General features: G+C 38.7%; 8 protein-coding genes across 10 annotated transcripts; 3 read left to right on the top strand and 5 right to left on the bottom strand.

Moving 5' to 3' along the window:
* The first annotated feature begins 342 nt into the window (after nucleotides 1–342).
* LOC129722655 (sphingolipid delta(4)-desaturase DES1-like) lies at nucleotides 343–1,595 on the top strand. The gene has a single exon (XM_055676267.1). It carries the CDS (start codon nucleotides 390–392, stop codon nucleotides 1,368–1,370), a length of 981 nt encoding a protein of 326 aa, XP_055532242.1. The 5' UTR covers nucleotides 343–389; the 3' UTR covers nucleotides 1,371–1,595.
* A 7,071-nt stretch (nucleotides 1,596–8,666) lies between these two features.
* LOC129720375 (glucose dehydrogenase [FAD, quinone]-like) lies at nucleotides 8,667–10,543 on the bottom strand. The gene has a single exon (XM_055671838.1). It carries the CDS (start codon nucleotides 10,392–10,394, stop codon nucleotides 8,667–8,669), a length of 1,728 nt encoding a protein of 575 aa, XP_055527813.1. The 5' UTR covers nucleotides 10,395–10,543.
* A 2,092-nt stretch (nucleotides 10,544–12,635) lies between these two features.
* Nucleotides 12,636–16,203, top strand: LOC129723967 (sphingolipid delta(4)-desaturase DES1). Its single transcript, XM_055678485.1, has 2 exons — nucleotides 12,636–13,790; nucleotides 15,470–16,203. Exon 1 carries the CDS (start codon nucleotides 12,808–12,810, stop codon nucleotides 13,771–13,773), a length of 966 nt encoding a protein of 321 aa, XP_055534460.1. The 5' UTR covers nucleotides 12,636–12,807; the 3' UTR covers nucleotides 13,774–13,790; nucleotides 15,470–16,203.
* Nucleotides 16,204–16,393: 190 nt separating this feature from the next.
* On the bottom strand, nucleotides 16,394–18,146 carry LOC129723966 (zinc finger and SCAN domain-containing protein 12-like). The gene is made up of 4 exons (XM_055678482.1): nucleotides 17,761–18,146; nucleotides 17,068–17,663; nucleotides 16,723–17,013; nucleotides 16,394–16,664 (listed from the first exon to the last, which is right to left on the bottom strand). Exons 1-4 carry the CDS (start codon nucleotides 17,899–17,901, stop codon nucleotides 16,463–16,465), a joined length of 1,230 nt encoding a protein of 409 aa, XP_055534457.1. The 5' UTR covers nucleotides 17,902–18,146; the 3' UTR covers nucleotides 16,394–16,462.
* A 3,120-nt stretch (nucleotides 18,147–21,266) lies between these two features.
* Nucleotides 21,267–22,818, bottom strand: LOC129721989 (zinc finger protein 184-like). The gene is made up of 3 exons (XM_055675142.1): nucleotides 22,468–22,818; nucleotides 21,799–22,358; nucleotides 21,267–21,746 (listed from the first exon to the last, which is right to left on the bottom strand). Exons 1-3 carry the CDS (start codon nucleotides 22,606–22,608, stop codon nucleotides 21,332–21,334), a joined length of 1,116 nt encoding a protein of 371 aa, XP_055531117.1. The 5' UTR covers nucleotides 22,609–22,818; the 3' UTR covers nucleotides 21,267–21,331.
* A 628-nt stretch (nucleotides 22,819–23,446) lies between these two features.
* Nucleotides 23,447–24,383, top strand: LOC129721990 (exosome complex component RRP41). The gene has a single exon (XM_055675143.1). The coding sequence runs from the start codon at nucleotides 23,590–23,592 to the stop codon at nucleotides 24,325–24,327; it is 738 nt and encodes a 245-aa protein (XP_055531118.1). The 5' UTR covers nucleotides 23,447–23,589; the 3' UTR covers nucleotides 24,328–24,383.
* On the bottom strand, nucleotides 24,350–25,946 carry LOC129721988 (peptide chain release factor 1-like, mitochondrial). Its single transcript, XM_055675141.1, has 2 exons — nucleotides 25,451–25,946; nucleotides 24,350–25,398 (listed from the first exon to the last, which is right to left on the bottom strand). Exons 1-2 carry the CDS (start codon nucleotides 25,850–25,852, stop codon nucleotides 24,547–24,549), a joined length of 1,254 nt encoding a protein of 417 aa, XP_055531116.1. The 5' UTR covers nucleotides 25,853–25,946; the 3' UTR covers nucleotides 24,350–24,546.
* Nucleotides 25,947–31,700: 5,754 nt separating this feature from the next.
* On the bottom strand, nucleotides 31,701–48,249 carry LOC129721986 (golgin subfamily A member 4). 3 transcript variants are annotated; one of them, XM_055675138.1, is made up of 5 exons: nucleotides 48,087–48,249; nucleotides 36,284–36,426; nucleotides 33,052–35,328; nucleotides 32,848–32,994; nucleotides 31,701–32,787 (listed from the first exon to the last, which is right to left on the bottom strand). In XM_055675138.1, the coding sequence occupies exons 1-5, from the start codon at nucleotides 48,100–48,102 to the stop codon at nucleotides 32,539–32,541; spliced, it is 2,832 nt and encodes a 943-aa protein (XP_055531113.1). In that variant the 5' UTR covers nucleotides 48,103–48,249; the 3' UTR covers nucleotides 31,701–32,538. The 3 variants fall into 3 exon arrangements, with proteins under 3 accessions (XP_055531113.1, XP_055531111.1, XP_055531114.1); XM_055675136.1 differs by lacking the exon at nucleotides 48,087–48,249 and adding an exon at nucleotides 47,525–47,994; XM_055675139.1 differs by lacking the exon at nucleotides 48,087–48,249 and adding an exon at nucleotides 36,499–37,031.
* Between the last annotated feature and the right edge of the window lie 6,082 nt (nucleotides 48,250–54,331).

Consider the following 54,331-nt stretch of genomic DNA (forward strand, 5'->3'; position numbering starts at 1 on the left):
AGCCTGGAATGGACGGGACGGGACGGGCATTGTAAATATGTTGGACAGAATTTTTATGCTTGGAAGCAGGGGGCAGAAATTGGCCTCCCTCTGAACAGCAAAGGAATGTGAATTTTTCTACATTTCATTCCTAATATTAAGGGCTGCACCTTTTATTCGCACAAAAAAATTAAGCTGATAGCATGACCACCGTTTAAATGATCGTTTAGCACAACCAGTAATGGAGTAAAACTGCGCAGTCATTTTTGTTTTTCGACGTGACCTTCGAAGGATTTTGATGACGGTCACTTCATCGCTGAAACACTATATAATGGACTCCAAATCCATTGTCTTATCCAGTCGACCTTTAGCAAGTGACGTGTTAATACGCAACTGCAATCCAGATCAAAATGGGCCAACGCGTGACGCGAACCGATTTCGAATGGGTCCAAAACAAACAGTCACACGTGATTCGGCGGAACGCCATGTTGAAGAAATATCCGCAAATTAAGAAACTGTTTGGTGTTGATCCCAGGCTCAAGTATGTGGTTACCGCGTTAGTGTTCGCGCAGTTTTTCATGCTATACGTGATGCAAAACCAGTCGTGGAAAATGATTTTCCTCGTGGCGTACTTCGTCGGTGCAGTGATCAACCATTCTCTTATGGTAGCTAGTCATGAAATCGTTCACAACTTGGCATTTGGCCATGCACGACCACTGGCCAATCGTTACTTTGGGATGTGGTGCAACATACCAATTGGTTTGCCGTTCTCAATAACGTACAAAAAGTATCATACGTTGCACCACATGTACTTATCACAGGAGGTTCTGGATCACGACATTCCCACAATAGCGGAAGCGAAAATGTTTACAACAACACTTGGAAAGCTTATTTACCTGATTGTGCAACCTACATTTTTTGTATTTCGGCCGTTCTTCGTAAATCCTATGCCCATCCAGAAATTGGAAATCGTCAACGCCGTAGTGCAGTTCGTTTTCGACATATTGGTGGTTGCCGTTTTCGGCTGGAAAATGCTGTCCTTCCTGTTGATTTCCTCGTTTTTCGCGTTAAGTCTTCACCCGATTGCCGGACATTTGATTTCCGATCATTACATGTTCAAAAAGGGCTTTGAGACATACTCGTATTACGGTCCGTTGAATTGGATCCACTTCAATGTTGGTTATCACAATGAACATCATGATTTTCCATCAATTCCCGGAAGCAGGTTGCCGGAAGTAAAGAAGATCGCACCAGAGTTTTACGAGACAATACCGTATCATACATCCTACCTCCGTGTGCTGTATGACTTTGTTACAGATCCTGCTGTCGGCCTGTATGCAAGAGTAAAGCGAAAGCCTCTGGAAAAGGAAACGGTTTCTTCACAAGATTGAACTGAATGGAGAATCTAAAATAAGATGTGATAGAATAGGCAGGAAATTATTATTTTCTTTTTTGATACCTGCATGCTTGGGAACAAACATAAGAATGAATTCTAGAGTTGTGTTTTTAAAGTGGATTTGAAAGGTATCAGAATAGAAAGTTTTCTGAAATAGGTGATTTTTGAATAATGTTCTAAATAAATAGGAAATTTACCTTGATGAAAGCTAAGAAAGAGAAAAGTAATGGTACATTGCTATTTTAGTATTTATTATTGCAATATGTTATTAAAATATTTAACAGATAAAAAAATAAAAATTTCATTTGTTGTTATTATTATTCGAATTGTAATCCAAATCAGAAGTTTTAGAGGAATGCGAAAAAACGTACCTAAATTTCAAAAATTTCATTGCGTTTGAAGCTGATCGTTTTCACTTTGGCTTACTTGTTTCACGCATGTACATTAGAGTGGCAATAGGATGTAAGGAAAACCTAAATTAATCCACCTAGCGGTGAGACCCAGCCTTTCTCCTTCGAACTTATAATTTGTTAAAATAGATTTACTCCAACACTTAAAAAATACACCTTGATTATTTCTGCTGGATTTGTTGTTCATTCTAAACAACAAATTTTTTGTAGCCAACAGCACAACTATACCAAACATTTAAAATTTAACATATCATCGGCTTCGTGCAACACTGGCACAACTCAAAATTTTGCATCTTTGAGTTTTTGATAGCAAACGATGCCAAATACTGTTTCGTTTCATCACACGAAATCCGATTTCGAAAATCACAAAAATTCCAGAGTTATGAGTAGAAGTGCCTTTGCTGAACAAATCGAAATTTCTCCATAAAGTTAGTAAAAATAAGGTTTTAACTTGGACAAAGTGAGCACGTAATATGTGCATAATAGACCCAAAGGAGTTTAATAAGGATTGGTAATCTTAAACTTCAAAGTTTTCTTGAAAATCGAAAAATTAATTTTTGAGGCAAATTTTCAAACGCGTTTTTCTCGAAACTATGTTTTTTGAGTTGTGCCAGAGTTGCACTTAACCGACGATATGGATACAAATTAACACATATACACTACCCGTCATAAGTTTGGAATCGCTTTTCTGAGTATTGCAACACCCAGTTTGAATATTGCAACACCCTGAAAAGTTTAGCATCACTTGATATGGGCAGATAAATGTAACTTTAACTCTTGATTCTGAAAACCTAGAGAGTTGTAGTCTTCAGCAAAGTTGCTCAGCAGGTCAAGGGCTTGTGATTGGAGATTGGAGTTCGGAATTCAGCCACAACGCAGCGCTAGTGTATGAAGTTTTGAACGCAATTTAGCTCAATAATCCCACCATCTGAAGAGTTGCGATTTTCAGCAAAGTTACTCAAGAAGTCAAGGGCTTATAATTAGCGGACAGTATAGTGAGGAATTCAGCCGCCAAGTAGCGCTAGTGTGTATGCAGTTTTGAGCGTTTCGAACTTAGTTCAGCTCAATAATCACATCGTTTACACTGATAGTTTACACATGACGAAGTGAAACCAATTTGAATGTTAACAATTTGATCACCACACACAATACGTAAGCTTGTGTGTGTTTATTCTAAAGAAGTGCTTTCATTTGAGGAGGTTACAACATATAGCATGCGACTGTGTTGGTATGTTGACAGTTTGATCAGCAGCATACACAACCCGTTTTACAATGGGGAAAATTGACGATATCGCGACTAAATTGATTACCTCGGCTACAAAGAGTTGCAATAGACTTGCCTCTGATCCGATATTGAAGGATTTGACTACCACAGGGGGCATTCCGTATTACTTTCCGCTGCAATCTGGAGACCGAACACGCAACGCCGTCGCCTTACATGCAAGTCGAGTGGTTCTGACTTCAGTACATGGTGCGTTCGAGAAAGCGCATATAAGCCCCATCCAACGAGTAGACACCCGAAATGTATACACGAAGTCAAAAACACTTGTCCTGGTGGTTGCCGAAGTTGTCAAGGTCGTCGAAGTCGTATTTTAATTAGAACATTGGATGATTTTGATTTGTGTTGACACTGAATTGTAATGGAAATAGCCTCAATGGAATAGTTCGGAACACATATGCGACGTTATACTGTGTTTTGACGTGCTTGACCACAACTGGTGGCACTAGCCGACGACCGCAAATTTCTGGGTAGTAATATTCGCGCGATAAGTTGAAGTTTCAACATCCTGAACAAGTTTGAGCACCGTAACTTTCTAGCAGGTTGGAATCGTGAGATTAGTTAGGTTCAAATTACGACAAATTGTGTGCCCACTAGCGCCACCTAGCGGTAAATTTTCACACTGAATTGGCCACCATACAGCCTTTGACCTTCTGAACAAGTTTGCTGAAAACCGCAACTTTCTAGGTTGTCAAAAACACGAGATATCCGCCTATTCCAGGTGATGCTAAACTTTTCGGGAGGTGTTGCAATATTCAAACTGGGTGTTGTAATACTCAGTAAAGCGATTCCAAACTTATGACGGGTAGTGTACATGCAAATAACATTAAATTCTTTTTCTTTTTATGATGCGGTTTTGTTTTCGATTGTGGTATAATCGATTTGTACTCATATACTGCCTATAAATATTCAGATTCTTTAAGCCAACGTTAGTCAGTAGATTTCAAATAATGTATAAATAAATGTTGTTCCTTATACATTAATTTGAATGATCTTATCAGTGAAATTAAAATTCTTCAACGCAGTTGATATTACTGATCGTTTATGAGAGGCATCCAATGAATGGCCAAATACCAATCAATATGGGTTCTTGAAACCTGGATTATACCCAGTGGCCAAAATCCGACCTAAAACCCAATTTTCAATCCAGATGACCACTTCTGGTTGCCTGATAATCATAAATCATAAAATCCATCATAAAATTGCCGAACTGCCTAATCTGGGTATTTCTATGGCGAGGATGGCGACAGTTTCCGATCAACAGCCTAAAGTGACAAACATCATCCAATACGATTTGGGGAAGCGGGGTATCCGGAGGCCAGAAATCATCTTCAGACGCCATTTTAAATTTCTAGGCAGTAGCTTCCGGTTTCTACCAGTCTAAAAGGGACAAAAATTACCCAATGTGAGTTTTTCAGTACCCGGGATGATGCTCAGAGACCGGGAATCAACTTCATACTTCATTTTGAAATCCGAAATTTGCGACACCTGTTTTCTTTAAATAAGTCGTGTAACCTTTGAAAGAAGAAATTTTCAATATTTTTACAATTTGGATGGATATTACATAATGGATAAAATTAAAGTCCGATTACACTGGTCAACACACGTGTTGCCCCGAAGGTCAAACTAAGAAAAAATGAAAAATTATAGCTTTTCCTGTGATTTTTTTTCTTTCTAGGGCAACTATTATTAGCTTTAGAGCAGCATTTTGTCAACCAGTGTTATAATCAAATTAAATGGGTACCAATAAAGCAACTAAGCCTCCAATTTAAAACTAAGATTGTTGAAATCAGTGATGCCATCTTTGGCAAAACGAGTGAATTTGATAAAGTTTTCTGAACACGTTTCTTTTCATAACCTTCGAACTACATGTTGAATCATAATAAAATTCGTTATTTAGGGGTTTTAAAGACAGCCCGTTCATTTGATACCTATTTTGTTCAAATCGGTTGTGTAGTTTCTGAGATAATGGAGTTTCATAACTTATACATTTTGATACATAACAGACAAAGTTACAGTCCGATTGTGATAAAATTCAATAGGGTTTTACCAGGGTTTTACTAGACCTTTCTATTGCAACTTATTTTGTGAAAATCGGTCCATCCATCTCTGAGAAAAGTGGGTGAGTTCCAACAGTCTTAGAAACATGTTTCTTGTCATAGCCTAATTTCACATTATTATACATAACGGACAAAGTTAAAGTCCAATAACAATAAAATTCAATAGGGGACCATTCATTAATGATGTCACGCGTTTAGGGGGGGAGGGGGTTTCAATTATTGTGACATATGGGGGAGGGGGGGTTAGCTGGATTGTGACATCACATTTCAACAAAAAAAAAATAAATAAAAAAGTCACATACCTAACCACAGAGATCAACTCAGAACTATTTATAATATTTGCATCATTCATTTATAGTTCTACGATCCCCTTTTTTGCTTAAGATTTGCTTTAGATAAAATAAATGACAATTTTTTTCTCCCTAAAAATGTTCTTTAATTCTGTTTCACCCTGCATGTTCATTTTTGAATGACAGCGCAATTTCATTAATTTTTAGTGTCTCTCAATCCAATCAATACAAAAATTGTGACAAAACGTAAATAAAAACGCTTGGTTATTGTAACATGTGGAGAATATTTGGATTGCGAATTGATTGAAGAAGAGGAACTAAATATTGATGGTTTTTCAAAAATCAGCAATGATGCTGCAGTTAATGTCTCGGCTTTCTATGTCGTCGATATGTGACTCCATCAGCAGCAACCTTGAACTAAGAACTAAACGCCTTTTCTAGTTATCTTCTATAATCTTCTTTTCCTTTTAGTTTCAGTTTTTCTTTCAGTAAAATCGTTCTTATTAAGAAAAAATACATTCCTAACAAATTTCTCGATTTCAATCAATTATCACCAAAGAAAGGGGAGGGGGATATAAAAACGTGACGTAATTAAGAGGGGGGGGGATCAAGGAAGTTGTGACAACTTGTGACAAGGGGGAGGGGGGGAGTTAATTTTTTCCAAATTTTGCGTGACATCATTAATGGATCGTCCCTAGGGTCTTATGGGGCAACTAGACTTTCCATATGATACTAATTTTGTAAAAATCGGTCCAGCCATCTCTGAGAAAAGTGAGTGAGTTTAAACAGTGTTTGAAACACGTTTGTTTGCATAACTTTTGAACTACATGTCCAATTATTATTATTTTACAAATGTTTCAAAAAACAAGCTTGTTCTTTTGATACCAATTTTGTTAAAATCGGTTCTGTAGTTTCTGAGATAATGAAGTTTTGTGATTTTCACATTTTGATACATAACCTCGAAACTAAAAGTCCGATCACAATGAAATTAAATAGGGTCTTATGGGACAACTAGACCTTTCATTTGCAATTAGTTTTATGAAAATCGGTCCAGCCATCTCTGAGAAAATCGAGTGAGATTGGGAGACCGTTACATACATACACACACTTACACATACACACACATACAGAAAATGTTCAGCTCGTCGAACTAAGTCGATTGATATACGAGATTCGACCCTTTGGAGCACTTTTGTACCTTTGGTTTTTTCAGTGATTGCTATACCTTTCTAGGAGAAAGGCAAAATGTCATCATCGAATTTAATTATGTACATTTTGTTCATTTATCCAAAACATTAATCTGTGCAAAATTTCAGCTCAATCAGACATGATTTAGGGATGTCACAAAGCTAGGGATACCATCCGTTCTGATTTAGTAGGACATGTCCTGATTTTGAGACCCATTTGGAGCGTCCTGATTTATTTTTCATATTTAAGCTTTTGTCCAGTTGTAGCAAATTGTTCAGTACTTTCCATAGGTGTAGCCAGAGGGGGGCAGGGGGCGTTCCCCCCCTCCTTTCTGTTTGCCCATAGAAACATCCGTGTAAAGTATAAGCCAGATCAAAAATAATTGATTAAAATGCTCGTCCTATGTTGTTTGGAATTGAACAGGTTTTTCAGTTGATCCACCAAAGACATTGCAGCGGCGAAAGTACAAATGCGCCTACATCAACTAGCTTGGAGTATTGGAACCGAGCTGTGACAATTCCTTACCTTGGTTCTCTTATAACCTCTTTGGGAACACGGTTCGGTGAAGATAGTGCACCTGCCTACGCGTTGTCCTTGCTGCATCCCGCTAACGTAATACGCATGTAGTTGGAAGAGTTCAAGCGCAAAACCGAAAGTTTCGTAGTTTTTACGAAGTTGACAATTTTGTTGGAGAGGCGGAAGTTTGGTACCAACATTGCAGCAGCATGAGAGCAGACCGTAAGAACTTGGAAGAGCTGGATCTTATAGACCTGCTAGCTGAAACCCGTTCTTTTTTCCTGCGACTAAGAAAGTAATGAAAATTGCACTTGCTCTGCCATGTGAAACATGCACGATTGAACGCTCGTCCATCACATTACGTCGCGTGAAAATCTGGCTGAGGTCAACAATGGTTGAACAGCGGTTGAGTGCTCTCTGCTTTCTGAGTGTTCATCGGCAGATGGTTAACAACAATCGTGAAAAATTTACTGAATTAGCGCTGGAGCGATTTGCGGAGGATGAAAGGAAGATGGTTTTTAATAACCGACATTGTTATTATTATCTTTCAACGGTACGTTTAGTGTAAATTAAATTACAGTTTAATTTAGTTAAGTGTTAATAAAAAAAATAAATTTACTTTTGCTCACTGATATGTCCAAGGGTTTAAATGAACATAAGAGTTTTTAATAAAGAACATCTATTTCTGTTCGAGGTTGGACAGAGAATAATCAAATTTTCCACTCTGATGGTTGCCTTGATGTAACATCTCCCCCCTTAAAACAGCCATTACCCTTGGAATCTGGAAGGCAGCGAAATGAGCCGTCTAGGTCGATCAGGGGTTTCTGGCTCTTCATCGTCTAACTGCTCAGGAACTTTTTTTTTCATTGTCTAGTAGCTGTTCAGCAGTATCGAGGGGTTGTTGTTTTTTAGCCATGAGTTGTGGTGGAGCTTCTAATGGTGGCATAGGAAGTTCTTGAACTTCTTCATGTTCAGCTGGTGGATCGTTAGAAGCAGGAGCCTTCAGAATACCTGCATCGTTTGATTCGTTTTCTTCGAACAAGAACAGTATCCTTCTTTGTGGCTAATACGGTTGCAGTCCATGCAAAGGTGGTTGTTGAAAACGCAGTCCTTCACAAAATGCATTTGACCGTATTGCCAACATAATGTCTTCGGTTTCATAGTTTCTTGCCTCGAAGAATTTCGCTGATGAGGTGCACCCTTCCTGTCCCTGACGGCGTGAACTGTAGATTTCGAGCCGCTTAATCTTACTCGAAATTTTCAAAAGGTTCTCAACATGTCTAAAAAATCTTTCCAAAAAATAAAAACGAAAGTGATTTCAATTTATCTCAAATATAGCTGACAACAACCCTAAAAAACAGAATATCTGTAAAATTTTTATAATAAGTCAATGTACTTTTTGGTAGATTTTCATTTTGTTAAACGTATCCACGTGGACATTATAATGTGTGCATTTGCGTACCCCTACTCCCCATAACTTGTTCACGTGGAATGTGGACGACCCCTAACGAATATGATATACCGATCAACAATGAAAATACTGCTGTTTTATACATTCGGAAAATTTTTATTTAGAAAGTAGTTGGCCAACGCAATAACAACAGAATTGGGATTTCCACTGGGTAAATTAGGAAGTACGGACGCGTCGACGACATAAAGATTATCTAGTTGGTGCACTTTCAAATCTCGGTTCGATACCACGGCTTCGGGATCTTTTGCATTTCCCATTCGGCATGTTCCAACTGGATGGTACAGAGTAAGCGTTAGTGCCCTTATATAGCATTCCCAGTACGAATTGCTCAAAAATTGGTGATTTTGACAGCCCGGAAATGCTATTGGGTTTATCTCGGCTCCCAACGCTTGCATAGCCGGTTGCTTTATGATGTGTTGGAGTATTTTGAGACCAGTAATAAGAGTTTGGACATCCTCCGGATTCCGTAAGTAGTTGGGATGGATAATAAGATTGGAACGTGGGTTAGTATTGTTAATTCTTATATAACCTTTGCTCTTAGGATGAAGAAGTATCGGAAGTATGGTGACGGACTGTTTGTTCTGGTCGACCATTGGCTTGAAATATTGACTCCAAACATCCGGTCGCAAATTGATTAGATTTCTAAGGTGCGCACCAGCATCTACAGTTATTCCTACTGGCAGCACCATGAATCCAATGTCATGAGTGAAATTTGATCCCAAATTCACAAATCCCAGACACTCGCAGCCACCGAACGATATCGACGAATTTTGACCATTATTGAAGAAATAATTCCACAAGTTCAATGGATGCACTATATCCATCAATCCCATCGGCATTCGTTGCGAAAGAAGTATTAAATCCATTCCCGTTGTAATGTGGTCCTGTAAATTTTCTCCTACTGGCAAATCGATTATCGCCGATATACCAGCGTTTTCCAAATGTTGCTTAGGACCGATTCCACTTTGAAGAAGGATTTTCGTACTTCCTACAGTTCCTGCTGCCAATATAATGCCTTTAGATGCTTTCCCTTCGACTGACTTGCCATTTTTGTTAAATATGATTCCAGTTGCATGACCATTTTCGATAATTATTCTCTCTACTTCAGCGTTGAAAACTATTTGATAGGATTTGAGCATGTTAGTCCAACTGTGATGGCTGGTTGTCATACGTTTTCCATCTTTCATAGTTACGTTCGGGCGATAGAATAACGAACTGTCTAATCCAGCCTGCGCGGCTGCTTCTATAAATGCGCTATCTAAGCCGGTTGAAAATTTCTGCATTTCCATAACAGTTGATAGATCTTCTCCCCAATGATCAAAATGTTCCATAAACATAGTTAGTTCTTCTTCTGTTTCGAACCATTCTTGAAAGTCCTCCCGAGTTGCCCGATAGTTGATCATATTATTGAATACATGTGATCCGCCAAAGACTTTTCCCATAGGCCAGGCACTACGATTCTCGTTCAGCGCATTGCATGCAGCCTCTTGTGCTTCGGTGCGATATTGCCAATCGTAAAAGGTTCCTTGAAATAGAGGTTGTAGCAATGGTACATCCATTATAGCTGGACGCATTGAGCCAGCCTCAACAATTAGCACATCCTTTGACGGTATTCCGGTAGCAATGACTGACCCCGCAGTGCCGGTACCGATTATAATGTACTCATACTGTTGCTTCGTCGGGACCGTGGTACCGTAGTAATGTTCATAAAGAAGATACGAACCATTTAGGAAAATGTACACGATACTCGTTCCAACTAAGTACACAACATACACGATCCAGGTGGAAAATCGGAGGATAAACATTGTTTTTCACACTGCTTACCGCACTACACGCATTTGGCCGGTTATTCTACGACAACGGATTTTAAGTAAACAGCTGATGCTTTTAATGAATGAATGAATACTGTTATCGCTTTGATTCATCAGTGAGTTTTGTGTATGTGAAAACGTGGAAAACGCAGAGCGAGCATCAACATGAAGGTGTGCTCACACTCACACTCCGTCGGCGTGTCAAGAATTATACACACTAAAAATAGTCGTGCAATATCATGCATCTGCTAAACCAGGGGTTCCCAGATCTTTTGCTCGGCTAGACACTGTTTCAGGCCAAAATATTTGGCGGGTCACCAGGATTTTTAATCGATGCGCAAATTGAGGAAGCTTATCTTATTGATTTAAAATGCAGGTACTCCGCCAAACATTTTGATTTGCAAATGTGTTCCGCCGAGTGGAGAGTCTGGAAAGGTAACATCAAAAAATCTATTTTTTGAGGCTAGTTTCTTTTTTATTTAAAACGCCGAGAAGCATTTGCAAAGCTTCGCGGAGCACGATTTGGGAACTTCTGTGCTACGCAATGTTTCAAATTGCCCATACTAGACCTGAGCGTCGATCGTCAAAACTGTTTACTACCAGCATAGCCAATAATCATGAAACGTGCGCAACAGCCTACTCGAGGGATAGTCCCTCGACGTATGAGCTATCGTTATATTATGCATTATCATCCGCTTATAAAGACAGAATCGAAGCTGAAGTTAAACAACGATTCGTTCGGGCATTCCTTGCGGTGGTCCAGATAAGCATTATTTCTAGTATTTTGAAAATATTGAAAATAATACTTATTAGTAGGTCGAATGTCATGTTCTACTGCAATAACTCATTATGATATATTTTCATATTGACTGATAAATAAAATAATTCAAGAAATATTTTAACAACAATACATCATCAATACAAAGTTGGTCTATATTAGCTAATTCTTTCCGGGTTTTGTCGATCTGAATCTAGTATGAAGTTGTTTCGAGAATAGACCCTCGTTTAAGGTTCCCTTACGTTGTGGTTCTGAACCCTCTTGGTACAACCGATACTGTACAATTCTTATGCATTTAGCTCATATATCACTATAATTCATTGCAAGCTGTTTCTTTTATTTCGGTTGATCTTTACTCAATCCACTGTTATTGCGATATTTACACGGAAAACAAAATCTACCCAACCGGAGGGTACAAACTACCTGAAATGATGTAAACCTTATACAACTTACGTGTTGGGTAGTTTTGCAATGCTATTGCTGAGTCATTTCAACTTAATTTACTTTAAACATGCTTTTACTCAATGATGGTGTTTTGGCAAAAAGTCAATAATGAGTAGTTTAAACCCAATATTGGATGAAAAATCAAACTGGTTGAAAATTCATAACCCGCGTGAAGAAATTGATTTCGCGAAAGTGGCAGAGATATCTTTGATATTGGTAGTTTTGGTTATAAATTAGTGATATTAGATGAAGAACGTGCTTTTGTGCTTCTTTTTTTTTTTGAATAATAGCCGCCAATCAAGAAGAAGATTAAAATTGCATTGTGAGAATGGAGCTAGGAACGGAGGCACTTAAAGGGGAAATTAATAAAACCAGTTACACCAAATTAGAAGGTACGTGAGTAGGTTTTGAGATAGATTTAATAGATTAATATATAATATTAATTCAATCGAATGAAATTAACTGAAATCTACCCAAGGCATAGTTTAAAAGATTGAACTAAACGTTGGGTATTTTTTACGTATTGTTACTCTTAGTGCTTTATACCTTCTATTGAATTATTCTACAACTACTCAAAATTGGCTACTTGCACGGAACGACGCCGTTGAGTGAAATCGATATGAAAATGGGTACTTTTCGTTTTCCGTGTACCGTTCTTTACAGTTCCTGACTAGAGCGAGGGATGCCACATATACAGATTCATCTAGATTTTTGAACAATTTTTTCATGCAGATTACAGATTTTTGCAAAAACAGCAGACATCGTACAAATTTTTCGCAAAAAATAGATTTTTATTACTGTACCTCTGTTAACGATTTTTCGACATTTAAAATACAGATTAAAATGTGGCATCCCAGATCCGTACGGTGGAAACGTTACTCTTCGCACAGTACACTCAAACGTTTCATAGTGTTATTTTGGTTGATGCATCATTTGACGTATACCACATAAACTCTATATACTGTCCTTTGAGATGCGGTCGGCTTTGAGACCAACACTAATGCCCTACAGCTGTATAGGTATTCGGTGAATCGAAGTCACCGGGCGGTCCCGGCCAGCAAAAGTCAGTGACGAAAAACCCGTTCAGCGTTTTGTGCAGTTTAAGTTTTTCTTCTTCGCAGGAGTGGTTATGATTTATTTAGGCACAATTTAATTAACCAGTGAGTTACAGAAAAGTACTTCAGGATGGGACAGCACGTTTCCCGGACAGACTTCGAGTGGACGTATACCGAGGAACCGCACGCTAGCCGACGTAAAATTATTCTGCAAAAGTATCCCCAAATCAAGAAACTGTTTGGTTATGATCCACAATTCAAATGGGTTGCCACGGGTATGGTTCTGGCCCAATTTGCAATGCTGTTTGTAATGAAAGATCAGTCATGGAAGATGATATTTCTGCTGGCTTACTGTTTAGGCGGAGTCATCAATCACTCGCTCATGCTGGCATGTCATGAAATTGCTCACAATTTGGCATTTGGACATTCGAGGCCACTGGCGAATCGTCTATTTGGATTTTTCTGCAATCTACCCATCGGACTGCCCATGTCCGTGAGCTTCAAAAAGTATCACCTGGAACATCATCGATACCAGGGAGATGAAGTGATTGACACTGATCTGCCAACCCTACTGGAAGCAAAACTCTTCTCAAATACACTTGGAAAATTTATTTGGGTTTGCCTTCAACCCTTATTTTACATCTTTCGTCCACTCATCGTGAACCCGAAGCCCCCGCAAAAGCTGGAAATCGTGAATGGAATAATTCAGCTTATTTTCAACACCATAGTCGTATATTTTTTCGGTTGGAAGGTTATGTTCTATCTAGTGATTGGATCTTTGCTGGCAATGGGCTTACATCCGGTTGCGGGCCATTTTATCTCCGAACACTACATGTTTGCCAAAGGCTTTGAAACTTATTCCTATTACGGTCCGCTGAACTGGATCACATTCAACGTTGGATATCACAACGAACATCACGATTTTCCGGCAGTACCAGGACGGTACTTGCCTGAAGTAAAACGAATTGCACCGGAATTCTATGACACCATCCCACAGCATTCATCATGGTCAAGAGTGCTCTACGATTTCATTACTGATCCAGCCATCGGTCCATACGCGAGGATCAAGAGGAAGGCGCGAGGATTAGATTCTTAATTGCAGCATAACGCACGGTAGGTTGATAGCGATAAACGATTCCCAGTGACAAACGGTGATTTCTTATCCAAATCTTAAGTTATTGTTTCATCAAATAAGTCTATTGAAATTGTTAGAATAATAATTCTGTGAGAGATAACGGAGCGTCTAAACAAGATAACGGAGCAATTTATTCATGCGCTAGTTGGTTCCCTCAAATTGGTTGCTATCATGTGATTCAAAGTTTGGAAGCAAATAAAACCTCACAAGTGTGGGTGATCAGACGTTTGTTTGCCGTTGGGCGTGTGATGTATTTTTATTGGACGGTCCGCTACGTGCCACTATAGCACATCTAGTTCTGTATAGTGTCATACGCTCGATTCTGACTTGTTTAACTGCCTGCTCACAATTGAGACATTTTATTTGTACACCCAGCTGATAGCGATTACTCACAGAAAGCAGCAGCATTGGGTTATGGAATGAGTCATTTGAAAAAAGGAACTATCGATTGATGCGTGTTATGAATATGTTTCATTCTGTTAGCTGTATGAAGTTTGTGTGCATCGTGTACGTTATAGTTATATTTACACGTAGCTTTTCGAATTTCCTCTTTCGAAGAGAATTTTATTAGTTATTGATATCTGTGTGTGTAAGCTGGTTTGAATTCATTTGGTTAACCATCAGTATTCTATTTATTTTGGTACGATGGAGGAACTTTGTCGAGCCTGAGTTTTGTTCGAACTTTTGAACAAGTCAGGGGATTCAACTTCTGTCAGTTTATAATACAACGCAAACTTTTGTATTTTCTAATACAGGTTGAGTTTAAACGTTCCGATTCCTGTAGTATTTTCCCGCAGTAGTTTTGTCCTTTTTCTGGTTCAATCCTTTAGTCGCCTTATCCCTACGGTTGTCATATTCTTTTCGTCATTGTGGTATTTTGAAAATTCATCTATATTCTAACTGCTCGTGAAGAAACTTACTAAATCCAGTTCTAACAGGTAAAATTGTAGCAACCTCTCCGTATATTTATCTACAAAAGGCGTAAATGAAAACAACACAATGATTCATGAAATAATCACGATGCTTCCCCATCGTTACAAGTGGAAACCAGGTGTTAGTTAAAATAGGATTTCTTTTTATCAGCACCGCTGTGGTTTTGCCGTTCAATGGGTGGTATAGACAGGTGTCTTCGCAACCGTCTATACATATGCTTTCTCAGTTTCCGTTTATCATTCGTCCATATTTCAGTTGATAGGTCTATGCGTCAAAATTCAATTATTGCCGGCTATAAATTGAAACTGCCACGCAAACTGTGAATTCAATTCTATGAGGTTGAAGCAGCCGCCGTTTAGACTGCAAAGAACACATTTTACATGTCAATCAGATAAAGAGCAGACTGGGTATTGCTGATAGGTACCTTGTTGGTGTTTGTGATCAACAGTGTGTCGTTTTTCTACCTCGACAAGAACAATTGGTTTGTAGCAGCAAAATTCAACTTTCTCTTGCATTTCATGAAACGATTTCCGTAAGGATGTTTGTTTCGATTTAAGCGTTTTTTTTTTTTCAAATCAATCTAAAACCAAACTAAGTATTTGTGTCAAACGTTCTCTGACGTCAAATATGCAGTTATGCCTCAAATATTATTTTTAAAATTTGAAATAAATTTAATTATATTAAATAATATATTACAAATAATACCTACTTGTTTCACTTTCAGGGATTGATTGAATTACTTATCTACGTCCTGCATTGTAATAACTATTAGGTAAGATTTCTTTTTATTTTCAACGTGGCAGTCGAGAGAAACAGGTTATTCAATTTGTATGAATTTTGAATTTATATAAATTCGATCGAGCAAGATTCTGGTAATTACTAAATATTAACACAGACAGTCGTTGTTTTTGCATCGCTAGCTTTAAAACTTTATGTCCAGATATGTAACACAGAGAAAGAAAAAATTGCGTCCGTGGTTCCATCTTGACAAAAGGATATTATTTACTACATTTGTTAGTGCAAGTTATAAACGGTTTGCAACTTGCGCTGATTTATCGTGTCAAACTGATAATCGTATAAGTTTAGAGCATTATTTTGAGTGTTGTAACCAAGTAAAACTATACGACTATCGCATTTTGCACATCCAAGCGCGAGTTATTAGATAGAAATTTACCTAACGAACTGAAACTGATTGCTAGGGAAAACAGAAGATCGTATTTTTAAGGAAAAGCCTAGACGTCGCTACACTTTGAGTCCTATGTGAAGAGTAATCTTAATGTTAACCAAAAACTAGAACTGAATCTTGAAAATCTGTGGGGATTCTAACTATGAAGAAGAAACACAACTGTTGCTTAATAGATACTATTATAATTCAAACTGTTTGTGCTATTGAAAAAAAAAATAACATACGTGGACTGCTTGAAAGAGTCCACTGTAAATACATTAAAGTCGATGTAAGATGGTTCGATGTTTTAATCCGGTATGAACAAAAAGAAACGAAAGAATATGTTTCATATTGTAAATAATTTGCTGATTCTTTAAAAACAAAAATGTTGTCACAATGGGAGCGTCACCTCACTTGAGAAAATATTAGCACTTGAGATAACGACACTCGAAAGTAATATTTCGCAATAATGACGCTAAAATACTGTGTTAATCTATTTTTATTGCGGTATTAGTGTGAACCAGACGCAATATATGAAGAGTACCTTCAATCTCAACCTTCGGCTTCCACCGATTGTTCATTCGACGGTGGAACATCACTTTGCAGAACAGTGGCACTACCTTGTTTAGCATTCAATCGATGGGTTTTCATATGCGTTACCAAATTGTCCTTCCTCCTAAACGCCCTGCTACAGATTTCGCAAGCAAAAGGTTTCTCATCCAAGTGCTTAGTAAAATGTTTACGGAGATCACCACTGTAAAATACAGTTGATCGTTTAATGTTTACGGCAACAATATAAATCATAAACTTACTTAGAAAGAAACATTTTATCACACTCGGAGCACTTGATTTTCGGCTCCTCGAAATGAGTTCGTTTATGCCGTGCCAGCCCGGTAGGTTGGTAATAAGCCTTGCCACAAACAGGACAGAGATATACTCGCTCCTTGAAGTGCGTTATTCGATGCTGTTTCAACCCGTTTAGCATAGGGTATTGTTTATCGCACAAATCGCATTTGTACATCTTCGCGCGCGTGTGGATATTAACATGTGAACTGTAATTGGAGGCGCTTACGAACGCTTTTGGACAAAACGGACACTGATGTCTACAAGGAATTGAAATTAACTAAAGAATGTATAAATCGAATCAAGATTAATACCTCTTTTCGTTGTTATGGATTCTCATATGCTCGGACATGTTTTTGATAAACTTTCCACACATCGGGCATACTTCTGCTCTTCTCTCTGTTTTAACAGCCAATTTGGGCCTGCCGCGCTTCTTTCCTGTTTTTACAACTTCAGAAGCATTTGGTTGTTGTTTAACACAAGGCTCTCGATTTACTCGCTCTTTTCGCGGCCGTCCGCGTTTCTTAAGAGGTATTTTTGAAGGGAATTCTTCAATGGATTCCTGCTCCGGTTGCTGCTCATGATCGTTGTCATAACTAGTTGAGCCCCCTCGCTCTTCTATCTCAACCTCATAGAAATCAATTGGCGACGAATTGCGATTTTCGTTATCAATTGGTTCCTGATAATCTTCAGTTACTTCTTCTTGTTTCGGCTTGTCTGTTCGAATAACGTGTTTGGCAGTATTTAATCCCAGCAGCAGCTCTTGGTCTACCGACGAAACTTCAGAAAGAAGTTTTAAATATATTCCGTCATTCCGAAGGCAACATTCTCGAAAATTATGCCAGTCTAAAATAGCGGAACGGCAACTGCTGCAAATCACTGTATCCGAGGTGGGTTCTTGCTTAACTACCTGAAAAGTTTGCGAAAATTAAAACGATCTGCTATTTGTACGACACCCACAGCCACAGCAACGGAACACCGCTTTACAGAAAGTGATACTTTCTTACCTGAATGGACAAATAGCGAAGGATGAGCTGGGAGAAATCCTCTGGTTCAGCTTCGTTTTGATCAGCCCAATCAACTGCATAATCTTCTATTAGTCCTAAGTTGGGGCCATCCTGCAAGCATAGTCTACAAATTCGCTCCATTTTTGTGAAAATAGTGGCTTTTGGAGGTGGATTAGGTAAACATTGATTATTGTACAATTGTTACATGTTTCACTGATTTATTCAAGCGGTACGTTTTTCATGATAGCGGTTTACTATAAAATAGATGCGAATAAAGTTTGTAAATTACGGGAAAGCGTTGGTAAACAAATAAATATCGAATTGTTTGCTTGGGTTGTGAAAAAATGAATTGTGAACGTTGTGAACGAATGAAAGTTTGACAGCGAATGAATCGACCGTACACTGAACAAAATGGAAGAGCTCAAAAAGTATGACAGGGTGACGCCACAAAAAAAACCCCAATATACGTATTTTTGACGTAATTCAGATTTTCTGTGCGGGAAGGTACTTTTAGATAAAAATGATTTACTTACTTTTGAGTGCACGGAAATGATCATTTCAAGCGTGAGTTTTCAAATAGACGTATGTAACATCAGCAAGAATCTGAGAAAATGGAGTAACAAATTTCTATTTGTATGAATAAATGCTATTTAAAATTGTTTGCTCTATGATCGGGTTTGATTTTAGCAAGAGTTAAGTGAAAAAATTATGTTTTTATTGTATGTTTCAACATACTGTTTTTTTGTCATTTTCCTAGCGAATTTGATAAAAAAATGTTTTACGCCGTTTTGTCGTGTAATTTTTACATACACCCTAATGATTCGTCGTTGTGGCAGTTCTTTGTTTACATACGCCCTATACTATTCGTCGCTCGAGCTAATTGTTTTTATTTTACGTCAAATCGGATACACCAGTATTAATCAGTTTATTTCAGAGAGTCAGTTTGATAACCATCAAGTTTGGATGTAAAAGCATTGAAAGTAAGTTGATTCTTACCATTTTTTTCTGAATGATACAAGAATTGTGATATATTTTTCTAGGAATTAGACAACCAGCACTCGTATTGAAGCACCGGTCGAATGTTATTCGGTAGCACATAAAAAGCAATGCTTAGCTCTCTTTCGAACTTCCCGGCGAGATCTTCTAGTGGACGTAGCGTAGTGTTTATTATTTTAGCTGTATATTTCTTTCCATTCTGTAATGAAAATCTGGAAGGATATTTTCATCGGAGATGAGATACTCTCGAACACATACAAGCTGATGCTGGTTGACGATGTGATGTACAGAATTAACAGTTCACCCCATTCCTGAAGGACTACATGAAGAAAAATATTGTAGAATAATGTAGCTTTTGTGTAAAAGTTTATTTTTACATTTAAATAAACATGGAACAATAAACAAAAAGTAGTGGAAAAAAAAGTAAGCAAATCAATCTAGTGGCATTTCTTCTTCTGCTACTTCTGCGTCCATATCGTCTTCGAAATTATCTTCTTTAATTGACTTAGCTTTACGTCCCCTCTTGGTAGGAACCAATTTTTTCAGGAATGTCTTATAATAATCTTGCTTGCATATATATGGCAGAAGACCCCGAAGGTCGTTGAGTTTGGCATCCGGTAAAGTAAGTGGCTCAGTGTTTAGGGGATGCAACGTAATATTCTCGACCTTCGCCGTTTGCTGTAAAAAATGATGGATCCAAGCTAAGTGAAGGCCAACATTATGAGCCATATTTCATTAGCAATATTACAACAAAAACATACCGAGCAACAGCTGGAATCCATCGTAACAAAATGGTTCAATGGTTCACGTTTCAAGCTCGATTATATCTCTTTAAAGAAAACATGAAATACACTGGTATACGAAAAACGAGCACGACCTATCTGCAGAACATTTTTTCTGCTAAATTGTTGTTACATACGTCGGTTTACTACGATCCTATCTGCAGTGTGCGCGATGTTATTTTGTTTTGTCAGATGCGTCGATTTACCGAGAAAAGGGTGTATAGAACAAATGCGAACACACTGAGAAAAGATGACATAGGACGTTTGCGTTGTTTTGAATTTTAAAGTATAAATTAATATGTTTTGGTACAAATGATCAATTTACACCAAGTGAAATAAAATTTGCTAAATCATGCGAACATTAGCTCGATTTGGTTACTCTTGCGACATACGCCTATTTGAAAACTCACGCTAGATTTAGGTAAAATTGGATACCTTGAATCATCAATATCAACATAAAAAACTCCATACACACCTAAAATTTTTTGCCGGGTCTCGGTAATTTATTGCCAAGAACGGCACCACTTAGTGCTCGGTTAAGAAAAAATGACAGCCGTCACATTTTTTCGTAAATCTCGGTTCAGCCTAACTGAAATCTCGGAATTCGGATATTTTGTGCCGAAATTTCAGTTTGGTGAACCGAGATTTACGAAAAAATGTGACAGCTGTCATTATTTTTTAAACCGAGCACTCAGTGGTACCGTTCTTGGCAATAAATTACCGAGACTCGGCAAAAAATTTTAAGTGTGTACAAATGATTACCCAAAATTAAATATTCGCACTTTATTCAAACAAAAACATTCAGGTTTACGTTGTTTTTACGTGTTCGCTTGGTAATATTTTCTTTGTGTGTACATGAGGAAGCGCCAATTCGCGTTGACGGTGTTGCTGATATTTGTGTGGTTTCTGCGTGCGAAAAAGAAAGAAGGAAATATTTTTGCTTTTGTCTTCACGCACATTTTGACAATTACATACGAGAGTTCACGTAGGTGCGAACAGCCTTCGAAATCTCTTTCAACGCGAATAAACCGAATAGATCATTGCACGATGACGTCACAAAACAAGAAAGGGATTTGACAGTTGTCGCGGGTTTGTTTACATAGTAAAATTTTCGGCTCGAATAAAAATGCGAAAGTGTTTTGTTAAAAATTGCGTTCCCAAGAATAAACCAAAAGATCACAGTAACGAATTCGCATAGGCGGAGAGTTTTCCCATCTTTTTCGTACTCGTATCATTCATTTTCACTCCTATCACATAAAAAGTGAATGGAACACCTTGTAAACAAACCCGTGGGAAGTGTTAGAAAAGTGAGGTTATTTTTCGTGTGCAATGATCTATGAAAAAGTTTCATCCATTTATTTAGTATAAATTATTGTATATATCGTTTTAATGTCTTAGCATTTAGACTTTAGATTCACTGTTAGATAAAATTGCAAGAAATACTAGCGTTACAACTCCATCTACCATTTTATGATGGAATAAAAGAATACCGCAGTTGAACGTTATGCAGTCGTATCTAGGATCCCACCTTCCTACTTTTTTATGTGTTCAGGGCAAGCTTGCTAGATCTACGGAATTTTCCGTTGATCTACGGACTGTTTCACTTCTACGGATGAACAAGCATACGGAGATACGGAATTACAGCTCTAGTATCTCTGTTGCAGGAAAATTGTTTCCTAATGGTTACTGGTGACATATCAAATTAGATAAATATGCAGGAAACAGGCCTAATGTTTTAATATATTTTTATTGCGGTATTAGTGTGAACCAGACGCAATATGTGGAAAGTATTCTCAATTTAAACCTTCGGCTACAGCCGCTTGTTCATCCGATGTTGGAACATTCCTTTTCAAAACAGTGGCATCACCTTGTTCAGTATTCAGTCGATGGGTTTTCATATGCGTCACTAAATGGTCCCTCCTCCCGAACGTCCTGCTACAGATTTCGCAAGCAAACGGTTTCTCCTCGAGATGAGTTTTTTTGTGCCGTGATAGTCCAGTTTGTTGGTAAAAAGATTTGTCACAAACATGGCAGAGATATTCTCGCTCCTTGAAGTGCGTTTTTCGATGCTGTTTCAACCCGTTTAGCAGAGCGTATTGTTTATCGCATAGATCGCATTTATACAACTTCGCGCGCGTGTGAATATTAACATGCGCACTGTAGTTGGAGGTGGTTACGAACGCTTTTGGGCAAAACGGACACTGTTTTCTACAAAGAATTAAAATTACCTATAATGCGTCAAAATATAATCCGTAATCACCTTATTACGTTGCTATGGGTTTTTATATGCCCGGAAAAGTTTTTGATAATCTTTCCACAAATCGGACAAACTGCTGCACGGGTCTTCGATTTGCGCTTCTTTTTCGTTTTTCCAACTTCAGAAGCATCCGATTGTTGAATATGAGAATTTTGGTTTGCTCGCTCTTTTTGCGGCCGTCTGTGTTTCTTATTAGGTTTTTTTGATTCTTTAATAAATTTATCCCCTTGATCGTTGTCAAAACTAGCTGAGCTTCTTTGTTCTTCTAAATTTACCTCACAAAAATCAATTGGCGATAAATTGAGATTTTCGTTATCGATTGTTTCGCGAAAATTTTCGTTTACTTCTTTTTCCTTTGGTTCGTCTGTTCGCATAACATGTTCGGAAGGATTTAACCCCTTCAGCAGCTCTTGGTCTACTGGCGACTGCGAGACTTCAGAAAGAAGTTTTACATATATTTGGTCATTGCGAAGGCAACATTCTCGAAACTTGTGCCAGTCTAAAATAGCAGACCGGCAATTACTGCAAATCGCCGTATCCCAGTTATGTTCTCGTTTAATTACCTAAAAGATTATGAGCAATTCAGAATAGAAAATCTTCTCGTGTAAACCTTTGGCAGAAGCAAAATAACGATAACGAAACAGGGTCTTGCAGAAAGATACCCTTTCTTACCTGAATGGACAAATAACGAAAAATGAGCTGGGAGAAATCCTGTGGTTCGGTATCGTTCTGATTAGCCCGATCAACTGCATAATGTTCTACTGGCCCTAGGTTGGGGCCATCCTGCAAGCACAGTCTGCAAATTCGCTCCATTTTCGGGAAATTTGTGGCGTTTGGAGGTGAAGTAGGTAAATATTGATTATTGTACAATTGTTACATGTTTCACTAATATGATTCAAGCGTTACGTTCTCCATAGTAGCAGTTTACTACAAAATAAAACCTAGTATAATTCGTAAATTACTGGTAAGCGTTAATAAACAAATAATGCGTCGGCGAATTGTTTACTTAAATTACGAATGAATGAAAATGTGACAGAGAATGAATCGACCGTACACTGAACGAAATGAAAAGCACTTCATTTACGACGTTTTGACATGTTGCTCGTGATTGATTCAAGTCATTTTTAGCAGGGATACCAGATGTGCCGAATTTTTGGCAACAAGCAGATTTTTAAAGTCCGTGGGCATAATTTCATTGAACTGCAGTTTTGTTATAGTTACTACAGATTTTAATCAGGGTTTCCTTAAATTTGCAGACTTGTGTGCAGATTTTTGCAGAGGCACATACATATTCCATTAAACAAACTCCAGCATCAATGAGTGCCAGCGTAGCTGCATTAACGGAAGCACAATAGTTTCCACCATCTGCCATCAACACTTCTATGTACACATCGATCTGACTCTTGGGATACAGTTCCGTTTTGATAGCGGCACTCAATGCTTGCTGCAAATGGATGGTCATCTCTTGGCTCTTTCTATCGCCCCGCGGCCTTATTTTTCGTTCTCCCGTGGAAAAGGTGGCCATACTGTACTGACAATTAACAATCACCTCCTCATGGCTACTTTTCAGTCATAACGAGCGCAATATTTTTGAACTACGGATAGATTTTGTTTAGATTTCAAGCAGATTTTTCCGTTTTTCAATCATACATTTTAAAAAACGTTTGGCATCTCTGGTTTGTAATGGTAAACATATAAGGTATAGGTTGAATTAACCGGAATCAAGCGTGTTACAAAAAGTGTTAGAAATTTGTTTTACTAATTCTAAGCAAATTGAAAGTACCAAGTCATACAATGGAACTTCTTTCCGACGAAGGGCTTCGGTTGGATGGCAGACGATCCAACGAACTGCGCCGCATACAGTGCAAACTGGGAGTTTTCAGTCAGCCCGATGGAAGTGCCTATATTGAGCAAGGTAACACTAAAGTTCTTGCCGCCGTTTATGGGCCGCATCAAGCCCCGGCCAAGAAAAGTAGCCATGAGGAGGTGATTGTTAATTGTCAGTACAGTATGGCCACCTTTTCCACGGGAGAACGAAAAAAAAGGCCGCGGGGCGATAGAAAGAGCCAAGAGATGACCATCCATTTGCAGCAAGCATTGAGTGCCGCTATCAAAACGGAACTGTATCCCAAGAGTCAGATCGATGTGTACATAGAAGTGTTGATGGCAGATGGTGGAAACTATTGTGCTTCCGTTAATGCAGCTACGCTGGCACTCATTGATGCTGGAGTTTGTTTAAAGGAATATGTATGCGCCTGTACGGCATCCTTAGCTGGTGCCGTTCCGTTGATGGACGTTTCTAATTTGGAGGAAATGAGTGGCGGACCGACGCTAACAGTAGCTTCACTGCCAAGCAGCGGAAAAATAGCTTTCATGGAAATGTCCCAACGCTTTCATCTAGATCATCTGCCAAATGTTCTTGAGACTGCTTTGCAAGGTTGTCGAGAGGTTCAGAAAATCATCGATCAAGTAGTTCGCGATCACGTTACACAACTTGGTCAGGCTGGGGACTGGGGTAGTATAGGGAAATGAGTGCAGACCTTAAGATGAATGTGTAATAAACGTTTTATTGTCCTATTTTTTCTAATTGTTTATTAGCTGTCATTAAGTTGAAAACTTGTGCAAGACAATTTTCGACATTGCAAGACATATTGACCAGTCTATTATGCATAGATTTCAAATCTAATAAACTTCGAGGGTCACTATGTAGATAATCGAATGTACCTATTATTTTTTTTCTATGCATATTATCTATTTGCATTCTACACTGTTAATAATGTCCATAAGTTGCTTTTTCCGATGTGCCGCTCGCAGTTTGAGAATCATATCCTCTAACTGAGGACCACCTTCCAAAAAAGCTTTCAAGTTATGTGTTGTTCCGTTTTCAACCCGGTGGTCCGTTATACGATCTTGGCTGTAATTATAAGTACGAATTTTCTCGTTCCGTAAACTCAATCCCACCTGGGACTTTTTCAATGATTTGCTGTTGTTAAATTTAGTTTCAAGTTCCTGTTGCGTAAGCTTTGCCAGCAGCTTTTGTTTGGCAAGTTCTTTATTTTTCATTTGTGACCGATCGGTTTGACATTCAACAGCGATTCCAGTTGGTATATGGACGATACGCACAGCGCTATCCGTAGTATTTACGTGCTGCCCACCTGCGCCGCTTGCGCGTTTGGTTTCGATTTTTAAATCTTTCTCGTGAAGTTCAATGTTGAACTCGTCTGGACGAGGAATGACTGCCACGGTGGCAGTACTTGTATGTATTCTAGCGGTTTTCTCTGTCAGAGGAACTCGCTGAACCCGATGTACACCGGCCTCAAACTTCAAGTGGCGATAGGCACCTCTACCAGTCACAACGAGGGAAGCATGTCGAATACCCCCCAGCTCAGTGTCCTCTGTTTCAAGATATTCAATTTGCCAACCTTTGAACTCGATAAAACCACAGTACATATCGAAAATCTCTCGGGCAAACAGCATCGCTTCCTTTCCACCAACACCAGCAGCTACTTCCATAATCAGGGAATTGAAATCTTCTTCTTCATCCATTGAAAGAATGCCATCCATAATTTCATCATCAAGTTTTCTCAAAATATTGGTGTATGCCTATAATGAAAAACCTTATTCTTCAAGGTTTAGATGGGTAATATTGATTTACCTCCTTCTCCTCTTTCATCAATTGTAGCATGTCTTCATCCTTTTCGGAGCTCATCTCCTGAAGCGATTTCAGATTATCTACAATAATTCGCCGTTGCTCGTACATCTCTACAACGTGGGAGAGAAGCGCCAACCGTTTGATGTCATTTTTGTTGAGTTGGTCCATCACTTTTAACGAGTAATACTCTAAACGGATGTTTTCCAAATACTTCTGAATACTTTCATCACGAATTTGAAAGCCTTCATCCGAGCGGGATCCCACGGGATGTTGCTGCTGCATGCATGTGGGATATCGCGTCACAACACATGATATTGTTCGAGATTTTGCGCTTAGTACGCTTCGCGGAAGAAATGTTTTAGTCTGAACGGTTGCCCTTAGGCAGCAAACACGACTGAGGAACATTTCTGCGGAATTTTCATTGAAAGTCACCAATTTTTGTAATATCGAACGGTTCTCGAGTGATGAACAGTAAATCAACCAAACAGCAACTAGAACTGTCAAACTAGTGATGGGAAACTTATCGATAATATCGATAAATGCTGGTCATCGATATTATCGCTGATTTTTTGACGTTAACGATAATTATCGATATTTAAGGGTGAGCACAAGTCAGTGCGGTAGGCTAGGAGGAGACCCAAAAGAAGGAGACCTCACCTACCCTACCCCAGGAGTTGCTTTTGCCGCTAGGTCAGGGGCGACTCGTCCATAGGTGCAACCTGTGCAATGCACATGGGGACTTCAGGCAAAAAATGAATCTAAAATCCAAATTCATGCTCTTATTTTCTTATTTTATAATTTTATGTTTGAATAATAACAAAGGGAATTACTTGCTTTTATTCGCGGATAAAATTGTAATTACTTCCCCAAACTCTGATTTTCAGAATTTATAGTTGAACAGGTAGGTTCAGCAGCCACGAGTCGCCCCTGCGCTAGGTATTTGTTGAGTGCTGCTATTCGACAAGATTTAGCATTGTTGGGGGTGGTGTAAAGGTTCGCCCCGGGTGTCACTGAGTTTCTGAGAAATAATGGTAACTAAAAAAGTATTTATAGTTTTTAGTTTCCTAAGAACAGATGAGTTCGACAACTTAGTACTGGAGTACTTTGAAAAAATATCCAAACTTTTTGCAACATCTCATAAAAAGCAATGATACGAAATTGTAATAAAATGTATTTTCTTTGGCTTGCCAACTCTTATAATGTGATGGACATGCATGTGTTTGTGTGTTTTCGCTTCCAAGTTTTGGCCATTTAAAAATTGACAGAATTTTGCCTGCATCAATTATTTCCCTTATTATACAACCTTCAAAATGAACTTCGGCTTGAAACTACTTGTAGAAAGCACTCCTGGCGTAAAACCCGAAGACTTTCCAAAACAAACTGTTTAACTCGTACGGTTGTTTGAATTTTCATTTGCAGTACCGTAAGATTTGTCATTCAAGGCCTTAACACAATGGATACGTTGCGGCTGCGTTTGCGGCAATTTGACAGTTAGCCCATACATTTACTGTCACATTGACGTCAACGCAACGCAAACGTATCCATTCTGTTTGGGCCATCACTGTCTCTGTTTATAACAAATTTATATAGCAAAATTGCATTTGTCGAATAACGTTTGCGGTAAAAAAATTGACAAAAATTGCCGATTTTTCATGGGTTTTCCTTTAATCGCATTGACGAAACTAGCAGTTAGCAAAAAAAAAAAAAATTGTCAAAATCTAACTTGGATGGCGAAAAAAGTGAAGTGTGCGCGTTCGAAGAATGGTACCCAGCCGCGTCAAAAACGGACATCGTGCGGCACTTTGTGGACGCCGGGTATGCCGGTTCTGGCATCTACAACATCTTGACACTATTGGACAACGATCAGAGCATCGAAAGAAAGCCCGGTTCCGGGCGGCCAACGACCCTGAGCGACAAGAAGCTTCAATGGATGCTGAAGAGGAAGACCGAGGGAAAGGTGGCTAAATTGCTGCGTGCACTTGGCCGAGAGGTTGGTGCTTGCTCTAAAACAGTGAAAAAGCATCTGGAGAACATGGATATACATGCAGGAAGCGGCAGTCCCGTTCACTGGTCTCGGAGCGGCAGGCAATGACGCAGCGACAGCGGTTGAATAAGATGGTCAAGTCGATTTTCCCGGCAAATCGCGACCTGGCAGTGGTATTGGACGACTAGACCTATCTCACCCTGGATGGCAACGACTAGCAAGGTTCTTCGTATTTTACCTCCCCCACGAAGGAAGTGAGCACCGAGGTAAAGTTGATTTCACAGACCAAGTTCCCCAAGAAGGTGCGGCTGTGGCTAACAATCAGCGAAAAAGGGATGTCAAAGTTGCTCTTTTTTCGCTCCGAGCTGGCCGTGAACGGAAAAATTTATAGTACGAAGTGCCTGACAGAAGTTGCGTCGTTCATCAAGAAATACCATAAGCGCGAAGACACAGTGTTCTGGCCAGATTTACGTCGGCCAACTACTCGAAGCGATCGGTGGAGGAGATGGAGCGGCTGAATATCGATGTGGTACCGAAATCGGCGAATCCGCCCAATGTCCCCACCTGCTTCCCATCGAGAATTTCTGGGCAAACTTGAAGCGCAAGATCTATTCCAACAATTTTGTCACGAAAACGGAGGAGGAATTAATAAAAAAAAAACGAAGAAAGAGCTTAACAACATGGCTGCACGCATGTTTTCGTCCGCCATGGCGAATGTTCCGGTTAACTGCCGGAAGGCTGCACGCAAGGACGTAATATTTTTTTGTGAGGAAGCTAACATGATAACCTTCCATGGGAAATTTATCCAACTCAATTATCCGTCCTAAATAGTTTTTTTTTCATCACCATCTGAAAAAAAATTTTTTTAACGCAAACTTTAGCTGTCAAATTATCGATATTTATCGATAAAAGCCCCGGAATTATCGATTGTTATCGATATTTCCCATCACTATCAAAAACAGCTATACCTGGGACCGTTATGCTGTGTTACACTCTGCCTTGCTGACCCAACCTAAGACAAGACGTGACAGCTGGTCACCGTTACATTCAACCAATTTGAACCGGCTGCTGATTGGCTGAATCCGATAACGCAATCGTCACGTAGAAAATACAACGAGGTTATTTTTCACTGTAAAGCAGTGTTGCTGGAGAGTCATAATTTAGCTGTTATAATTGTTCATAAATAATGATGCAAAAGAATGCAAGGTACATGATATTACCGAATAATGTATTTCACTGTTATAACTTTAAAAATGCATTGATTAATCGTTCTTTACTATTTCGGTTGAATTCCAAGAAACTTAGGAAGAAAAAATTTGGGTACCAAGAAACTTAGGAAGAAAAAAATTGATAGTAGAAGTATGCTTTATTGAACATAAATAATAAATAAAAATTGAGTATTATTCGCCTATATATATATTACATTTTAAATTTGTTTTATTTTCATTGACCTGCAAAAGTTGTTAAAAATAATCATTCTGGCATCAACGGTGTGGAACGTTCAAAAAAATTTCGACGGGGATGCCGGCCGTTACGAAAAGAAAAATAAGAAGCCAGCTGTCACGTCTTGTCTTAGGACCCAACGAGGTATATACATGTGAGGAAGAATATTAGTAGCGAAAAATAGACAAAAAACACGTGCTTTCGGGTTATGATGTAAATCTCGGTCAACGAGCAAATGCATTGTTCAACGTCGCAAGAAGGCATTTTCAGCTTAAAACTTGTGGAAAAATCTACCGAACATTGTATTTTCCACAATATTTTTTGGAGTTCTATGTCATCACTATTAACAAAATAGTAGGAGGGTGGTATTCAAGACACGACCGCATGACGTTGACTACCGTATTCTTATATTCCATTGAACCAAATAGTAGAGGGGATTGCAACGCTTCTTTTACAAAACTTCTGTAACAAAATTTCGAGGCACCAAAAGGTACCAGTCGCCGATTATTGTCGTTTACTGGTTAGTCCGTCCAGAATTCCAGCCATTTTAGTATTTTGCAGTAGCCATTTATTACTAACAGCCACCAGCATAACGGGTGAAACCGGCACGAGATGACCGGTACTATTTTGTCTTTCCTCCTTTCAGCTGCTAACACCTAGCGCTGTCGTGAAATTAACATCAACACGAACATGCATTTTTGCAAGGTTTTTTCCGCTAGCAGCAGCATTTTGTAAAACAGAAAATTCAACTAACCACTTCTATTATAAAACTGCGAGGCAAGAAAAGGTAACAGTTGCCGATTATTCTCGTTTACTGGTAGTCCGTCCAGAATTCCAGTCATTTTAGTATTTTGCAGTAGCTATTTATTACTAACAGCCACCAGCATAACAGGTGAAACCGGCAAGAGATGACCGGTACTATTTTGTTTTTCCTCCGTTTAGCTGCTAACACCTAGCGTCCGTATGTAACCGGTACGATTTAGTAATGAAACTGATGGGGTGAAATGTTCGAACGATACGTTTTATACCAAGGCTTCGTCAGATAATTAGAAAGAAGGAGGGGCTACATAGATGATGAAATGGTAGAGACAAATGTTTCTTGAAAGCTGCGCCGGCCGCTGTCGTAATCTTAACACCAACACAAACATGCATTTTTGCAAGGTTTTTTCCGCTAGCAGCAGCATTTGGTAAAACAGAAAATTCAATTAGCCGCTTCTGTACCAAAATTTCGAGGCACCAAAAGGTGCCAGTTGCCGATTATAGTTTCCTGGTTAGTCCGTCCAGAATTCCAGCCATTTAAGTGTTTTGCAGTAGCCATTTACTACTAAAGCCACCAGCATAACGGGTGAAACCAGCACGAGATGACCGGTACTATTTTGTCTTTCCTCCTTTCAGCTGCTAACACCGAGCGTCCGTATGTATCCGGTATGGTTTAATAATGAAACTGATGGGGTGAAATGTTCGAACGATACGTTTTATACCAAGGCTTCGTCAGATAATTAGAAAGAAGGAGGGGCTACACAGATGATGGAATGGTAGAGACAAATGTTTCTTGAAAACTGCGCCGGCCGCTGTCGTAATATTTCCACCAACACAAACATGCATTTTTGCAAGGTTTTTTTCCGCTAGCAGCAGCATTTGGTAAAACAGAAAATTCAATTAGCCGCTTCTGTACCAAAATTTCGAGGCACCAAAAGGTGCCAGTTGCCGATTATATTGCTATTTTTTGGTTAGTCCGTCCAGAATTCCAGCCACTTTAGTATTTTGCAGTAGCTATTTATTACCAACAGCCACCAGCATAACGGGTGAAACCGGCACGAGATGACCGGTACTATTTTGTCTTTCCTCCTTTCAGCTGCTAACACCTAGCGCTGTCGTGAAATTAACATCAAAACAAACATGCATTTTTGCAAGGTTTTTTTCCGCTAGCAGCAGCAATTGTAAAACATAAAATTCAACTAACCGCTTCTATTATAAAACTGCGAGGCACCAAAAGGTGCCAGTTGCCGATATCTTGTTTACTGGTTTCCGTCCAGAATTCCAGCCATTTTAGTATTTTGCAGTAGCCACCAGCATTGCGGGTGAAACCGGCACGAGATGACCGGTACTGTTTTGTTTTTCCTCCTTTTATCTGCTAACACTGAGCGTCCGTATGTATCCGGTACGGTTTAATAATGAAACTGATGGGGTGAAATGTTCGAACGATACGTTTTATACCAAGGCTTCGTCAGATAATTAGAAAGAAGGAGGGGCTACATAGATGATGGAATGGTAGAGACAAATGTTTCTTGAAAACTGCGCCGGCCGCTGTCGTAATATTAACACCAACACAAACATGCATTTTTGCAAGGTTTTTTCGGCTAGCAGCAGCATTTGGTAAAACAGAAAATTCAATTAGCCGCTTCTGTACCAAAATTTCGAGGCACCAAAAGGTGCCAGTTGCCGGTTATAGTTTCCTGGTTAGTCCGTCCAGAATTCCAGCCATTTAAGTGTTTTGCAGTAGCCATTTACTACTAAAGCCACCAGCATTACGGGTGAAACCGGCACGAGATGAGCGGTACTCTTTTGTATTTCCTCCTTTCAGCTGCTATCACCTAGCGTCCGCATATCACTGGTGCTGTTTTGGAATCAGAATGATGGGACGCCGGCCGCTGTCGTAAAATTAACACCAACAAAAAGATGCATATTTGCAAGGTTTTTTCCGCTAGCAGCAACATAAACATCGGAAACAGAAAGTGACAACAACAATAACAACAAAGTCAGATCGATTATATCCGTTAGTGTCGACTGTGCTTGGGAAGAGAGGTAGTGATTGGCTGCGCGGTATGATTTAGACAATCGATATTTATTACCAATTTTTCAATAGTGTATCTCAAACAATAGTTTGTTTTTGTTACATAAATTTAACCGTAAAAGAATTTCTGATCGATTGATGCCAGAACCTCGAAAACCTGATTATAGATGACTGCAAAATAAGCGCTCAAAAGCTGACCACTTTTCTCTGGTTTTCCCTGGTTGAATTACTAGATTTTCAAATTCAGTGGCCTAACTTCGATATAGACGTTAGTCAACGTCAAAAGAAGCCCTTTAAACCTCATATTCCAACCATTATAAAAATAACTTAATAAAAGTTGTAACTGTTGTAATGTTCCATGAATGTTGAACTGCTGCCATAGATACCAGATGTGCAGATTTGTCTGCCAAACGAAGATTTTTAGATTACAAGCAGATTTTTCCGGTTTTTCTTATTATTTTGAAGGTTGTGATAATCACTATTTTTTATACCAAAGGATGCTGAATACACTGTGAGCATTATATTCATATTTGCGAAGGAACTTTGTCTCTTGTTCTCGCCAGTATTATTAAATAGTTTTTCGAACGGGGCTATCACGTTGAGGTCTATTGAACCAGCTCAATGGACTTATGAAATTAAAGATTGAGCACTCAGAAAAAGCACTGTTTCGGTTACAAACTGCGTGTATGTTTCCTCATGTTTTAATAAATATCGCTTTAAGGCTAATTTTGCGTACTAAAATTCTTACTGTAAGCCGCAGGGGTAAGCACATACGGCTTGTTTAATAGTAATAAAAAGGCAAGTTATTCGTTAACATGCAAGTTTTTCAATGTTTTTCTAATCCTTTTAACTTGGATTATCAATTTAGTTTCAGTTATTTCTTGGACGCAATGCATTCGTTCGAGGGCTGTACACGGTGACCGCTGCCGGAGATCGGTTCTCTTTACCGGGGTAAGGTGAAGCGATCAATTTCTTTGGTGTTTTAGGACTGCCAATACCAGCGTACAGCTTTCCGGACATGTTCAACTTCTGGGGTGAATCGTAACTGGAAAGTTGCTGTTGTAGGCCGGCAATCGTGGTCTCCTGTTTCTTGGTAATTTCCTGAAGCTTCGCGATTTTCTACAAAAAAAAAGTTCGATATTAAACTATTGAGTCAGAAAAAAAATGTGGTTAGCTTACCGCCTTCAACTGCTGATGATCCTTGTTGCCTTCGATGCTTTTCATCTTCTGTCGATTGTTTTGTTTTTCCAGCAGTTCAGTGTATTTGTCGGAGGTTTCTTTAGCGAACTGTTCCACGATTTTCAATTTCTCTTCCGTTGATTTGAGCTAACAATATAATAATTTTAGGTAAAAATTGATATTGTACTGTAAGTTAGAACATACCTTCTCGTTTAACTCAGCAATTCGAGTGGCATCTTTATTACTATCGCATTCAATAACCTCATGAAATAGTTCGATATGTTCACTGCTTAGGGTATGGCTTTCTCCTTCCTTTTCCAGCTGATTGATGATGTTTTCGATTAAAAAGTTCGAAACCAGCTGCTCATCGTCCGTTCGGTTTGGCGTTTCCGGCGTTGGTTGCGTACACCTTTCTTCGTTCTGATACTTCTCGAACTGTTCGCACTTGAATCGGAATGTCATGTTTTCCAGCTTGATGTCCTTATTTTCATTCTCCAGCTCAAATATTTTCTTATCTTTAGTATCCAACTCAATTCGAGCCAGTTCAATGCCAGTAGCGAACTCATCCAGCAGAGTCTTCATGTCCTGAATGTAAGCTTCACGTGCTTCGTATTTTTTCTTCAGCTCGTCATACATGTCCAAGTATCGAGAAATGCTTTCTTCCATCTTATCGTTGAACAGTTTACCGATTTGTGAAACTGTCATTATCGCGTCCTCCTCCGAGGTCATTATCTTTTCAAACACTTCCTCCTTGTCCCGCATTTCCTTTTCCAACTGGCTAGAGGACAAACGCAGCGCCGTCAAAACCCGCCGGTACTCGTCCATCTCTTCCCGTAGCTTATTGTTCTCGGTTTCCATCTCAGATTTATTTTTCAGCAAGGAGTCGAGCTCTGATTTCAACAGTTCCACATCGCTGTCTGACTTCTTTAGACGGTCCATCAGAATGTTCACCGTGGACCGAGTGTTGTTTAGTGTTAACTGATAATTGTACTTCTCTGTTTGCAAGCGAGAATTTTCCTTCATAGCTTCTTTAAGCTCGGCTTCATATTCGTCTTTGGTCTTGCCATTAGTACCCATTTCAGTGTGCAGCTTCCTCTCCAATTCATTGATTTTGTTTTCATGTTCTTTGATAACCTCATTGGAGGCTTCCCACAGCGCTTTCAGATCACGTTTCTCAAACTCGCATTGCATAATTTCGGTTTCGGCAATTTTTTGACACTTGTCTAATTCTTTTTGCCAGATGATTTTCTCGTTCGCTAGAGCATTTGCAACTGTACTTTGAATCGAAAGCTCTAACGCTTTGAGGCGTTCTTCGCTTTGAACTTCCGCTATTCTAACTTTCTCCTCAGCTTGCTCGCCGATTTGTTCGATTTCCCTCAATTGGCTTTTCTCCAGCTTTTTGAGCTTGTCGCTGTGTTCTTTGACTAACTGAGATTTCTCGAGAACGAATATCGATTCGCATTCTCTTATTTTCATTTCATTCACTTCGTTAATCGTCGCGATTTGCTGTTCGTATTTTTTAACAACGGCGTTGAGCTCTTGGTTTAGATTGTTTCTCAAGTCATCTCTTATCTCGTCCATTTGGAATTGATTTTCGTTCAGTTCCTCCTGCATTGCGTCGATTAGAGCATTTTTCTCACTTAGCTGGGCCAGAAGCTTTTCGTTTTCTTTTTTTAACTCATCGATATTACGAATAGTGACGCGGCTTTCTTCCACGTATCGCATCATGTCTTCCTCTGCTTGAGCACGGAAATAGTTAATCTGGTCCTTCAGATCCTTGCTCTCTCGGCTGAACTTTTGCAAGCTCTGTTCCATTTCTTTGATTTCTTCTACCTTCCTCTGTAGTTCCAAGTCATGCGCTTCCAAAATCTCCCGCATACCCATTAGCTCTTCGTTCAATAAGTAGCTTTCGCCTTCAGCTACTATGTAGTCATCAAGTAGTGTGTTATACTTCAGCTCCAGCTCTTCGTACTTCATTTCTAATCTGACCTTTGAATCATGCACATCGGTAAGCTGTTGTTCGTAATCCCGATGCAGCTTTTTAATCTCTTCTTCATTATCCTTCACCTTCTCCAGGCAACCTTCGGCAATCTTCTGCAGCAATTCATCCGCCTTGCTGATGCTGGTTAGCTCCCGCTCCAGGAGCATAAGCTGATTATCCTTTTCTGCAAGCACTTTGCAGCGCTCCATCTCGGCGCGTCGCTTCTCGGCTAGCAACTCCTGAACTTGGGCTTTCAGCTTTTCATTCTCTTCTCGTGCACGCTGCAGTGCCTCCTTGTTGACGTCAATCTTGTTGTACAGCTGCACGATCGGCGGCAGCTTCTGGGTTCCACAATCGACACCCTTTTCCGAAGGTTTCGTCTCCAGTGATTCTAGGTCCAACTGTCGGCGGTTCTTTTCCGTCGGTTCACCCTTGCATGATGATTTTTTCGGTGTCAAGTCCGAGATGTGTTTGAACTTTAGTCGTCGCGGAAGCGAAGGCTGTGAGAGGTGGAGAAAAGGTAAAAAAATGAAATATTTTATGATATCATGATTTCACATCAACTGGTAAATCATTCAAAAAAGACGAAATGCAAGTAATTTCAGGACTGAGAAAAAGTTAACATGTAACATTCTGTAACAATCTACAATCATGCATTCTTTGGTGAGTTTGCTCTGAAACCTGGCATTTTTGGAAAAATATTTTACTATTGAAAAGCACTTTCAAAAAAGGACGAATTTAAGGTAGTGTTATTCTACTCCAAGCTACTATCTGTTTGTCAATTCTGTTTCTGATATTTCGCCATGATAAGGCCGTTACAATTTTTATTTCCCGTTTATGTCACCCCCCCCCCCCCCCCTTCAAAAATCTTAAATATTGGAAGGGGAAGAAAAAAAAAGCTCAAACAGTTTTGTTCATTTCATTGGTTTTCCGACAGCATAAATGCTGAATTTAGCAACAAACAAGTCAGGTGACAGCGAGAGTGTCGTCGAAAGGCAAGCGAAATGAATAATAATAATAATAAAGTGTTATTTTTCAACATGTATTTGAGTGCAAATTACAAACGTCTTAACTTGCACACAAACTTTGATCAAAGATATTTCTTTGTTTTCGTCTCGGTGTTATTTATTTTTTGCCACCCCCTCTGCTAAGTTTGATAACCTTGGACATAAAAAGAATTCGAAATTTGTATCAGCCTAATTTTTGCAGGGATACGATTGTTAGCTACCGATGAACTAACATTGATTCTATTTCTATGTTTAGTTTTGAATTTTGGGGGCTTCAAATATTGATTTTTTCCGATTGGTTTCATATTTTTTAAATATAAATTATACTAATTATCTGTTCCATCAGTATTACCGTATTTTATTGTCCTGTTTGTATAACTACATTATTTTAATAATGTATATATTTCACATTTTTGTTTATTGCATGTGGGCCTTAGTTTGCACTTACCGTTCTAAACAAACTGAGAGCGCTTTTGGTGGTCTTGATAGATTCGGCATCCAAGCTACCCATTTTGATTTTGGCTTCTTTCTTGGATTTTTTCGTGGGTTCCTTCTCTTTCGGTTCGACAAATGGTGAAGGCGATGAAACGACTGTAAATTAAAAAAAAAAAACTCAATTTTAAAATTTCTTTGTCATTATCATTGAGTTGAGCTATTATCTACAGTGTTTACTCTTTTTCACAAGGGCACACAAATTCAGGTATGTAGTTTAATTTATCCAGAGTATGTTATCTAAAGCAGCAAAACACGCGACTATCCATGACACGTGGCTGCACGATTGATAAACTTTCGTGTTCAATGTAGACTACTGACACATAGATCATAACTTTCACGAAGCACCTTTAATTTAACAACTTCCTGTATTGCCCCCTTTGAATGTTATATTCCGAGCATAATGCCAACGTTTTTTATCTCCCGATCTGGATACATATGGAACGGACGTAAGGTCACTCACGCGCTTACGAAAGGTGTTTCCTTCGGGTTTGTCCGTTAGCTGTGGCAGCAGCAGCTCAAAATTACCCGGGCGTAACGAATTAAATTCTTCTACTGTGCCTTGGATCTTTCTTTCCTTTCTCATACTGTGACGCTAATTACAACGTATAGTTCCCCTGAGACCTAACCGTTTGACCCTAGTTGCTGTGTTGTAAACTGGTGTGGGTGGGTGTCAAAAAAAGTGTTCAGTCCGTGCATTATAAGATATGATCAATTAATCATCATCATCTTTTACTGTCTTGGAAACAATATCAAACGATTTTTTGTATGATTTCCGGTAGACGTTAGCCGGGGTGTGAAAGTATTGAAATTATTCTCCAATCACTTTCTCATAACCCGTCTTTGTATTATCCTTGACGAATTGGTCTGCATGTTACTGTTATATAAAAAAGACAGTCCCTAAGAAACTGTTTCAAAATATACCAGTAAACAGCTGGCTCTTGAGGAAAAAAAAGCGGACCGCACTGAAGTCACATCTGTCCAAACATGATTCTTTGTGGAAGTGGTACCAAATTCCATGGAGACACTGAAGCGTTGTGTCGCGTGCGGCTGCAACGCAGCACGTCTACTGTCGATGATAAGCAGGGCATAAGTGAAAAAGAAAATTAATGGTTCGCTCCCGGGGTGAACCATCCAGTCGGTGTTTGTAACAGATAAGGCCCACCTTGACTAGGCACTACACTCAAAATATTTTTCACGTTATAACTACCGGAAAAGTTATGTGAATATTTTCCACTGTCATTCTCATGTAGATTTTACGTGATTGTCATTTAAGTTCATCATGAACTGGTGAGATGATTTATCCTGTGAATCTTATTCAGTAGTATGCATTTCATGTGAGTTTCACGTAGAATTTAACTACCGGTAAAGTGAAAAGCATTTGATTGTCTGATAGGTTCTACTTTATACAACGTATAATTTTCAATTGTGGTTTCCCAAATTCTTGAGAGACTAGGAATAGTTTTCAGAAATTACCCATATATGTCGCACGGGCATGCAAAATCGCCAATTCGTAAATGAATTAAACGACATACAAAATGGCAAAATGATATTGCGACATTCGCTGGTGATAATTACTGTTAGCTGCAACTGTTTATGTTCAGGAAATTCCACGCAATTTGAACTGAATTTGTGTGAAATCTCGATGCCGAATTTTTATCGTTTTTCTAAAGCTCACTTATTGGGAAGTCATCGAGGAATTCCTTTCATGTTCTAGTCTTCGAATCAGACAACAGCTTCGCCATTTTGATTTCTGTGTATTTTCGCACGGAGAGTTCACGCGATACTTCATTCTGTTTGACGTTGCCAAGTTGACGTAGATGCTACGTGATAAAACATAGTATGCATGTGATTTTCACGTAAATGTTATGTTTGTCACATAAATCATGCCAAATGACAGAAAATGAATAAGTACAGGAAATTTCACGTAACAATAACGTGAAAAATATTTCGAGTGTAGGAGTACGCCGTGTTCCATTTATATTTATTTATAAAAAATATTATTGGCTTTGTGATCAAAGCGTTCAAAGCTGATCGAGTACCTTTTGACTGATCTGTAAATTGATGTTTTGTTTTATTTTTGCCTAATTATGTTGATATAAAAATTTTTATGTTCCATGATTTTAGAACTCCATACGAAGCATTCTTAGCCATGTCGAGAGGAGAGTGAACGGAAACAAATAAATGTGTTTCTTTTTTCATCAACACTTTTACCCATACATCTTAAAATTCAGTATGGTTTCCACTAGGCAGTAACCCTGATGGAAGAGTTGCATTAACTCCACCACCAGATTCCTTACCTGATAGTGTCCTGATAGCTAGCGACCACTTCGAAAAACATTAGACTCGCTACCAAAAACTTCTTTACCTTTGATGTCTTCTGTCCAGTTTTTTTCAGTTGCTAAAATGACATCATAATGACAGCCATTTATTTTTTTTGACAATTTTCTGTATTTTCATTATTTATGCAAATAAAACGTTGTGTAGTTTACTCTGATTGACGAAATAAATAAATTGAAAACATATTTTTAAATTTGACTAATACTTTCCAAGAATGTTCTGCAAAGCTGTAAAAGTAGTTTGACGTAATCAAAAATTTATTAGCTTATTCAAAGCAAAACTAATTCAAACAAAAAGCAAAGCTTATTCAAAGAAAGAAAGCTCTTGAATCGGTTATACTCTTGTTTTTTTTTTTTTTTGAGAAACAAGCAAAATTTTTATTTCGGTTGTTTTCCAGAAGCCGGAAGTTACCGTATTAGAATTCAAAATGGTGTCTGAGGCCGATATTTGACTTCTATACATCGTCACAATTTTGGGAATAGCCATGTTGTGTAGTATTTGGTTGCTTTTAGCTGTTTTCCAGAAACTGGAAGTCGCCGTTTTAGAATTTAAAACTGTATCTATGGTCGGTTTCTGGCTTCTGTGTATCATCATGATTACGGAAATACCCATATTAAGTGGTATTTGGTCACGTTTGGCTGTATTTCAGCCCCCTTCGCCTCTTTTAAAAGTAGGGAGGGGTGTCAAACCATCATAGAAACATTTTTACCCTCAAAAACCTTCACATACCAAATTTGGTTCGGTTTGCTCGATTAGTTCTCGAAATGTACAGAAATTTGTTTTTCATATGTATGATACCCCTCCCTTTCTGAAGAGGAAGGGGTTTCGAACCACTTGAAAGGTTTTTGCCCCAAAAAATCTTCTAATGCCAAATTTGGTTCCATTTGCTTGATTAGCTCTTGAGTTGTGCAAGAATTTGTGTTTTATTTGGATGGGACCCCTCCCTTCCAGAAGAAGGAGGGGTGTCAAACCACTATAGAAACAATTATTCCTCCAAAAAACTTCCACATGTTTATGAGTTATGCAGAAATTTGTGTTTCACTTGTATGAGAGCCCCCCTTCCTAGGAAAAAGAGGGGTGTCGATCTACTACATAAATATTTCTTGCTCTCGTGAACTACTACACGCCAAATTTGGTTCTATTTGCTTGATTAAATCTTGAGTTATACAGATATTTGTGTTTCGTTTATATGGGAGTCCTCCCTTTCAGAGTAGGGAGGGGTGTAAAACTACCACAGAAGAAGAAATATTGCTTCTTAACACATCAGCGTGTCAAGTTTGGTTCCATTCGCTCGAATAGCAAAAAATTGTGTTTCATCTGTATGGGGCAAGGTTGTTAATTGATAATTTATCGTAAACGCCGTTAACGATACCGTCTGTTATCGTCATCGACGATGACGCTTACGTCTTCAGACATTATCGTCATTGTCAATGACGATAGCTACTGGACGGTATCGAATCAATAACGTTTGTTTATTACCATCCACTGCAATACCATCTTTTGCTTTATTAGATATATCCAGTGGTGGGCACCGCTAACCGAAAATTTAGCGACGCTAATCTCTAAGTCGCTAACCGGAAAATTTAGCTCGATAAACGCTAAACGCTAACCGCTACACCCACATTAGCGGAATTTTCGCTAATCGCTAACTTATGTAAATAGTCATATCGCTATATTTATTGCTCGTGTTTTGTAAGATTTAAACCACTTTGATCTTTTGTGGTAAAACAAACGAAAACAAATACTTTTGAGAGCTATTTACAATAAGATGTTCACAAAACGGTGTTCTTACTTGATTTTGAAAAACAAGGAGTAACAAAAGTTATTCAGCTTGCAAAAAAAAAAAATACCTTGGAATATTTTCATAAAAATTCAATTATTATCTGAATCGAAAAAGTAAAACCAAAGTTGTCATAATTTCAAGCCGGAATACAAAAGTTCTTGGTTGCCGAAAATTCAATCTACACCTTGAGCTTGTTCTGAAAAATGCTCCTGTGGCTTGTGCGATAACTGGAACTCCATTCTAGGGTAAAAAAACTGACTTGCACTTGTGTCATAAAAAGAGTAACTCTAGACAATTGAGACAAATGAACGTTGTTTGAATGAAATGTTCGTTCTAAAAGTAACTTTCGCAGTGAAGCATGTTCATTTTTCGAAGCAATTTACGTACGCCATCAGCAATTCATAGTTTTTCTAAATAGTTATATCGTCACTTCTCTACAAAATTTAGCGTTTCGAAGGCCAAAATTTTAGCGAAGCTAACAGTTTCGCTAACCAGCTCTAAAATTAGCAAAATCGCTAAACCGCTAACTGAATATTAGCGTCGCTAATTAGCGATTAGCGAATTAGCGGAATGGTGCCCACTACTGGATATATCATTTAGATGCATTTTAAATGCAAATATGACAATGCTACATACCTAACTATTCGAATTTGTGCTTTAAAAAGCGCCTCATAAGCTAAAACAATCAAAACTGAGCAATTTATTTTCCTAATGAGAAGCGAAACATAAACAAATAAGGAAAAGTTTCTTCCTGTTGCCTAGTGATTTTTCGTCTCCAATCCTCCGAAGTGAAAAAACGTTTCCTCACCCAGTGCCTGCTTTTTGATCAAATCGTACACCATTCGCTACCACAGCAGACAAAACTGGCATAAGGCGTTAGTGAGCTGATAACGTCTAGTGACTATCGTTATCGCCGATATCGTTAATGTTTGAAGACGGTATCGTCATCGTCAATAACGATACCATACGTTATCGGTAACGTAATCGTATTAACGACCTTGGATGGGGCCCCTTCCTTCTAATGGAGGGAGGAGTCTCAAACTATCATAAGGACCCTTCCCGGCCCCAAAAACTATTAATACAAGTTTTCATGTCAATCGGTTCAGTAGTTTCCAAGTCCCTATGGTCTATGGATCAGACAGACAGACAGACAGAACTCCATTTTCATAAGCATAGATCTCAGAAGGTACCTTTTTATAAATCTAATTTTTTTACACATTGAAGATGACAATATGTACTGCTATCTGTTAAAATTTGGTCAAATAAAAAACAAAAAAGTTGTGAACATTTGAGTACACTAAAGTCACTTTTTACGCGGGAATTACGTGCCGTGTAAACTCCGGAATCCGCGTAAAAAACGCGTAAATTCCGGAATCCGCGTAAATTTCGGAGTCCGCGTAAAAAAAACAGCGTTAATTCTGCAATCCGAGTGAAGAGAAACCGCAATCCACGCAAAAAAACCTCGTGAACTCTCGAATTCGCGTGAAAAAAACCGCGGTAATTTCGGAATCCGCGTAAAAAACCGCGTAAAAAGCGACCTTAGTGTATTTTGACATTCTCACTTGGACCTTTTTTTTAAGTGTTTTTTTTATAGATTTTAAAAAAGGCACTTTTAGAGACAGGGTATCGAACGTCTTCGTCAGTGGTTTTCTTCGGCAGGTTTCTCCATAAGATTGCTGCAAAAAAGCTGCCGAAGCTGACGAAGACGTTCGATACCCTATTTAATATTTTTTGATAATTTGAGAAAAGTGGCCCAGAAATTTTTTTCACGGTGTGTATATTTTTTCTAGAATCGTAAATTTATTACCTACAACTTTGCTGAAGACATCATTTCAACCAAACAAGTCGTTTTTATGATATAAAATATTTTATTTATCTGTCACATTTTTGGATAGGCCCTCTTTAAACTGTAGTCGTGAATCTATATGAAGAACTGATATTATAGAATGACTTCTTCATCAAAGAAGAACAACTGTACAAAGTTTCAGCGAAATTGGAAATGACGTGCTTGAAAAAAAAAATTTTATTCATTTTTCATGGAGTTGCTCTTATGTAGTTCTTCATCAATCTTGCGCTCGTGGCTTTGCACAGAACGCTTCCTTTGATTTTTTGTTCTATCGACAACTGAATATCTGCAACCTCTTATCAAATGATATTGCAAGAAATACATTGACAAGGTGTCGTAATTCAATGTAACTTGCGCTCGTGTCTCATACACAATTTCTTTTAATTTATATTGTTTGATATGTCAACTTAAATCATTTATGTTGATTGTAACTTGTTCAAATTAAAACCTGAAACCTAACTTTTTCGGAAAAAAAGTCATACACTTCTCCATGCTAGACTTATAACAAGGTTGTTTTTTGGTATAACTCAACTTTTGGTAAAATCAACTCTTGATGTTTATTTTAATTATTTTTTGTTCCGGAAAATGTTTTCCTCGGTGTAGATCTATTACAAAGTTTTATCAGTTCCTTGCGGCTAGTTCTTAGACAGTTTTTTTAAAGAACTCAACGTTTCCATAAGCTCTAACGCTAATACATTCGAATTACACTCGTCAACGTCAACACAGGTTTTGCTCTAGATCTCATACTGGAAACTAATGAAAGATTATAGTTTCTTTAACTGATCCAGTGAATTTTGGCGCCCAGAATTGCTTCAAAAGGCCGCAGGGTAATTGCTCGCCAGGATCGTCACTTCTACGTTAGCTTATCAGAAATATTCATTTAAGTCTCCAAAGACTTTATACACTTTCGACTTGACTAGGAGCACCAAAATTCACAGGAATGATTAAACAGTATTAATCTCACTTTTTTTTTTCAATTTGAGCCTGTGTTGACAACAAAGGACCCTGTGTTGACAATAAAGGAAGGTAAAATTACTCTAGAGCTAAAACGGATGATTACAGTTCAACAAAATTAAATGAAGTTTTTCCGTAAGCAAGCAAGCAAGAAGCAATGAACCTGGCGAGCAATTACTCTGCGGCTTTTTGAAGTACTCCCGAGCTTTTTGAAGCACTCCCGAGTTTGCTCAAAATTTACAGAAACAGTTAAAAAGCTCTAATTTTATTTTTTCCAGTTTGAGCTCTAAAGCTATTTTTTTTTTCACTCAAGTTGATAATCTCAATTGTGCTCAGCTTGATTAACTTTTAATCGGCCTTTGCTCTTTGATTATTACTTTGATATTACAATGACAATATGACTTTGATATTACAAAGAACATACAGTAAAGTCTGTTTTACGTGGATTGCTTTTCCTTATTGCTCAAAAACAGTACAAGAAATCGACCTCATTTCAATCACGTTTTCCTTTTCAGGCCAGGAGTACGTCCGTTTTCAAAAAAATCTCAATTTTTGGTGTAAATACTGATAATTTATAATATCACATTTTGGCCACTAGATTGTCCACTACATCACATTCTAACGAGGTTCCCGAAAAAAAAATAACATTGACAAAACATTAAAAAAGCCTTAAAAAATGCTGTAACTGTACATAATTATACCATAATTTAACTATGTTTTTCATTGTAGATACATCAATTTTACATTAAATATCATTGTCCAGAACAATAAAAAACATCGTTTTTGCCATTTTTACAATAAAAAAGGGGGGTCGTTATGTATCTTAACAGCATTTTTTCAAGCATTTTTCCCATACATTTAGAAGTCACTGACAATGTTTTTCATGGTAAAATTATTGTCGTGGTAGATTCAACAACAAAAAACGTTGTTAAAACATGGTAATGACAACAATCGTTTACAAGCTTATACAGTAAAAATACCGTGTTTTTTTATGAACCATAAAAACACGGTATTTTTACTGTAAGCTTGTAAACGATTGTTGTCATTACCATGTTTAAACAACGTTTTTTGTTGTTGAATCTACCTCGACAATAATTTTACCATGAAAAACATTGTCAGTGACTTCTAAATTTATGGGGAAAATGCCTGAAAAAATGCTGATAAAATACATAATGACCCCCCTTTTTCATTGTAAAAATGGCAAAAACGATGTTTTTTATTGTTCTGGACAATGATATTTAATGTAAAACTGATGTATCTATAAGGAAAAACATAGTTAAATTATGATATAACTATGTACAGTTACAGCAATTTTTTAGGTTTTTTTAATGTTTTGTTAATGTTATTTTTTTTCGGGTTCACACATTTTAGGGCGATTTCCTTCGTCATATCTTAAACTTAAAAAAGTCTTTTTTCACGCGGTTCCATACAAATTTGGAACGCATCCCCCGCGTTAAAAAGAACTTAGTGTATTAATAGTTGGATTGCGAGAATAACAAATGCTTTTTAGTTGAACGATACAAAAGTTAAAATGATACGTAAATAGAAACTACGTAACCTTCTAGTGCCCGAGCCTAATAAGTATTTAAAATATAAAATGGAGATTTATAGCAATTTTACTGAAGCTCGTCGGGCGGGCTTAAGCACTAGAGGGTTAAGTTAGTTCAAGTTTTAAGCAGCCGTTCGTCTTTCACAGCAACGTTATGAAAATTTTATCAAATATTCCTAACATGAATAATTAATGTAAAATTTTATTATATCTTCTAAGTAAAACTTTCGAAGACTCGACTAAATCGAGAAATAAAAACATTTACCTTGAAAATTTGAGGAAATTTGACTTGGAGAAATGAATATAGGAGCGATTACCCTATGCACCAATGAGATAAGGTACCTAAGAAACAAATTGCATTATAGTTTCCGGTACTAGGTAGCATTAATTTTGACGTTAGTTCATACATGTTCAAAATCATGCCTGAGTCGATCGAAAGTCAACAGGAAGTGGTAAAATTCGAGTCAACTTTCAAAAGATATAGTAACAAATATGTATGCTTTTCAATGTTGTAATAGCAGCATATTTTAAGCATGCCACAAACTAGCTTTGAAAGCCCTTTGCTTACCGTTCGGCTGCTGCGCACTGAACGGAGAAACAGTTTTTAGTATCTTTTTTTTTCAATTCATTACGTTTAACTATATGAAACAGGCTGCAAAATGACACGATATTTATGTTTCCGAATAACAAATATTGCGAAAATTTCACGACAGAAGGATGTCCTCTTCAAATTCACTATTTCTACTCATAAAAGATCGATGATGATCTAAATTATGATAAGCACGAAATATTTCCGCACAATTCTAAATATAGAGGTGGTCCAAAATATGTTTTCAGTACTCCGTAGAAATATTTGTACGATATTTTCCAATAATTTGCATTGTAGAACGATGTATTTCAAAATAGTCATTTAGCTCTTCACAACTCGGCTGACTTAACTGATAGAGCAGTTATTTATGTCGAGAAAATCGTGTTTTTTATACAACTGCTTTCAAAATGGATCAAAATAACCTAACCCTAAACGATTTTTTGGACCTTGAAATAATTTTTTTTGGAGATTGACAACCAAGGCACTATCTTATAACTTGCGGAGAAAATAAGAGTGTCGGAATTTTCATTCATATGAAAGATAGGGTAGGGTCTTCTCACTCTTTGTTTGTTCGTTTTAATGTCGTATCATGTCAACGGTTGCATGACTAGAAAAAGCATTCAAACATTAACGGACCGGAAGTGCGTTATGTGCGTTCGTGCCTCGGGCGGTATTCCAGATGATTGATTATTACGGTTGCCTTCAGAATGCGTGTTTCATAAGATGTAATCAACAATTCATTAAAAAAAGCAAAGCCTTGGTGCTACATACCGTATCGGAACTCTGTGTGAACTATGTCAGCGATGGAAAATGAAATCTGATTCGCAAAACGATTACCATTTTATAATATTCTCCAATAAACTAGCTCCATGTACATTTATCCAGAAATAGTATAATTTTAAAACAACTACTGGTACGTGCTCTAGAAAACATCTATGGCCATTGGTGAAATTTCCATGGAAAAAATACGAGAATTCTATAAGGTACTTTGGGATAAATCGGGGTGAAATTGATCACCCCTGAAATCCATACATTCTATTGGAAATGTGCTTTTTTCGATATGTTCATGATGAATGATGATTTCTGAACTGAAACATATCAATCACAGCTAGTTTGGAAACGCAAATAACGCTAACGATAAGGTTATAATTGGTTCATTTGAATTCACGAGCTGCTTTTTGCTAAATTTGCTCTCATTTGATCGTCGTTAGACCGATTTAAATTCGGATTGTTGCAAAAGCTCAAAAACTAGCTCTGAAATTAAAATTTTTGTGGTTTCCTGCGAATTGATCAGTATTACTTCAATGGTTTGGAATAATCATTGTTGAAAATTGCATTTTTTGAGCTTTTATCAAACTTTCCTCACTTCTCCAAATTTAACGTAATTAACCCTCAATTAAGATTGCTTTAAGTAAATTCGATACTTTTTTTTTTTATTTGGAAACTTGTTTAATAAAATTTGATTGAGTTTTGACTGAGTTAGAATTTTTCGGATATATGAAAAATTGCACCGAGCATGCGAGGGTTAACTTTGACAAGTATGTGAATCATGCAAAAGTTGCATTTAGGGACACGAAAACATTGCCTAGTGTTGTAAGATCAGTATCTTTTGATGAGTATTTTTTATCACGAATTTTCAGTTGATCAATTTCACCCCACGGTACATACAGAACATTCACTACTTCATTAAAATAAAAGTCCACCTCATCCCGGCATCTCCTATGCTGCTATGTATTGCATCCTGCGCTATTATAATTGCGTAGCTCTATAAAAGATTTACCGGCGCAGGTAGGGCTCAGTGCACATAACGCACAATCAAGAAGGGTGCGCTAACTTTCTCACGGTTTTGCTGTATCACAATTATTTCCGACAGGGTATCCGAATTGAAATTTTCAGACAAGGGAAAATCCAGTTTCGAATGAAAGACGGTTCGCTCTATCGGAATTTACCGGATTTTAGTTCCGCTTGAAGCTTGTTTCAGAGACACACCGAATCAACACTGACAAATGTGATCAATCATCAGCACATGTTAAAGTTCTGGTGTATTCGCAATAGTTAAACCACTTCAAACTACTTAAGAGAAGCGGTCTGTTATCCATAAACCCGCATCCAGGGCACGTATCCACTTTCACTTACCTGGAACGTCGTTAAATCTCTTCAGTTTGGCCTTCGAGAATGACATCTTCAACATTTATAACGGGTTTTTGGTATCGATTTGACTCGATCTAACTTAGAATGAAACTTCTGTTTTCGATAACAATAAAACGATAAATCAACTCACTAAACTTTTGAATAGACTTTGACTTTCGCGTGATTATAATAAAACATTCAATATAAATTCTTATCCTGACGAAATCAAACAATTTTCCTCATGCATATAAATCCGTGCCAGCAATATTGCAAACCGAACAAATCCCTAACGTTTCTTTCTTTCTATGTTCGACGGTAAGTTTCGCGCCTAATCCATAACGGCCGTTTAAATTTTCTCAACGATCACAACTTTTCTTGCTTCTTCTGTACGAGTGATGAACCACGGAAATCAGTGAGCGGTCACTGTTCCTTCTGCGTATGTTCCGTTGCAATGGTCTAAATCGAAATGAGGACCCCAGTTCAGGCGGGCAGCATAAATTCCCTCCTTTCGGGATTCGAAAAAGAAAAAAACAGAGAGAACAAACGGTAGTCTAGAAGACGCACTCACACAGCGATCGCATCATCCTGTTCCGCTTCGGTCGGCTCCTTTCGAACGGTCTGAAAGGGGGAATAACCCCGTCTTTGTTAAAAGTTTACCTTACTTGCGTATTTCCTTTGAATACAAAGAAAAATAAAACGTTTGCTTCACGATGCCGTCTAACATTTATCCGAATAGGTAGGATCGTAGTGCGTAACTGGCTGATTGTAGGTACGGGGTATGCTGAATTTGAGTGGTAATCAGCGTTGCCAGGTCATTTTTTTAAAAATCTGGAAAAGGCAAAATAAAAATCTGGAAAAAATCTGGCGGTCATTTCGTGGGGTGAAAGGTTAATTTTTCGGGTAAAAGTCTTGAGGTACGCAAAATTTTGGCGCAAAATTGCAAAATTTTGCGCCAAAATTGAAGTGATGACCTTTTTGCGGAACAGAGAAAATAAAATCTGGATAAAATCTGGATCATCCATGAAAAATCTGGATAATTGGACATCAAAGCTGTCTACCTGGATACATGTTCAAAAATCCGGATAATCCAGCTAAATCTGGATACCTGGCAACGCTGGTGGTAATAGGAAAGCACAACTATGTGGTGCACTAGGAGTTATCATGACGCACTGCTTGTGTTCGGGCTAATGTGGATCTGATTAGAAACATAATCCAAAATTCGACAACGAAAGTTATATACTATGACAATAACTAATTGTCTGATTGTCACAGATAAGGATATAGAATTGCTTGAAATCTATGTAAGCAATTATATAGAAATAAATTATGATGGAGTACATACAAACAAAAATACATCAAGACTCCTTTTGGTACCTGTATAGAATAATTGCATACAGCATATAACTAACGCACACACACATTCATCATGTTATGCTTGTGTCTCGTGCGCAACGCGACGATCAAAAGGATTCCCTATACCTAGTTACCGCAGTTAGATGAACATAACTGTCAAATGCATCCGTGCGCCTCTCTGGAATAAAAATTTCGAGGATTTTTTTTTCGTTAAGCAGGTGAATATTGTGAATATTGTAAGTCGATAAAAGCTTAAAAATTTTTTTATTAAAATAAAATAATAATACAGCAATCAATGAATCATTGAATAGCTAAAATGTACAAGATTTATTCGATATAATTTTTTTTTCTCTGTATGCCTGAAGGGCACTGGGTACTGAAATGCCACTGCGACATTCTTGCTGATTGTCTTTTGTGGCGGGCCCCGATTGCTGTGCACAGGTTACGGATTGTTCGTGCTCATTGATGGAGTAGAACTGTTTTGTTGTAAACCTGTACTCCAATTAGGTACAACATAGTTGATGAAACTAATGACCTGCTTGGGATTGGAGCTCCATGCTTGGTATGGAGTTAAAAGGTAACTTCCTAAGAAGTTGTACCTAGAGGAAGCAAGAGCTTCGCAAGAGCAAAGCAAATGCTCTGAACTCTCTGGTTCAGATTTGCAGAATCGGCAGGTGTCGTTCAACACTACGCCGATTTTCTTTAAATGATAAAAAGCGGGACAGTGTCCGGTGAGGAGTCCCGTGATTATCCGTAGGTCACTACGATTTAGACTAAGTAGCTTTCTGGCGGTTCCAGGGTTCGGATAGATAAACTGTTTGCCTTGTCTACAACCCTGTGCCTGTTGCCATTGGGATACTATTTCTAGCCTTTCCCAAGTTAATAGTTCGCTTTTGATAGCGGAAATGGACGTACCCAGAAACGGCTCGGGACCAATAAACCGCTGAGCTGATCCCTGTCTTGCTAGGTAGTCAGCGTGTTCATTACCCTCGACTCCGCAGTGTCCGGGCACCCAAAACAGAAAAACTGAATTCTGTCGGGAAAGTTCCCGTAGAGTTTCAATGCATTCCCAAACAAGTTTGGAAGCGCATTTGACGGACTTAAGTGCTAGTAGTGCTGCTTGACTGTCCGAGAATATACCGATTTTCGCATGTCTGTAGTTGCGTTGCAGACATATTTTTGCGCAGATATATATGGCATATACCTCTGCTTGAAAAACGGTGGGCCATTTTCCCAGGGAAAACGTTTCCCTGATACCGGGTCCGTATATACCAGATCCCGTTAGGGATCCCATTTTCGAGCCGTCCGTATAAAAATTGACGATGCCAGGTGGAAGATTAGGCCCTCCATTGTTCCACATAGAGCGGTTTGTTTCAATCACTCTATATGGAATATCCATGTTGGACCTAACGTCCATCCAGTCGGAGACTGTGGTTAATAGCGGAGTTAGTTTGAACTCCCTAAGTATGCGAAGGTGGCCGATTTGGTCCCCTTCAAGTATGGTTTTCCTCCTTTGCAACCTTAGAGCGCCAAGCTCTGCTTCCTTTTTCACATGAAGATGTAGAGGTAGTAGGCAAAGCATAGCTTCCATGGCTGCAGTTGGAGTTGTTCGCATAGCGCTGGTAACCGAAAGACATGCAAGTCTTTGAACTTTTTTGAGTTTGGCTTGCGCAGTCACTTCGTTCACCTTAGGCCATCACACTAGGGCAGCATAGGTGATTCTTGGTCGGGCAATGGTCTTGTAAGACCAGAGTGCCAAGTCTGGTTTCAGTCCCCAGGTCTTACCGAAGAGAGTTCTGCAGGCCCAGATCGCTGAGATCGCTTTCTTAGCGGCATGATCCAGTTGTGCAGACCAGTTCAGTTTCTTGTCCAGAATAATTCCGAGATATTTGACTTCATTGCTGAAGCCCAGTCTAACTCCACTCAGTATTGGAGGAGTGATGGAGATCGTCCTTCGTCTGCCGAATGGAATTAGGACTGTTTTTAAGGGGTTTATGTTTAGACCCTCCTGTAAACACCATGACATGGTGGTATTCAGAGCCGTTTGCATTCGGCTCGACAGAGTTGCGTCATCTTTACCTCTGACGATGAGGACGATGTCATCGGCGTATCCAATGACCTCGTAACCAAGCTGTGAAAGCTTGTTGAGAAGTGCGTCGACAACTAGTGCCATAACAAGGGCGAGAGAACTCCTCCTTGCGGACACCCCTTGATCACTGACATTGTTACAGACGAATCTCCCAAGGTTGCTGTGATCACTCTGCTAGAGAGCATTGCGTGTATCCAGTTCCTTGAAGTTTGGTCGATTCCCTTATGAGAAAGAGCCGTATCGATTGATGCAAAGGACGTGTTATCGAAGGCCCCTTCAATATCAAGAAAGGCACATAGCGCCGTCTCCTGATAACTTAGGGACTTTTCAATCAACGTCACTAAGCTGTGAAGAGCAGTTTCTGTTGACTTGCCGCTTTGATAGGCATGTTGGTTCCTGTTCAGCGGGGAGTCTTTAAGAAACTCATCACGGATATATTTATCCATTATTTTCTCCATCAACTTGAGAAGCGATGAAGTCAGACTTATGGGTCTGAAAGTTTTAGGTAGGGTTTTGTCCTTTCTTCCAACTTTGGGGATAAACACTACCTTCACCTTCAGCCAGTTATCCGGAATATGGCCCAGGATAAAGCTGGCTCTGAAGAGGTTGATGAGTTCGGACATGATAACTGCGGCCGATTTTTGTAGAAAGATGGGTAGTATGCCGTCTGGACCAGGAGACTTCATAGGGTCGAATGAGCTTAGAGCCCAACCTATTGAAGCTTCCGTGAACAGTCGACGGGCCAGCAGGATGGACTCCCGAGACGCCATATGTCTCGAATTGTCCTGCCGCGACCCATCACTATTCAGTTCTTCGGTCTCTGTCGATCCAGGAAAGTGGGTGTTTATAAGAACCTCCAGCGTTTCCTTGGTAGTGACAGTGAGGCATCCATCCTCTTTCCTCACCTGTCCTAAACCGTTAGTATGGTCTTTGGACATCGCCTTTTGGAGCCGCGTAGCTTCCGGCAGAGTTTGGATTCTTTCACAGAAACTAACTCTGGATTTCCGTTTAGCCTTGCGTAGCTCGGCGTTGTATTTAGTGAGGGACGCCCTGTAGTCGTCCCAGTTAGACGTGACTTTTGCCCTGTTGAACAACCGCCTAGTTTCCCGACGAAGGTCACTAAGTTGATCATTCCACCAGGGTACGTCACGGCATACTGACCGCTGTGTTAGTGGACAGTTAGCGTCGAAAGCATCCATGATTCTGTTTTGTAGATCATTTGCTGCCGAATTCAGGTCAACAGAATTTCGAATGTTGCTGTAACTGAAAGTTCGTGAATCGATCAGGCGTTTCTTAAAGGATTCCCAATCTGTATTCTTAGGATTTCTGAACAGCTCTCTTTTCAGAGGGTTAGCCTCTATATTAAAAACGATGTGTCTGTGGTCCGACAAACTAGTTTCATCGGAGACAAGCCAATTTTTAATCCTTTCAGAAATAGAGGCGCTACACAGAGTGAGATCAAGGACCTCCTGTCTAATAGCGTTGATAAACGTGGGGTTATTCCCTACATTACATACATTGACATCGTTAGAAGTAAGGTATTCAAGTAGGTACCCCCCCCCCCCCCTTCGATATAATAACACCGGAAAGTTTTGTATTCCGATATGTATTTCCATGCTATTGGCTTATTATTCAATCGCAAGCTTATGCCAAAGTGATATCTTAGTCGTAGCCCGGATTTTGAATAAAGATTGGAGAGTTTTTGAAAACCTTACAAGCCAAATTGATATTGATGTTTACCAGAAAAGAAATAGAAAAACTAGTACACTTAGTTTTTTCAATTTAGTTTTTATTAAAATCAATGATTAAAGTTCAGATGATTGCTCGAAAATTTAAATAAAATTTGCACCGATATCAAGTTGATAGTGATTTTAACGAAATCATATTTTTTCAACTGGTGGTTATTTTTTCTCAGCATTTACTGACCCGATTTGGATGAAATTTATTTTCAATATGTTAAAAAGGATTATCTAACTTTTTCGAAATCTGAATTTTTCAATGTTTTATGAATTTTTAAATAGTGATTTCTCATAAAAATTTTTTTTTACTGAAATGGCCGCCATTTTGGCAATTTTTGGAATTTTCAAAAACAGCTATGTAACAAGTTAGATAATCCATTTTCACATACTGCAAATAAATTTCAGCCAAATTGGTTCAGTAGATGCTGAGCAAAACTTACCACCAGTTGAAAAACATGGTTTCGAAAGAAACTCTGTCAACAGTATACTCACTATATTTGTATCCAGGTCATGCAGAATACATCTCCAAATATACCTGAATCAATTTCCAAAATACCCGAAAACATCACATTATTTTAAACATCTGAAAAAAAAAATACGAAAATTCATTATTTTTTTACCTTCCAGAATAGAGTCCCCCCTCAATAATTTTTCATGAGAAACCATGTTCAAGCATAGTCTGCCACAACTCGTTTCGTTTCACTAATTCGTAGGCCGCGACGTACGCACTATCATTTCGAAGTGCTGGCTAATACGTCTGGCCAACTGAAACTTATTGATAATCAGGCTCCCCTGCCTGTCGTTACATATGGCAGGAGTCATGGTTTGGTTCCTGATTCCGTTAGTTGCTCTATGCTCTATCGTGCCTGGTGAAGCAATTTCCTGGGTTCACAAGAACGCGATCATAGTAATCACGTTTTCACGACGGTGGATTCTTTTTCCGGCAGCTCTCTTCCCGATATTTCTAGATAATTCTCGTTTTTCCGGAGCTTCTTTTCACTTTGGTAATCATTGAGCTTTAGTAACTCTCCCAAGCGTGGTTTTCGTTCAGAAGGCTAGAGTGATCCCTCCGCTATCAACTTGTGCAAATAACTTGTCATTAAAGGTGTTAAATAAGTTGTGGTGATTAAATGAAAGTGATCGATGAAAAAATCGATCAAAGCAGATAGAATTTTTTGAAATGTTTCTCTAGATTTCTTCCGCACCAGACGCGTCACACGATCTGTGGCTACGGTGTGCTCCGTCACTTCTAGGCACTCAGGATCAACCTACCACTCTCACGCCATTCCGGTTCGCGGATGTGCTTCCACTGCTCGTTCAGATCCACTTCAACTGGTTCATTAATCCGTCCATCAACTTTTCGAGTGTACTCTTGAAAAACTCCTTCCGCTGATAGCCTCTGGATGTTATAAAGTATCTTCCCCTTCGGGCTCGATTAAAATATGTTGGACAGCCGGGCACGAATTTTGCCTTCCACGACATAGTGGTCTAAATCGACGTTTGGCCCTCGAAAAAACCGCGAGTCTATGTCATCTGAGAAGTATCGGCCGTCGATGAGCATGTAAACGATCAGCGAGTAGGCCTCTCCTTGGGTTGTCTCCAGGTGGGCTTTCGAATCTTCCGACGTCCAAA

Source organism: Wyeomyia smithii, chromosome 2, assembly GCF_029784165.1.
Source record: "Wyeomyia smithii strain HCP4-BCI-WySm-NY-G18 chromosome 2, ASM2978416v1, whole genome shotgun sequence".
Lineage (NCBI taxonomy): Eukaryota > Metazoa > Arthropoda > Insecta > Diptera > Culicidae > Wyeomyia > Wyeomyia smithii.

Bases quoted from the DNA above. Each gene is read 5' to 3' on its own strand.
- LOC129721986 (XM_055675136.1), bottom strand. From the start codon at position 47,579: ATGTTGAAGATGTCATTCTCGAAGGCCAAACTGAAGAGATTTAACGAC. The intron at 36,427-47,524 runs GTAAGTGAAAGT...TTTAATTTACAG, and splicing joins GAGATTTAACGACGTTCCAG to TCGTTTCATCGCCTTCACCA. The intron at 32,788-32,847 runs GTAAGCTAACCA...TTTTTTTTGTAG, and splicing joins ATCATCAGCAGTTGAAGGCG to AAAATCGCGAAGCTTCAGGA.
- LOC129721990 (XM_055675143.1), top strand. From the start codon at position 23,590: ATGGAACTTCTTTCCGACGAAGGGCTTCGGTTGGATGGCAGACGATCC.
- LOC129722655 (XM_055676267.1), top strand. From the start codon at position 390: ATGGGCCAACGCGTGACGCGAACCGATTTCGAATGGGTCCAAAACAAA.
- LOC129721988 (XM_055675141.1), bottom strand. From the start codon at position 25,852: ATGTTCCTCAGTCGTGTTTGCTGCCTAAGGGCAACCGTTCAGACTAAA. The intron at 25,399-25,450 runs GTAAATCAATAT...TTTTCATTATAG, and splicing joins TGATGAAAGAGGAGAAGGAG to GCATACACCAATATTTTGAG.
- LOC129720375 (XM_055671838.1), bottom strand. From the start codon at position 10,394: ATGTTTATCCTCCGATTTTCCACCTGGATCGTGTATGTTGTGTACTTA.
- LOC129723967 (XM_055678485.1), top strand. From the start codon at position 12,808: ATGGGACAGCACGTTTCCCGGACAGACTTCGAGTGGACGTATACCGAG.
- LOC129721989 (XM_055675142.1), bottom strand. From the start codon at position 22,608: ATGGAGCGAATTTGCAGACTGTGCTTGCAGGATGGCCCCAACCTAGGG. The intron at 22,359-22,467 runs GTAAGAAAGGGT...ATAATCTTTTAG, and splicing joins TTCGTTATTTGTCCATTCAG to GTAATTAAACGAGAACATAA. The intron at 21,747-21,798 runs GTGATTACGGAT...AATTCTTTGTAG, and splicing joins ACCCATAGCAACGTAATAAG to AAAACAGTGTCCGTTTTGCC.
- LOC129723966 (XM_055678482.1), bottom strand. From the start codon at position 17,901: ATGGAGCGAATTTGTAGACTATGCTTGCAGGATGGCCCCAACTTAGGA. The intron at 17,014-17,067 runs GTATTAATCTTG...AATTCCTTGTAG, and splicing joins ATCCATAACAACGAAAAGAG to ACATCAGTGTCCGTTTTGTC. The intron at 16,665-16,722 runs GTAAGTTTATGA...TGTATTTTACAG, and splicing joins GATAAAATGTTTCTTTCTAA to TGGTGATCTCCGTAAACATT.